Source organism: Camelus dromedarius, chromosome 28, assembly GCF_036321535.1.
Source record: "Camelus dromedarius isolate mCamDro1 chromosome 28, mCamDro1.pat, whole genome shotgun sequence".
In the NCBI taxonomy this organism is placed as follows: Eukaryota; Metazoa; Chordata; class Mammalia; order Artiodactyla; family Camelidae; genus Camelus; species Camelus dromedarius.
The window spans coordinates 24,581,946-24,650,839 of NC_087463.1; the positions used below are offsets into that span (position 1 = coordinate 24,581,946).

General features: G+C 51.4%; 3 protein-coding genes and 2 long non-coding RNA genes across 9 annotated transcripts in view; 3 read left to right on the forward strand and 2 right to left on the reverse strand.

The window, feature by feature from the left end:
- Positions 1-968: 968 nt before the first annotated feature.
- DIPK1C (divergent protein kinase domain 1C) lies at positions 969-18,589 on the reverse strand. The gene is made up of 4 exons (XM_031441745.2): positions 18,383-18,589; positions 10,323-10,997; positions 6,393-6,557; positions 969-2,052 (listed from the first exon to the last, which is right to left on the reverse strand). The coding sequence occupies exons 1-4, from the start codon at positions 18,587-18,589 to the stop codon at positions 1,843-1,845; spliced, it is 1,257 nt and encodes a 418-aa protein (XP_031297605.2). The 3' UTR covers positions 969-1,842.
- Positions 18,590-20,090: 1,501 nt separating this feature from the next.
- LOC116149759 (uncharacterized) lies at positions 20,091-25,953 on the forward strand. Its single transcript, XR_004133354.2, has 3 exons — positions 20,091-20,201; positions 20,316-20,393; positions 25,039-25,953. It is a non-coding gene; the product is annotated as an uncharacterized LOC116149759 (long non-coding RNA).
- Positions 25,954-40,303: 14,350 nt separating this feature from the next.
- On the forward strand, positions 40,304-57,106 carry CNDP2 (carnosine dipeptidase 2). Of its 3 annotated transcripts, none has more exons than XM_031441742.2 (12): positions 40,304-40,387; positions 43,063-43,152; positions 44,234-44,377; positions 46,993-47,155; positions 49,262-49,350; positions 51,016-51,216; positions 52,260-52,344; positions 52,669-52,829; positions 54,612-54,776; positions 55,626-55,767; positions 56,021-56,168; positions 56,506-57,106. In XM_031441742.2, the coding sequence occupies exons 2-12, from the start codon at positions 43,093-43,095 to the stop codon at positions 56,573-56,575; spliced, it is 1,428 nt and encodes a 475-aa protein (XP_031297602.1). In that variant the 5' UTR covers positions 40,304-40,387; positions 43,063-43,092; the 3' UTR covers positions 56,576-57,106. The 3 variants fall into 3 exon arrangements, with proteins under 3 accessions (XP_031297602.1, XP_064336510.1, XP_064336509.1); XM_064480440.1 differs by lacking the exon at positions 40,304-40,387 and adding an exon at positions 42,650-42,668; XM_064480439.1 differs by lacking the exon at positions 40,304-40,387 and having other exon boundaries at positions 42,774-43,152.
- Positions 56,035-58,781, reverse strand: LOC135319536 (uncharacterized). Its single transcript, XR_010378212.1, has 2 exons — positions 58,204-58,781; positions 56,035-58,116 (listed from the first exon to the last, which is right to left on the reverse strand). It is a non-coding gene; the product is annotated as an uncharacterized LOC135319536 (long non-coding RNA).
- Positions 58,782-59,853: 1,072 nt separating this feature from the next.
- Positions 59,854-68,894, forward strand: part of CNDP1 (carnosine dipeptidase 1) — a 24,612-nt gene continuing 15,571 nt past the window's right edge. Inside the window, exons 1-3 of one of the 3 annotated variants that reach the window (XM_010998845.3) lie at positions 59,854-59,912; positions 65,347-65,472; positions 68,426-68,575. In XM_010998845.3, the coding sequence (XP_010997147.1) occupies positions 59,910-59,912; positions 65,347-65,472; positions 68,426-68,575 (279 nt within the window). In that variant the 5' untranslated portion in view covers positions 59,854-59,909. Of the gene's footprint in view, positions 59,913-63,053; positions 63,266-65,346; positions 65,473-68,425; positions 68,576-68,894 lie in introns of those variants that run through there. The other 2 variants (XR_010378205.1, XM_010998853.3) reach the window with 2 other exon arrangements.

Sequence of the window (68,894 nt, forward strand, 5' to 3'; positions counted from 1 at the left end):
GACCCTGAGAAGGAGGGAGCAAGGAGCTGTTGGAGGGGGCGCTTCCCAACAAAACGGGACAAAACGGCACTTTCTCAGCTAAGACTGGGAGCTGAAGGTCAGGGCAGCCATGCTCTTAGATCATCAAGTCGGGAGGTGGGCAAAGAGGGGCTGGTGATGGCTGACTGAGACCCTGTTTTATGCCAGACTGGGTCCAGAGTGGCATTCTTCCCTCCAGGATTGTCTGGGGCTAATTCTTAACAGTAGTTACAGTACAAGTTGCCTTTGTGGAAGTTGTAATAGTGATCAAATCATAGTTGTAATCAGCTACACTTCTCAGTGCGTTTTCTGGGCCAGGCCTTACTCTTGACACACGAGAAAGTGTTCTTTCAGTCACAGGCTGAAAAGATGAGAGAAAAACTGGCTTCACGGAGTTAAAAAAATAGTAAGTAGAGATGCTGTGTATGCCTATGAAGGAATGCCTTTCCCAGCTCTGCTCTGGCCAGCTGCATAAAGGGCCACATCGGGAGACCCTGCTGGCCCCCACCCCTTTCTGCTCTGTCCTTGCTCTTCGGGGAGCCCCCTTCAGTGGCACTGACCAGAAGGGGATTGATTTAAATGGTTAAAGTGGATTAAAATGCACCGTATCTTGGAGGGAAACGTTTGCATCTGTGCTTTAATCCCCTGCCAAGTTCACAGACTCTTTTCACCTACTTTATCTCATTCAGCTCCCTGAAGAACATTTATATCACATTTGCAGATGAAACATGGAGGCAGCAGGTAATTTCCTCATCTAAAGTTACACAACTGCTTGGTGTGAGAACCAGAGCCCGACCCCCAGCTTCTGGCTCAGGTTAAGGAGCCTTCCAGTATGCACACGATCACTTCGATTGAAACGCCAGGCCAATTTGTGTGTCCTGACACAGAGCAATAAAATGGAACTGGAACTAAAGAGAGAAAAGGGTTTAAGGGAAAATCCACTCCTCCTGTGAAAACCTCTCCAGATGACAAGCTGCTTGGAACCACATAACAATGAAGAGCGGTTGTCTCTCAAAATGCTTTTCTCCAGAAAGTACTCTAACGCGCTGTTTCCTTGTTATCCAGAAATGTGCTGACCGGTCAGCTTGCATTTGCCAAAGCAGCTGTAATTTCCAGTAAGTGTGTGCCTTTCCATAAATCGACTGTGTAAATGTTGGTTTGTGTACTTGTCATGTTAATACATTTTGATAATCAGAACTGACCATCTGTCCTGACGCCTGCTTGGGAAGTACAGCGCAAACCACTCTGCTCCCCCGCGGGCATCGGAGCAAGCGGACCTGCCGGAGAGCGCTTCTGGGAGCGTCCACGCACCGAGGCCTCCGTGGAGACCTGTGGGGATTTTATTGTATTCGACTCCAAAGAAAGAGCCTCGTCTTGGCCGGATAGGCACGCGGCCCCAGTGGGGAAAGCCCCTCGGCCCGCCCGGAAGCGATCCCCCCACACCCACCTGCTCACGCACGTGCTCACGTCGGCACGCACGGCCACCCCGGACAACTCTCGCGGTAGTGTGCACACTCACATTCGTGCACACGCACACATGCACTTTTTAATGCGGTAAGACTCGCAGGAATCGGCGGGGGCCCGCGTGCTCCCTCCCCGCACGCACTGCGGCTGCGCAGGGCGGTGCCGAACGGCCCAGGCCCTGCGACCCAAAGCAGCCTGCGGACGCCCTGCCCCGTGTCTCTGTCCCGGGGGTGACGGTTGGCGCCGGGCGACCTGCGCTCCACCCGCACAGCCTCTCAGAGGCCCTTCCTGCACGGTGGGCACGGCTCCTCTCACCAGGAGCTGGCGTCTCCGGGGTGAGCACCTTAGGGGCCAGAGTGGCTATTTGTCCTTCTCCTGCAGCTCCCGCAGCGCGGCCTGGAGGAGGCGCCGAAGCTTCGAGAACACGCCGCGGGGCGCGCGTCCCTGGGGGTCCCCCGGGGCCGCGCACTCCTGCACCGCAGCCCGCAGCTGCCGCCCAAGCGGGAGGGAGACGCCGGGGCTCCTGAGAGGCGAGGAGAACCAGTGGCGGAAGATCTTGTCACAGATGACCTGGGGGAGAGGGGTTACACGTCAGTTCAGGCCGGAGGGTCGCCCTGGGAGCTTCCCCGACCTCCCTCACTCCGCCCCTCCAAGGGGGCCCCTGGAGGTCGCCGGTCTCCGAGAAGTGCCCGCCCCCCTGGCCCCTGAGCCACCCAGCACAGGCTCGGCGAGGGGGAGGCCGCCTCCCGGGAGGTGGACAGCGCCTTTTCCAGCCTCCGAGCTGTTGGGAACGGACTGAATACGCTGTTGAAGAGAAAAGGGAGCAGAAAGTCACAGGCAGGAACTGCTGGGTGAGGAGTGGGCCCTGGCAGGTCTGAGGCAGCCAGCCCCGCTGTCATGCACTCCTGAGGTCGGGTTTCTTACCCAGAGGTTGGTGACGGTGACAGTGATCACCAGCTGACACGGGGTGTCCTGAGGGCCAGAGGACACGTTGGTGTGAGTGAGATGGGACTTTGAGGCCCAACTGAAAAAAAGTAAATGGGAAAGGAAAGGCTGCTCCTTTAAGGAGCCTTTGGACTGTTTCATTTTAGGAGAAGTGAAAATTAAGCCACTATCTCACAGCCTTCAATTCTCATTGGGTATGAAATTCACTCATGCTGAAGAGCTCTTTAAATTCCCAATTCAATCATGCTGTCTGTTTTACAGTCTCCTCTCTCGTGGGAGGGCTGGACTGAGAGCTGCATACTTAATGTTTTTCTACACCACACTTTGTATTAGATTCACTTAACAAGTGCCTCATTGTTACAGAGCTCCTGTTTCATAGAGGCAAATAACTTTAACTTCTGTTTCCCAACCCCTGCAAGGACAAAGATTCTATTAAAAAACATATTATTTCTTTTTTGAGTTGATAATACATTTTCAGGTGCAAACACTGAAAATGTCCAAAAAGATAGACTGTAATCTTAGTCTCCATTCCCACTCCTGACAGCCAAACACTCAGCCTCTGTCTCTGATAGGCAACCACTTACTTCCTTGAATATCCTTCTGGAGAGGTTATACATACGCATGCATTTCCTTTTTCTTCACTTTCCTTGGATAGGAGTGTATTACACACCTGTTCCTAGAGCTTCCATTCCCATTTAACCAAATATCAGGGTGAGCCTTCAAGCCTTATAAGGATACTCTCTCTGTTTTAATGGCTGAACCTCAAATGTGTGGCTGTGTCAAATTATTGAGCTAGTTCCCTATTGACAGAAATTTAGGTTGTTCACTAACTTTTGCTATTATGAAAAATGCTGCAATAAGTACCTTGCAGGTAGGACATTTTAATTTTGCATGTGAGTAAGTTTCTGGAAATGAAATTTTTGGGCCGGATTATGTGCATTTTTTGTTTTGATAGATATTGCCAGATTAACCCTATAAAAGTCGTACCAAGTTACACTCTCACAGCAGCCTAGGACAAGAATGCTTGTTTCCCCCGTGCCTCACCAACACGTGTTGTCTTTCTTTTTTGCCAACTGGTAAATGAAAGTGGTTTAATTTGTCTTCTTCTTAATCAGTCAGGTTGAAAATGTTTATGCTTCCTTTCCAGTGAATGGTCAAAATGATGTTCTTGCCCACATTTCCATAGGATTGTTGGCCCTTTTTTTCATATTGATTTCTAAATGCCCTTTGTGTATTAAGGATATTAGCCCCTTGCTTAGGTTGGTTTCCTGGGGAGCAGGCTGTAAGATGGAGGTTTGCATGCTGGGATTTACGAAGGTGCGTTCTCAGGAACCATCTTTCCACAGAACTGAGGGAGGAGGGAGAAGGTAGACTTCTGGTTCTGGGGTGACCTACTGAGCTGTTCCTTATAGAGGCCCAGGGGCCAGACTTTGAATATGCCTCTGCACCCACTGACCAGTCAGTAGACACGGCCCCTGGGATGTGGGGTAACCATGGTGAAGAACCTGTGGTGGGCCAAGGACCATCCTGGGGGGCACGTAAGCCTCGGCACCCGGGGACTAAGGGCGGAGTCCGGCCCCTATTCTCCCGGCCTGCAAGAGCAACGGCGAATATTTTGCCAGCTTTCTCTTTTACCTTTTACGTTTCCTCGTGTGTCTTGTAATTTTGTCTTGTTTTTGCCACGTGGATATTTTAAAGATGGTTAACCCTGTCAGTTCTTCCTCTTACCCCCTCTGAGCTTTGTTCTGTACTTAGAAAGGCCTTCCGAACTCTAGGAAAATATTTTAAATTCTCCTAGGTTTTTTTCTGGAACATTTAGGATTTCATGTTTTAGGTGTCAGTATCTGAGCCATCTGGAATTTAGTCTGACATAAGGCTTGAGACAGGAGTTAATTCGATCATTTGTTGTTCCCAAACGTTACAACACTGCTCACTGTACAACCCAGCTGCCTTCCCATGGCCCCAGAGGCTGTGTTTATCACACACTAAATGCCTATGTGTCATTCAGTCTATTTCTGCAATTAAAAAAAATTATATTCCTTTGATCTGTCCACCAACTGATACAGGGCAGGGATTTTTTCTTCTGAGTAAAAGTTTAAGTTAGAAAAGTAATACATACCACTGTAGAAAATTTTGTAAATATAGGAAAAAATGAAGGAAATACAAATTATCTGTAATCCTATGGTCCATAAATAATTGCTTTTGATGTTTTGGTATCTTTTTTTTTTCCAGTCACATACTATTTACCAAAATGAGACCATGTGGTAAATACTGATTTGTAACCTGCATTTTTTTTATTTAATGAATGCTTCGTATTTTTTCATATCCTTAAAACCTAATTTCATCTCCAGGTCTTCAAAGGCAATAGTGATCAAATATGTGCACAAATGAGATTGCTTGACTAAAAGAGAGTGAATATTTGTAACAGTCATGTACCCTCCCGAGAGAATTTAACAATCATGTTAACAATATACTCTTATCTATTTCCCTGAAGCCTCACCTGCTGATTAAATAGCATTTTAACAACTATTCCCAATAGTTGAAAGTAAAAAAATCATGATCACTGGGTTTTCATTTGCACGTAGTGAGATTAAATATTTTCCAGGTTCTCTGGCCCTTTGCACTCCATCTCCCGTGTATTTGTTACATGTTCTCTAGCCAGTTTTGTGTGTGTCCCTCTTGCCTCTTCACAGCTCTATAAGAGCCCTTTCTGTATTAAGGATATACCCTTAGTCTCCCATTATGTGCACAGGGCACATGTTAGTGTTCCCACTTTGTAGGGTGAGGTCACAGGTGGCTGACACTGCAGTGAAAACATCTTGTTCCCACAGCTGAAGAAGAACAATCTCGCTGCAGACCCACCGACGGAGCGAGTCCACGTTACATTAAAGAGGCTGCGCTGGAGAGGCTCCCGCTGGGCTTCCGCCCCAGGGCTCTGCCCTGCCGAGTCCAGGACCGCCAGGTTAACTACAAGTTGTCCAGGTCTCCCCAGGTCAGTCCTTCTACTGGGTGACGTGGCTCCAGGCTCTAAGTCCGTGTCACCAGGTCTGCATCGGGGTCGTATTGGCCTTACGGGTTGGAGGAGTGTAAGGATGAACAGACTGCAGAGGAGGTGAGACTGGGGAGTGGACTGGATAGGAGAATAAAAAAGTAGGAAAGTTGAGGCTAGAGCATAGATCAGCGGCGGTGGAGGTGAGCCCAGCTTCCCTGCCAGGACGTCTTCCTGGTCTTAATCAACACCTATGAGCCGGGCTCACCTGCACCCACCTGAGAGCCGGAGCGAGGGCCGGGAGTGGACATCTGCCCAGAGAAGGGAGACGTCTTCCCACGGCTGGGGGCTTTAGCCCTGCATCTGGGTCTCCCTGACTCTGACCAGATCTGAGAGCCTGGACCCAGTACAGGTTCCTCTTTATTGCTGGTCTCCTGGACGTGGGACACACGCTCTTTCTCCCTCTGTTAACCCCTGCTGGCCTAACGCCTTGCCTGTTGGGACTGGGGTGTGTGCCCAGCCTCTCAGGTTCGGCTGCTTTGCACTGTTTCCAGTCTTATCCTTGGTGGGTCAGCCTCTGGATGCTCATTCTGTGTGTGTGTGCGTGTGTGTGTGCGTGTGTGTAGATGCAGAAATCAGACCCAGAGGGAACAGCAACCCGAGCCCCCATGGCTGCGGGGAGCCCAGTGATGGCTATGCTGGGAGCACCACCCATCAGGCCTGTGGCGTTCCTTGACCAGCAACTCCTGGGGTAGACAACAAAGAACACATGACCCCCCACCTCCCACCATCCTGCTCTTACTGACCACAGCAAGCCTAGGTGGTGTGGAAAGGGCGATGACCTTCGGCTCCGTCACCCAGATGCCACGGCTTGGTGACCAGAGGCACCCAGAGAGAACAGGGTCCCCCCACAGAGGGAACAGGGTCCCCCCACAGAGGGAACAGGGTCCCCAGCCCCGGAGGCAGCACCACTCACCTGCAAGTTGCTGTTGGCTCTCTGGGCTCCACACCTGTGGACTCGGAGGTCACACTTTGAAAAACAGTCAAAGAAATTGCAGTCTTCATCTCCTGTGCAATTCTGTTCGAGAATTTCCCTCATTTTAGGTTCAAAAAAGGCCATGTCCACATCAATAGCCACTGCCTGTAACGGGAACAGCACACAGGTATCAAGAGGACCCCCGGGGGGCTCAGCACAGAGGGAGCCCGTGTAGCGGGCCTGTTCCTGTTGGCAGATGCTGGTGTCACAGGCCTCGGGGGGCACAGAACTCTGCTGGCCGGGGGAGGAGCCAGGCCGTTCTGGGGACACGTAAGCCACTGGCACAGATTATACTGCAAGGATTTAACTGCAGAAAGGACCTGTGCTGTCATTAGTGAAAGCCTAGAATTTGGAACTAGTACCACTTTTCATCTTTAAAAGTTTTCCCAGATTTAAAAGTTGAATCTCTGAAATAATCTTAAAAAAGGAATTGACTCTCCGTCCATTGCTTTCTCACTTGGTTTCTGACATTCAAGTCTCAGGAATATAAAAGCTGTGAGACGCAGACAGTCTACCCCTGTGGATAGAAGCAACAAAATAAAACTGCATTCCAGGGGCAGGTAGAGGATATGATGGTGAAAATGGGGTGGCCGGTGCCTGCGCTGTCTAGTTATGGCCCGTGACCTGAGTCAGCTGGCCTCCAAGGGACAGGGACAAGTGGCAGAGCCAAAGTTCTCAAATGAGGGTTGATACATTTGGACCCTGATCCAACAGCTTCAGAAACTAAGTCACACTATCAGCATGAAAATCTGATGACCCCCTGGAATTTCACACTTATCTTCCTGGCTTCAGACCAGGTAGGCTTCAAAACCAGTAAAAGAATAACATCTAAATTATGCAGATTTTCCTCCACCACCTGAATTAAAAAAAAAAAAAAAAAAGATGAGCTCAAACCCGAGAAAACCTGGACTCTGCCCAAACCAAGCAGTGTATAGCTGCGAGGTATTAAAGAGCTGTTCGAAGACTTGATGAATCTGATGGAGTCTGTGGCGTTTCACAAGCCTTCACAGGTCGGCCTGTGGTAGCATCGCAAAAAGGGGTTCATTTTCTCCTCAGTTCTCTGCAGAGGCACATCCCAGGTGGCAGTTTGTTTTCCCTTCAGAATTGACGCCAGAAGGCAGTTTGTTGGGGATTATTCAGCACAAGAGAGGAGGGAAAATAATTTATTTCCAAATATATGGAGAATAATGACACGAAAGAACAGGGAACGTGTCCCCATTTGAGAGCTTTGCCTAATGACTAGTTCAGGCACCACAAACAAATGATCATTTTAATCAGTTTTTCTCTCTCATTATTTAGCCAAAAGAAATACCTCATTTCTTGATTTATACTGGTTAATACACTAAACGTGTTAGGCTATGCTAATGAGTCTATTGTCTTTTGTAATTTATTTGGGGGCTCCAAGGTCCTCCTCTTCTTTTGCTGGCTCCTGGCCATCTCCTCAGCTTCCCTGGGCCCCACAGTGGAATTCCAGCCTCCTGATATTTCTTTCTTCCATCTCTGATTGGTCCTTTCTTATCTCCCAGGAAGAGCCAGATTAATTTTTTAATTTTTAGTGTATGGTGCAGAATGGATTACAGCTGCTGTGAGCATAACTCAATGCACTAAAATAAGAACAGTGACGAAATGAACAGAAAAGCCTGCATGAGTTTCTTAGGGAACATCCGGAGAATTGTAACATTCTTCCTGCACAAAATTACCTAATTGCATTGTCTTCAGAATTCATCCTGGCATCAGACGAGAAAGGAATGTCGAGGATTATTTTGTTCTCCCCTGGAAAGTGTGCCTCTCAAGTAGAAACCACACCATCTGTTTGAAAAGAGCCCTCAGAAGGGAGGGTGTTTTCCTAGTTTGTTTGCAACCACCGGACAAATTCTCAGACTTGCAAGGGTGACCCTAACCCTAACCCTAACCCTAACCCTAACCCTGGAGACAGTGGGTGACTGCAGTCATCAGTCCTCCCCTGTCATCTGAAGGACACGCCCTCCTTCCACCTGGGCGACACTACAACAGGGGCCAAAGTGGGGACCCACCTGCTGGTCCCTTAGCTGCTAGCTCTGCTGGTTCTCATGCTGAACGCACGGCAGAATCACCTGGAGGGCTTGCCTTTAAAACACAGATGGCCACATCCCATCCCAGAGTTTCAGACTCAGTAGTGGAGTCAGAGAATTTGCGTTTCTAACATGTTCCCTGGTGATGCTGGGACCACTGGTTTTCACCTAAAAGTTGTAAAATCAGAGGTAAAATTCACATTGTGGACCTCCGCATCTGTAAGGAAGGTCAGTAATGCCAGGCTGGGCAAAGGGGGCTCTGCTGTCCTCATCCGAGTGAGTGCTGGGGCGGAGGTGAGGCCCCGAGGGCCCCTGCACCATTGCCCGCAGCAGTCGGGGTTGGTCAGAGCGCAGCTGCAGTTTCACTGAACGAATGTTCAGTGGTGAGCAAGGTGCTGGAAGGCACGTGTTGGGGACCACACAAGCCAGTCTTCTTGCTCACCAAGCAGGGGAGCCTTCGCCAGGATCTCGGCTCTAAGAAATACGCTGAATGAGTCTGGGGTCCCTCCCACTCACAGCTCCTCTGGTGGGGTCTCATGGTGCTCAGGGTATCGCAGACGGGGCTGAGCACCTGCAGAACTCATGGCAACATGTGGCCCCTCCTGGAACTTCCCAGAACCTTCTGGAACTTCCCAGAACCTCTCAGCTACTTCCCTTCCACACTTGGAGCTACCCCCAGCCTGTCCGCCCCTTGGGCCAGCCAGGACGGGGCATTAGGACAAAGCACTTCGGCCAGGATGCTGCAGCGCCCTTCATGGCAACAGAGACACGCTTGGAGAGCGATTCACACTGGGGGCAAATTTAGCTCCCGAGACTTCCAGCTCTTTGAGGAGAGCATCACTGTGCTGCCTGCTGTGGAAGCGCTTAGCTGGCAGTAATGCTACCTTCCTTTTCTCCCTTTATGTTTTTATCTGTGATGAAGAACATTGTTTGGCTGTGAGCCAGGCCCATAATGACCAGCCCACCGAGGTGGCCGGAGTTAAGCTGGCCTGGCCATTCACCTGCAGCAGGAGTAGTGACCCAGGCAAGGACGCCTGTGTTGGGACACCTAGATCACTATAGTGTTAATCTGACGCTGATTACCTGAGCTGAGTTTACCTGAGCTGAGGGGGACCTGGGAGGTGATTATCTTTTAATGAAGCATTGAAGTTCCTCCTGCTTCTCTACCTTGGGTAGTTCTTTGTGCACCTGCACTGCCTGGAGTGGGATATAAAATTCATCTGCCCTCTGCAGAGCAGATCAGAGGCTGCTCTGTCCATGCGGGCAGGTGTGCCTCTTGTGGAAGGCACCAGAACTCCAGCTGTCCCTCTAGAAGTCTTACCCGCAGAAGAGAAGCCAACTAGCATCTCTCCAGGAAGAAAGTATTAGAAAAAGCTGCATCATCCCAGAGCACGGGCAGTGTGAAAACGGTCCCCCTAGTGGGTCCCCGAAGGCCATCCTTCCTTATCATCCTCTGAGTCTCCTCATCTCCTGAAGATTGTTTTCTGTACAAAGCAAGAACTTGTTTTCAAATGGCTCTAAGAAGCTGCTAAGCTGCTTGGAGAAACCAGAACAGCCCTTGAGGAGGACAGACCTTGCCTCCCACTGTCGGCAGCTTTCGTCACAATTCCTGGCCCTGGGGTGTCAAGGGAGTATGTTCTTGAAATTCTCTTGTCCACACCCGAAAGGTTTGGCAGGTCGGCGTGGTGCGGGCTGGCAGGCTGCATCACTTGCAGTGGTTTCCCAGGATTTCAGAAACCCTCCCGTTTACCATTTGATTCGCCCTCCCCAAGGTTCTGTCCTCCCCGTGATAAACACCCTCCCCACCAGGGGCACTCACCGTGAAGTCGCTCCTGATGGCAAAGTTTTCAGGTTTGATGTCACAGAGGTGCAGGCGGTGGGAGAAGTCGTGGTCGAAGTGGGCGACCATGTCCAGGAAGCTGAGCGCCATCCCGCTGACCGCGCGGGCCCGGCTGTGGTCCCCGCGGGGCGCCCCGTCCAGGGGGAAGAGGGCCCAGTGGTGGGGGCTGCCGGCCGCCAGGTGCTCCACGGCGTAGAAGTGGCCGCAGGAGCCCAGCACGGGCGGCGTGTGCGGGCTGAGGCCCCGCAGCAGGCTGAGCAGGACGAACTCCTCCTGCTGGAGCAGCGCCCACAGGCTGGCCAGCTGGCCCCGCCGCCGGGGTCCCCGCCGCCCCAGCCCCAGCGGCGCCAGGCTGCCGTTGGCCAGCTCCAGGCCCAGCGCGCTCCTGACCTCGCCAGCCGCCAGCAGGAGCAGCTCGGCCTCCGGGAAGTCCTGGCCGCCGTCGTCGGGCTGGCCGTCTAGGAGGCCGAGTGGCGGGAAGCTGGAGAAGGCCTCCTCCTCGGACTTGAGGACCACGGGCTGGCCGCGCCAGTCGGCCTGCAGCACCTTCTTGCCCCGCTCGAAGTACAGGCAGCGCCGGTACAGCAGCTTCCCCGCCACGCACAGGTCCTCACAGAGGTCCCCCACCAGCGCGCCGCCGCGGTAGTCCCGGCACTGGAAGGGAGGGGACAGCCGGTCACACAGCGGGCCTTTGCGCCCCAGACCGCTCCTGGCAGCTCTTGAGAACCCTCGAGAGTCTGAACCAGGGGTCAGAGAGCAATTAGGGAGTGAAAGACTGGAGAGAGTGTCTCCTGGTGGTTCCATTTCCCCAACAGGCCCAGGACAAGTTAGGAAGCGTGTCTCCCACTGTCCAGCTGGGTGATGCCAGCAAAGGCCGTGTGCATCTGGGTTTCAGTGTCCTGGACTGTCAGGGAAAGGACTGGGCCCTTGGTTCTCAAGTCTCGGCCCCACATCAAGGTCACCTGGAGAGCTTTTCACCTGCAGCCAAAAACAGCTCAGCCAGATCTCAGGAGGTGGGGCCTCGGAGACCCCAGGAATGACCCTTCCCGTAGGACTGCTCCCTCAGCCGGTTGTTTTCTCAATGGGAAGAGGTGTGGCTGTAAGGCCAGCAGGCTGTGGGAGGGGTCAAGAGGATCCACTGCGGGAAACATGAGTTAGGACACACCTGGTGGCTGGTGGTGTCGGCAGGACTGGGAGGGGAAGCCCGGGGGATGCCTTTTGGAAGAGGAGCCCTGTGGGGTACGTTCCAGAAGTGGAGGGTGTGTTGGGTGCCTGGCCGTGGGGAGGAAGCACTCAGGGACCCTCAGATGGAATTTCTCCTCAACTTCAGAGCTCGTCAGCCCTCCTGCCACGTGGGGCACCTAGTGACATCCCCACCCACCCCCACACAACAAACATTCCTCCCAGGAAGTTGTCCAGCTAGGCCCTGCCCCTCTGACCGGCTAGAGGGGGCGTAGGAGAGGCTGGTGCAACACCGATTGAGAGGAAAGACTATTATTTCTTTCTCTTTCTTTTTTTATCTATTCCAGGAAACCTAGACCCATTTTTACAAGGGTTTGAGCATATTTTCTAACTCCACCTGTTTTCCTGCACAAATGCATCTTCCTTCCATGTGGGCAAATGCAGGTCAGGTGTGTAATTACACGCCGCCCAGACTCTCTGGTGGCTCCATGTTGCTCAGCTCTATTAACCCCACGTAGATTGTACACAGATCCTTCAAGGCAGAAAATATACCTCCAGTGCCTGGATATATGAATAATTACAAAATCCAGAACACTCTGAAAACTGCAAGTTTTTCATGGCTCGTGGGGTCAAGCCTAACTGAAAAGATGTGAGGCTGTTTATAGTCTGAATATATTTGACCTGTGATTTTGCATATTCTTTGCTGCAGAATCATTAGTTGTATTTGTTTAATTTCTTTGGTTACTGGTGCTGCCTCATACACAAAATGTAAGGTGTACTTATGTTGCATATTATCCAACACCCAAAAAAGTGTGAATTCCAAAACAGACCTGGCCATAGAGCATTAGATAAGGGATCGTGGATCTTTAGAAATACTCTCAGCCAGCTGTCCAAAGCATATGACCAAAGTGCTGATTAAAAAAGATACACTCCCAGTTCTTAGAACAAGTATCTGGATTTTAGGGACCATTTTAGGCAGTAACTGGACAACAGCCTGGAAGACCCAAGCCAAGCCATCTGCCCTGGCCCCTCGGCTTCCTGCTGAGGGGCTCCTGCACGCAGCTTCCCTTTGCCGGCGGTGTTAGGTCTCGGTGCATCGTATTGGGATGTGAGGGTGTCATGCTTGCCAAACTCAAAGATGCAAGGGATGGAGACCTGTAGATAGAGTCTTGGACCTTTATCTGCTCCTGGAGCTTGGGAAGCCACCCTGTTTGCCCGGGGCTGGTTTTTTTGTCTTTGGAAAACAAACAGCCTTGATACAGCTGTATTAATAAGCACCCACGAAACTGTTTTAAATATGCTCATTGCTGTATTCATCCTGCAGTTTAACGTAACACAATTTTGGTCAAGTGCCCTCCTTTTACTTTTCATCCTAGCACCTCTTTCCAGGGCTTTGGGTCATGAAATGAAGAGGATCAGGACCCTCTAAGTTACCCTCTTTGTTTGGAATTGCTTCCAAATCGCCCTTGTAAGAAAGCAGCGCTGGTTCAGGCCCCTCTGAGACCTGCTTCAGGATGATCTTAGCCGTAAGGTGGGGATGAAAGGGTTAAGTGGTCGAAAGACCCAAGAATGAAAAGATGTGAATGACAGATAATACGGGGTGTTCATTTTACTTGTTGCACTTTTCTTCTACTTTATCTGGTATTTACAGAGTTTCACATCTCTGTAATAAACCTGATAAGCAAAGGCAACGTTTTTCCTTGAGTGCCTTATAAAGCCCCCAAACCCCTTACATCTGATAATATAAGGTTTAATTCAAATTCAAAATGGTTTAATTCAATTCCATAATCGTTTTTAGAGCACTGTCAAATTTGTAGTTTAATCAAAGATGCTTTTGTACGAAGGACAGAACGGCACTGAGCAAGAAAGGAAATCGGGTGATAGATCCGAGTTTGGTAGGACGAGGTGGCTCCTGCCGTGCTGGGCAAAAGGGAGAGGAGGCTGTGGGGAAGGTGGACATGGGTGTGGATCTTGGCCCGGCCACCGCACCCAGAGCGGGGAGCATGGAGGGTATCAGCTGTGACTGCCTGGGGCCTTCACGCTGCTCATCTGGAACTGCGGCCAAAATTATCCCTGTCCTGTGAGCTCAGACACCCGCTCCACTCCCCCAGGATGGCATTGGCCATGGACAAGCTACTTCGGCCACGCCGGCCACCTTCGCGTTAACACCACCGCTTTCCCAGCTCAGCCCAGCAGTGCGTGAACTGAGCCACGATCCAGCTACAGGTGATGGGCTCAGGAGTCACAGAGCGAGGTAGCTGCCTTCCAAACTCCTACATGACAGTGGAGTAGGAACAAGAAAGGAGCACAGCCAGGCTCGGCTCTAGGGCAGACTGGGTTTGCCTCCGTGTGTTGTGTTTCCAACACGATGATGACACTGTGTCACAGGAGACCTGTGAAGGTCAACCAAGGTCACCTGTGCAGAGGACCTGGTGGTCTCTGTGAATGCTAGTCCCTCCCACCCTGCCCAGCCCTGGTCACTAGAGGGCTCCCTCCCCCCAGGAGGCTTCTTCCTGCAGAGATGCGTCCCAGCTCAATTTTGGAAGACAAACTGTGGGCCACCTAGCGGACCAGGAGGGAGAGGGCAGGGAATGACCTGCACAGGGGCCCGTGGTTGCAAAGTTGCTTGTGGGTTCAGAGAGCCAGACACAGTCTAGAGTATTGGAGAGCAAGTTTGGAGCTGACACCAGGGTGGGAGGGGCTGGGGTGTCCTGCCAAAAACTCCGCTTGCCATGTCTCCACCTGCAAGGTTCAGATCCACACTGAGGCAAAGTATACATGAGACTAGTTATTACAGAGCTGCTCTGTCATCCTCCTTCACGAAGAAGTGTTTTGGGCCTATCAGTTCCTACTCTTCTTATTCGGAATGTAAAATTCGTCCACTGTGGCTGCTCTGGTTACCAGTGTCCTGTGAGTGAGTCTGCAGGGTCTTTTTGCATCTCTGTGCCTGCCACACTCAGAGAAAGACTTAGCTCAGCATTTAAAAAACAGTCAATTTAAAGGACCAATGACAAGTTTACAAGCTAATTAAAAATTATCATCATGTTAGAGACAATAGTGAAATTATTTTATTGGCAGTATGTCCTATTAAGGTAGCTAATTTTTTTAACTCAGTAGAAGTGGGTTATTTACTTAAACTCCATTTAAAAAATCACTTTTCTCTGAATATGAGGAGGCCCTAACTGCCAGCTTGAAGACAGATACATTTCTGTACCCAAGTGCATGTGCATACAAAATCCAGTGGTATCAGATTTTAAGATAAACTGGGGGGGAAAAAACAAGTTAAAATCTCATTGTAGTTAACTGGCATTTTTTTAATTAACGAAATTCACAGCAGATTCCTGTTTCTTATAGCTCGTGTGCAAACTACAAACATGCATCCCCAGTAGTCCCAGTTCCTGTAGGAAGCGCTCTTAGAACCTCTCCAATTGTATCGCGGTTCTCAGGCAAAAACAAAACCTGTCCCCTCTAGTCTGGGAAACTGGTGACAGGGTCTCAGAGGTCATGCCTGGAGGCTGGGTTTTCTTTTGTGTGCTTGTTTTTGTTTTTAAGGAGCATTAAGTTCTTGTGTGGTTAGTAGCATGTCTCACCACGGAATTCCTTTGCGGACTCTCAGAGCAATTAGCCAGCCCACTGTGCAGCCCTGCTTGACCCCTGGACAGCTTAGAAGACACACATGACAAACATGGCCAGAGCGCTCGGGAAAGCAGAGTCACCCTCTGCGACAGAGTCCTTCTGGGGGTGTGCCCTGCGTGTCCCACCCGGCCTTGGCTTCCTCTCAGAGCAAAGGAAGATAAGCCTGCCCTAGTGAAAAGAAATCCCTGATGTTAGTGACTAAATTAAATCACCTCAAGACCTAACTAGTCTCTGGAGAACAGAGTCTGCGGGAATCTTTCTGAGATGCTTTGGAAGTGATATGCTGTGCTGAAAACTTAGTTTTCAATATTGGAGAAGCCAGTTACTGTCATGGGGTCTCTCCTCTCCGAGTCACATCCTGGCTCCTGACACAGTAGCTGTGTGAATTGGGACAAGTGACTCCACCTCTCTGGGCTCGGTTTCACCATCTGTGAAATGGGGAGAGTGAAAGCAGATCCCTCCCAGAGGCTGCTGAGGGGATGAAACAGTACACATAAACCTACTTAGCTCGGAGCCTGCCAGGGTGAGCATCGGCGGGGCCCCGCCATGAGGTGCGCTGTCTGCAGGACCCGGCTTATAAATTATCAAGCACAGGGCAGGGGGATATAGCTCAGTGGTAGAACGCGTGCTTATGCTTCCTGGTTCAATCCCTTTGCCTCCGTTTAAGAAAATTGGAAAGTAAATTAATTAATTATCAAGCCCAGCACAACGCTCACCAACCTGGCACAGCCTCCTGACCCGGTGCACTGGGAAAGCAGGGTTCTAGGAACCTTACGGAGGTGTCTTGATTATGGGATGTGCTGAAGAGCCATGATGAACAGGAGGGCTGCCGTCTGCCTAGAAAATTCCAAATCTGGGAGACCCAGGGCTCAACTCTGGAGCCATTCCAGCTGGCTCTTCTCTCTTTCCCTCTTGAGTGTGGAGGGTGGTGGGCTCCCTCTGGAGGTGGGGTGAGGCCCGGGGAGGGCACCAGCACACCTCCCAGCTCATAAGCAGCCCCTCAGCTTCCTCCACAGACCCCGGCACGCCAGCAATGCCACCTGCCTGGTGGGAGGGCACAGAGGGTCCCCACGACTCCCCGGGCTCCGCCTGACGGAAAGGGGCTCCCCCGGGCTCAGCTGCAGCTATTTCTTCAGTGCTGGTGTTCAGAGTGAAAGCTAATGAGCGTCTGGAGGCCAGTCAGAAAAATAACAGCCAGTTTTATTACGAAGGATAAAAGCCAGGCAGAATGAATTGAAAGTGCTTGGGGAGCCGGGAGACAGAGGCTCGATTCAGTCCTGGGAGGCCACAGTGCCAGCCTCGGCGTGGTGGCCTGGGCCCAGCAGAGTCTGGGATGTGGAGACCGGGGTCCTATTCAAACCTCGGTCTCGTCTGCAGTGTCCTGGGTGAAAGGAGCTGGGTGGGGCTCCCATGAGCAAATCCAGATGGAGAAGGGAGAGAGTCAGGTCCTGAACGTGGCGTGAGAAACAGCAGCCTGAAACAGGGCCTCCAAATATGCTCCCACCAGCATCAGGTCACTGAGACCATGGCAGGTGAACTTCAGGGGGATAGACAGATGTGGTATTTCAAATCTGTCTTTTGGCCACAGGAAAGAATGAGAGTCTTCAAAGGCAGAACCTGTCTCTTCAGCTTGATGTCAGACTAAAAACAACCCCTTAGGGCTGCCACTGGAGAGATTTTGGCAAAGCCCCCAAACAGAATTGGTTTTAATTTTATGAGCTGGGATGCTGGGAAAGTTATGATTAGCAATTACTTAAGTTACACTAGGCTATTTAATTTCCATTAGGCCTTCTCTCGCTTAGCCAAAGGTAAAGAGATGAAACATAGTGTTTGTTTTTTATTTTAATCTAAAAGACTATCATATTATTTTTGTAAATGGGTGTTCCATCCTCTCCAAACTATTATTTTTTTTTTACTATAATTAGTCAATCAGTCTCCCCAAAACGGGGGGGAATGTCTCTATCAGCGAATGGAACTTCTAGATGAGCTATTGAGATCAGTGTGCTCTTGAAGCTTACAGAAAACTTGACAGACCTTCATTGTGACTGAACAGATAGATTGACAGACAGATGACAGGTGATTGGTTATTGGCGGGATGGAGGGAATTGACTAGGATCTCATCAACGTTGATGAGATCAATTCACGAGGACGCGTCAGACTCGGGGAAAATAATTTGGTTTAGCTTGTCCATTTCACCTCATTTCTTTAGTTTTTCCAATCTCACTTCAAAAAATAGCGATTTACATGAAAGCCTTTATGCTACCATAAAACCTGCAATCTCAAAAGGCGCACCCATACAAAAGCAATTGGACTTAAAACTTCCCTTGCGTTTCTTGAAGATTTCTTAGAAAATAGATCACTTTTCACACGAAATGCTTAGGGGCACTATTTTAGGACGTGAATAATCACTTAATCAATGTAAGAACTAGTTGGCACTACCTTCAATTTTCTTGGCCTTTCTGCTAGGGGTTCCTACTTTTATTCAAGTCTCTAAATGCGCATCAGCTTCCGAACCAGAGAGACTAAGGAGCTGCTAACGTTTGGAATCAACTAATGCGCATCTGGGGCCCAGGGCGCGCAGCAGCCTGCAGGCTGCATTTCTGTCTCTCCCTAGTTGCCGGACCCAGCTAGGGAGCCTATTAGGAGACTGCAGTCAGAACCCCAGGCCGGGGCACCGCTGGGGTCCGAGCCGCCTCCCAAGCGGTCCGCTCGCCTGAGCGCGCTCTGCCTTGGGTCCTACGGACGCGCCTGGGAGAGCTGCTGCCTTGGCGGGGGGGGGGGGGGGGGGGGGCGGCAAAGGCCCTACTAGCCGTCTGCATGGGGCTCGGTGAGGTGCAGCCCAGGCTGGAATCACAGAACAGCGGCGGGTCGAGACGGGGACGCCAGGGGCAGAGGCGTGGTCCCCACCGGCCCCCATCCCTCACCAGCAGACTCGGAGCAGACCCGCAAACTTTTGTTAGGAGCTCAGGCTCGCGGGCGGCGGAAGGGCAGTGGGGCAGAAAGGTTATCTTGGGACGAGGGGCCAGTTTTGGCAAATGGGGAAGGACACCCCCGCGCCCCCACAGAGGACTCCCGGGCAGAGTCCCATGCTGGAAACCGGATGGTGCGCGCCGAGCACTCCCTGCCGGGCGTCCGGACCCCCCACCGTGGGTGCCACGGCCGCCCCCGAGTCCCCGGCCCCCAGGGCGCGCGGCGCGGGGCAGTGAGGCGGCGGGACCTACCAGCGCGGCCAGGATGCGCCGGCTCTTCTCGTCGGTGCAGCGCTCGGAGAGGACGCCCGGGTGCGCGCGGAGCAGAAGCGCGGCCGCCAGCACCCAGCCCGCGGTCCACGCGGCGCAGGCCAGCAGCGCGCCCCGCCCGCACCGCCCGCACCGCCCGCGCAGCCCGCACCGCCCGAGCCGGCCCCGCGAGCCCGCTGCCCGTGCCATGTCCAGCCCGCCGCGCCCCGCGCCCTGCGCTCGCGTCTGGGCTCCGCGGCTCGGCGGGGGAGGGGACGTGGGGGAGAGGCCGCGCGAGGGGAGGGGAGGGAGGGGAGGCCCCCGGGTCTCGGGCGGGCGCCTGGCCCGCCCCGGGGGTGGGGTGCGGTGTTGGGAGGCCAAAACCCGTGCCCGTCCGAGCACCCGGGGGGCAGGGGGTGTCCGCGCGCCGGACGTCCTGCTCTACCCGTCGCACCCCGCCACTGTTTTCACTTTTTCTTTTTTTGCACCTTTTTCTCAAGACCAGCTCCCCTCTTGAACAGAATCCGCATAGATTCAAGCTCCCCCCCGGTTTAGACTCCCAGCTCCTCTGTCGACACACCTTTGATTCAGACAAGCTCTCGCCCCTTCTCAGGGCTGCTGCTCAGTGCCCCGCACTCTTGTCTTTTTACAAACCGCCCCCACCCACCCTGCGATCGCTGGTTGCTCTCGGCTGCAGCTCTGTGCCCCCGCCCGCATCTACCTCTCCACTAGACTCTTGCCTCCTCCCGGTCGGCCCCTGCTGGGGTCTCCTCCAGGCACTCGCCGGGTGAGATCCCGAGTCGGGGGTCCGGGACAGTCTGGGAATGTCTTGGCGACGCCCGCCCACCTTTCCCAGGCAGCTCCTCCATCCAACCACCCTCGCCCAGGCTGCCAGAACCTTTGGGCATCCTTTCCAGCGGGGTAGGGGGAATCCCTGCAGTCTTTAAACGTTTTCCTTACCCCTGGCGAGGAGAAAGTGTTCACTGAATGTATCTGAATCTCTGTTTATGTGTATTTGTAACATCATCTGGGGAGCATGCTTCAACACTCAGTCGCCGTGGTAATATAAAACAGGCAGGAGCCCCCGCCAACAGAGCTGTCCCTGGTTCTTGCCAGCCTTCCCCCACCCCACCCCACCCCCGCTGCTCTCCACTCCCTGAAAGCATCTATGTCTCCCCTAAAGAGAGAGTCCTGGGCAGGTGGTGCGCTGGGAGGTGAACTGTCACAGCTGACGGCCTCTAAAAGCTGCCCCACCCCAGAGGCTCCTGCATTCGCTCAACAAAAGCTTATTATTCAGCCAGCCCATCCCGGATCACCCTACCTGACCGCCCTGCTCCTGAGTTTCATATATTTTCTCCCCCAGTGCCAGGATAATAGGAATTACCCTCCCCCTGATTAAGGATCCTGTAATTATCCCTGAGGAACTGGCTTCTTAACTTAGTCTATTCTGCAACTTGCTGGTTCAACTTTTAAGTTTCATGGCCCAGTGGCGGAAGTCTCCAGGAATTATGACACATCAAATTAACAAATGGTCAGCCCTGAGGAACACTTTGGGTGCAATGCAACTCTTCCCTAACGCAGTGGACACTTGGGATTTGGGGGTCGCTGCATTGTTAGTAATAGTGCCTGTTGGAGTTCCCTCCATTTGACCAGTTCTCCCGACTCCCCACGCCCGCCAGGGCACACCCAAATAGAAGCAGAGTGTGGCAGGATTTCCCTAGGCTGGCTGTAGCGAAACTCCGTAGTCTCCTTTCAAAATTGTTGTGGAGCAAAGAAGGCATCCTAGGACTCAGCTTTAAAATCTTGACTTGATGGTGTAAAGGTGATTCCCTTTCCTAACAGTTTTATTTGGGGTGGGAGTGGGGGTGGGGTGGATGGCAGGGACAGGAGGAGAAATGAGACAAAGAAGTGTTAACACTTACCCTTTAAAACCTAGGATCAAAAACCACGGAGGGAGGGAGCAGAACATGAGATCAAAATTAACATCAGGATCTGCAAGACAAGTTTTACTTTGGTAAGTTTTAGAAATACATTATTAATCACACTTCCTTGGGCACTTTATAAAGAAAAGTATGCAGAAGAAAAGAAAATGATAACCCCACAATAACGCAATCCTTTAAACATTCAGCATTGTTTTTTCAGCTGAAATGTAGTTGGCATACATCATCATTGCTTTAATACAGAAGTTATGTACTCTCTAGAGCCAAAGCAAAACATTTGGGATACAGAACCTATGCCGGGCTGCCACCCTGTTGTGCAGTTTGCACACTGCACAAATCTGCGGAGGGTGGATGGGGCTGAAGTCCTTCAGAGTTCAGGCCACCAGGCCCTTTCCCTGGGAGCCCCATCAGACCCGACCTGTCTAATGGGGACTTTCCTGGGGGATCTACATGAAGGTGCCTTATAGGTCAGCTGTACCCTTGGTACAAGATACTCCCCTAGAGCAGCAAACAACTAAACAAATAATTACATTAACGATAAAATGTGAAGCTTTGACTTAAGGAACTGGGAAAGACGAGTTTGGTCTCATCATTTGGGAGCGCCCGCTTGTGACTAAGAATGACTGACGGCCTCGGCAGGGGGTGGCAGGGCCTGCAGGTCAGGATTAGGGTACCTGCAGAGCTGGGGGCGTGGCTTGGCCCAGCGCAGGCTTCACTTCAAGTTGATTTGAATAATCTGACTCCTTAAAAAAAAAACTATGAAATCCAAGAACTGCTTTCCCCCAGTCCCTCACCCAAACTATGAAAACCGAAGTCATAATATTAGAAGTGGCTGAGTACCGCGATCCTGCCCGGCATGTTCTGTTCGCAGGGAAATTCTCAAGGTAGTTTTCCTTTGTCTTGAAGGAGATGGAAATTGGGTTCAGTACAATCACAAGGGACAAAAAGACCTGTGAGATGGAGAAAACAAACTCATGGTTACCAGTGAGGGAAGGAGGTGGGAAGGTATAAATTGGGAGTTTGGGTTTTGGAGAGACTAACTACTACATATAAAATAAACAAGTTTCTACTGTAGAGCACAGGGAACTATATTCCATATCTTGCAGTAACTTATAATGAAAAAGAATATGAAAAGGAATATATGTATGTACATGTATGACTGATACATGATGCTGTGCACCAGAAATTGACACAATACTGTAAACTGACTATACTTCAATTAAAAGAAAAACAACAACAACAAAAAAGACCTGTGAGCAGCGACTGGGGTTCCAGAGTCCAGGCCCAGGGACGTGTGTTCACACTCAGACACACCCACTGCAACCAAGCAGAGGGAGCACACTCTGTAAGCAGGGTCTGTCTAACTGAGCACGTAGACCACACTGCCTTTATTCACTTATTCCTTCCATTAGACCAGAGGCTCCTTGAGGGTAAGGGCTGTGTCTCATTTCTGTTGTAACCAGCACCTAATCTGGCCCCTGATTCAAAGGAGGTCCCTAAAGATTTGCTAAAGAAAAGAGTGGAACCTGTATCCTAGCTTTCTGTCTGAAAGATCAGAAAACTTTGAGCATCCTGTGGAATTTTTCTTGAGACAGTGCTTTTAACATGCGAATATTTCCTTGTGATTTCCTGAGGCTAAGTGAAGCAGTCCAGACTCATCTCGGGGCTCGGGATATGCTTGAACATAAATCCTCTGGGTTCTGAACTCATCTTTTGACAGTTGGACTTGTCACTGAGAACAGAATTTGAATATTTTGCTTATAGGCCTTTACTAGAAGAAAACGTAAAATTCTATAGCTTTGACTCGGGTTATACTAGACAAAGAGGTTTATCAGTGCTTAATTCTACACGTTTCTATGAGTTTATAAAAGTATTTTTCTTCCTCTAAGGGCTTTGAAACAACAGATATACCCATGTTTATACAGTACTTGATATGTTCCATTACTGGCTCACACAATTCTCCCAGCAACCTGGTGGGTGGACTGAGTGCATGTTGTCATCTGCTGCTTCACAGGAAAGAGTATTGGCTTTTTTAACCCTTATTTTATCGTTTTTCTTTATTTTTTAATTTTTTTGTGTTTTTTTCCGGCTTTATTGAGATATAACTGACACGTAAAATTGTAAAAGTTTAAGGTTTACAGTGTGGCTATTGCATGGCACGTATATATTGCAAAATGATTACTACAGTAAGGTTAAACATCTTTCGATTAACAAAATTACCATTCTGTTGTTGTTATAGTAAGAACATTCAACATTTACTCTCTTAGCAACTTTCAAGGATGCAATATAGTGTTGTTAACTATAATCATTCTGTACATTAGATCCCCAGAATTTACTCATCTGAAGCTGGAAGTCTGTACTATAAGTATATATATTCTTTTTCATTATAGGTTAATATAAGATATTGAATATAGTTTCTTGTGCCAAACAGTAGAACCTTGATGTTTATCTATTTTATATATAGTGATGTGTATCTGCTAATCCCAAACTCCTAATTTAGCACCCCCTACACACATACACACTCTCCCCTTTGGTAACTAAGTTTATTGTCTGTGTCTGAGTCTCTTTCAGATTTGTAAATAAGTTCATTTGCATCATTTATTTAGATTCCGTATGTAAGTGATGTCATGTGATATTTGTCTTTCTCACTTAGAATGGCAGTCTCCAGGTCCATCCATGTTGCTGCAAATGGCATTATTTCATTCTCTTTTATGGCTGGGTAGTATTCTGTCATATAAATATACCACAACTTCTTTATCCAGTCATCTGTTGATGGACATTTAGGTTGTTTCCATGTCTTGGCTCTTGTAAATAGCCCTGATATGAACATTGGGTGCATGGATCCTTTTGAATTAGAGTTTTCTCTGGATATATGCGGTATTGGCCTTTTTAAGTAGGATCTGTTCGTGGGAGGAACAAGGTGAGAGGCCGACTCACCTGCTTCTAGGAGTTGCCCACTTTAGGAGCGGATAAAGTGTTCTATACATGTCACAATCATTTATTGAAGTATCCTGCCTCAGGCCAAGAAAGTTTCAAATATTTATCAGCTTTACGGGTCATTTGCAAAATGACAATCAAAACAAGATTCTAGCTCATGCTTAGCTTTGCTTGGATCTCTGTTTCCCCTTCCCAGCAAGGGCAACCACATTTGCACAAGGGCGAACGCTCAGGAACGGGGAGGCCGCCTTTCGCCTTTCAGAAGGGGGTGCATTCCTGATCACCTGTGTAGTTAAGGGGTGAGGGAGGATAAGCCTGAAGAAAATGAGAGACAGCCAAGCTTCCCTCCTTACTCGAGAAACCTCTGCCCACCCCTGCACGTCCCACACTTCAGAGAGCTCAGCTGCACCATCCTTGGGGGTTCACTTTATCCACATATTTACCTTGCTTTCCTTCAAAATGAGATCAGCCGCATTTTAAAATGAGAGTTTTGTTTTGGAAAAGAAGGAGAAGTTACTTCACTGTCTGAACCAGCCTCGGGGTGGAGTGGGGGATCTGGGTGCAGGTCTCACTGGGAGTCCTTTGCAGCCAGAGTCCGGGGACTCAAGACATGAGGAGACAGGAGCTTAGAATTGTTAGGGGGAAGAAAAAACCAAGTGGGGCTTCTCTCACAGTTTTGCCTGAAGTCCCAGAATCACGCAGTTCATAAAGCTCAATCACTGCTCTACGCTGGTTCAGGAGAATTCCTGAAGGATGCGGGCAAAGATGTAGTGTTGGGGCTTTCTTTACAGCGCGCTATGTGACAGCGACAAGCTGGAAGCAACCTAAAGGTGTGCGCTGGGGGTTGGTCTGGTAGCCCTTAGTCATCTTCTGGCGGAAAAATGTATGCTGTCATCAAAGATGGTGCCATGAAGTCGGTGTGGGTAGGTGTTACAGGAGAAGATGTCCTTTTTCCTGGCCCTGCCCATTTCCTTCTCCCCGCACACCCCACGTTTTCTTAGGGAATCACACCATCTCATGCTCAGTCCCTGTGGTTTGTCCCGAAATGCAGGGGGGTGAGTTTGTAAGAAAGCCCACCGAGGAGGGCGAATCTCCCCACCACAGGGTCGGCCGAGGGCCCCCGGCCAACGAGTGGCAGGGAACTGTGTTCTGGGGCTTTGTTGGAGCCATTGGGAAGGAGGCTTTGTCCCGCTGAGGATGCCAGACTCTGAGGATGCGGGGCCGGCCGGGGGCCACCATGGGGTGGGTTGGGGGGAGAATCAGCTGGAGAATAAGGTCAACCACGAGGAGGGAGGGGAAGGAGGGGCAAGACTCACCAGGACTTCATGTGAGCCTCTGACCTTTCCATCCCCTAGTGGACAGACCCCCTTTGTGGATAAAGCCAATTTGGGTTGGGTCTCTGACGTTTACAGTGAGCACAGTCCTGGTCAGTACAGACATTCGTGACGCGTCACTGAGTGAAAAGGCAGATTTCAAAACGTTATGTCCCATCTGAGTTTTTCTAAGCACACCGTGCACTTATTTACACACAAAACCTATGGAAAGAGGCATCAAGACGTTTATCGCGTTACCCCTAGTGGAGGGGTGGCAGGCGATTTTTATCTTGTTCTCTTTACGTATGTAAGTTTCTAATTTTATTTAAGACAAGCACGCATTATTTACGTAATGAAAAAGCTTTTTTTAAATGAAGTATAGTTGATTTACGAAGTGGTGTCACTTTCTGGTGCACAACAAAGTGATTCAGTTACACCTGTGTATTCTTTCTCATATTCTTTGAAAAAGCATTTTTCCTTAAAGAGAGAAATTACCGGAAGAGAAGCAGACACGAGACCTCTGGTGTCAGCGGCTTCTAGTCTCAAGAGTGGCTGTGGTGCTGGTCGCCGGAGAGATGCCGTCTGGGCCCGCTCTGTCAGGGCTGGGTCGTCCCCTGTGACCTCCCGGCCTTGCTCACCTTGCTGGCAGGAGTTCATTCACTTATTCGCTCTCCGAGCACCGCCCCCCCTCGGTGAGAGCACACCCTCCGCCACACGGACTCTCTGCAGAACGGGCTATGACATCTCTGCTCCTCTCTGTTCCCTCCTGCCGCCCGTGACCGCCCCCCAGGCACCCTTCTAAAGGGCAGGTCTGAGGCTGCTGTTGCCAAACCTCTGTGGGTCCCCGGACCCCCTGTTGGGCCCTGCATGACCAGCGTGGGAGCCACAGTGGTGGAGGGTCTGTGGGCCAAGCCCTAGGATTATATAGTTTCTCCTCTCTTTCATCCTTGTCATCTTTCAGGAGCCAGAGAAAACCTCTCACCCCCCTGCCCAGAAACTCGGGAATGGCCCGTGCCCCTCCCTCCTTGTGCCTGTAAGACGAGGGGCCTCAGCTTCCTCCTGGCTAAGGGCAGGCGGCCTCCGGGATCAGAGCCCCTTCACACCCGAGCTTCTCAGACTGCGGGGGTGTTGGCTTCATGATTTGTTAACAGATTTACGGAAGCATAATTCACATACCGTAAAATTTCCTCATTTTATGTATGCAATTCAGTGATTTTTAGTAAATTTAGAGTTGTGGGACGGTCACCACCATCCGGTTTGGGAACATTTCTATCACCCCAGAAGGACCTCTCCAGCCCATTAGAATTTGCTCCCTATTCCCACCCCCAGCCTCGGGCAACTGCTAACCCGTCTTTATAGCTTTGCTTTTTTCTGGGCATTTCATAGAAATAAAATCATACAATAGGCATGTTTTGTGTCTGGCTTCTTTCACTCAATCTAATGTTTTTGAGGTTCATCCACATGGTAAGAGTGTCACTCCTTCATTCCTTTTGTTTTACTGGATGGTACTCCTCTGTATGGTTAAGTCACGTATTGTTTATCCACTCATCAGTTGGTGAACATTTGGGTTGTTTCCACTTTTTGGTGTTACAAACTTTCCTGTACATGTCTTTATGCGAACATATGTTTTTATTTTTATTGACTTCTGAGCAATGAAATTGCTGGGTCTTCTATTTTTTACTTCTAGCTGAAGAAATTGCCAAACTCTTCCGAAGTGGTTGCATCATTTTACATCCCATCAGCCATGTGCCAGGGTTCCAGTTTCTCTGCATCCTTGCCAACACTCATGATATTGGTTATAGTGGATCTAAAGTGGCGTTTCAGCTTGATTTCCTCGTGAAGAGACGTCATTTTATTTTCAATGGCCAGAAGTGGCCCCACAATTTATGTGATCATTCTTTCTTGTCCTGCAGTGAGGTCCTTTTATGACAGAACCACACTTCAGGACTTTTAGGGCAGCTCGTTGTCCTCACATCTTAGAGCACCAGTGATGCTGCTTAACGTCGGTGAGCTGAAGGCCTGTAGGCACCCAGCATGGTTCCCTGCGCTGCCCTGAGTGTAAGATTCTGGAACCACCCACTGCGTCTTCTCTGTGCTGTTTTGCTGGTGCCTTTGCTGTGAGTTGAAGTTGGCCAGAAATCTCTGTACAAAAGGGATCACTGTGTTCCTTGCTGGGTTCTCCTTGGTTTACAAGCCTCTGGGGTTTCCGAACCGCTCACACAGTTGCACCACATTGTTTGGGACAAATTAGGAAATCTCTAACCGTTTTTTGGGCCTCTTTCTTGCATTTTCATTTCAACTCAAGACGCAGCTGCTGGTTGGGATTTCCCTCCAGTGCAGGAGGAGCGGTGGGAGCACTCACACCTCCCCCGACACCGTGGGCGCCGGCGGGCACGCGTGGAGGAGCCCGTCAGGCCCGTTCCATTCACCTGGAAGCCCCGCGCGGGGCAGACCTGCATCTGCGCCTCAGCCCGGAGACTCCTGCACAGGGGTTCTTAGGAAAGGGTGACGTTCCAGAATTTCTTTGCCTTTTGGCAAAAGACATGCAACTGTGCAGGGAGCAGCTCCACCGGGAAGTGTGCCTGGAGCAGTCTGCAGCCGGAACGGCCCACCCAACTTGAAAGTGGGGCCAGATAAGCGGGTCTCTTTCACCAGCGGACGGAAGCAGAAGGCCCTGGACTCTGATGCATCTAAATCGGGAAAGGCTGATGCCGTGGCTTCCGCTACATTGCCAAATAAACGTCCTGAAGATACCCACAGTTCTGGAGTAAGATTCTTCTCAGCGGGGGTTATCAACTGTCACCTATGAGAAGCCACAGTGTCAAGTCACCCCGATTTCCCCTCAGCCCCAGTCACCTCGGCTCTCCAAGTGCTGCTGAAAGCCAGTGGTGGCCTTGTGAGTGAAGAGGTGGCATTATTACATCAAAGAGGTTGTGCCGCCTCAGCCCTGCTCCCCAGAAAGCATCCTTGTTCAGCCTCAGACATCCTTCCTAGGAGCAGCGGGCTGGATGCTGAGGAATCCAAGATATCAGGACACTCACTGCTTTTCCATCCAGATGCCGCCGGTTTCGTGGGAGAACCAGGTGTGTGAAACACATGCCCACCCAGGCATTTAGACAGTGCCAGGTGGAGCGAGGGGAGGGGAGGCAGGAGGTGGTGCTGGAGGTGAGCCTTGCGGGCTGAGTAGGGGCCACCGGGACAGAAGGAGGACTCGGGGGCTCCGTGGCAAAGACAGAGGGGTGCAGGCGGAGGGCCTGGGCAGGGGTCTGGGCAGGAGAGGGTGGACTGGCGGCAGCAGGCAGCATTTCACAGAGCAATCAGATGCCCTGGGCTGGAGCATGGCCTCGACTTCCTTGTCCAAGATCACTCAGGGCCCCGTAAAGGAGGGACTGGAGACAGCCTTTGTGGGAGGGAGGGATGTTGTCGTGGTGGCCTGGATAGGACTTGCCAGCTAGATGTGGGGCCTGAGGGGGCCAGCTGAGACCTGCAGTGGCCCAAAGCGCTGAAAGGATGGTGGCACTCCTCCCCTCCCCAGCCAAGTCAGCAAAAGATAATCCTCAACCATAAACCAACTGCGTGGAAATCTTAAGGAATTTTCCCTTCCCCGTGATGATTACTCCATTGCTCCCCGTGGACTCTCCAAAATAAAACCAAGTACTTTGAACAAATATTTTGAGGTTTTGTGCCATCCATGTGTCCTAAACATGTGCTGACAGTCCCCACTGAAGCATCCTGTGTCACCACCAGGGGACGGCAAATTGGAACAACAGCAAGATGTCACTGCACACCTATCTGAATGGCCAAAATCCAAAATCCAAAACGCCGACAAAGCCAAATGCTGGTGAGGGTGTGGAGTAACAGGAACTCTCGTCCTCTGCCGGGGGAGCTGCAGAATGGTTCCACCCACCTTGCGAGACAGTTGGCAGTTTCTTACAAAACAAAGCACATTCTGACCACATGATCCAGCAAATGTGCTCCTTGGTATTTACCCAGAGGAGTCACGTCCACACAGAAATCTGCACGTGGATGTTTACAGCAGCTTTAATCAAGATTGCCAACTCTTAGAAGCAACCAAGATGTCCTTCGAATATATGAATGCATTAATAAACTGAAAGATACATAATTTCCCATTAGAAAACATAATTTTTTATCATGGTAAAATATATATATAACATAAAATTTACCGTTTTAACCATTTTTAAGTGTATAGTTCAGTGGCATGAAGTACATCCACTTTGTTGTGCAACTACCACCACCATCCATCTCCAGAACTTTCTGTCCTCTTAAACTGAAACCCTATCCCCATTGAACAGTAACTCCCATCCCACCCTGCCCCCAGCCCCCAGCAACCGCTACTCTATGTTCTGTCTTTGTGAGTTTGACCACTGCAGGTGCCCACAGACTCGTCCTCTTGTGTCTGGCTTGTTTCCCTGAGCATAATGTCCTCAAGGGTCTTCCTTGTTGTGGATGTGTCAAAATGTCCTGCTTTTTCCTGGCTGAGTGATATTCTGTTGCAGGTCCAGACCACATTTTGCTTATCCATTCCTCTGTCCACAGACACCTGACTGATTCCACCTTTCAATTATTGTGACTAGTGCCGCTATGAACCTGGATGTGCAGATATGCGCTTGTGTCCTTGCTAGAATGCACGATTGTTCATAAAGGGAAATATCAGGTGGTAATGAAAGCTGGCTTTCTGATGGAGCACGTTGCTTCTGCGAAATCAGAAGATTCACTATAAAGCACCGATTTTCTATTCTGACTACAACTACTGTATATCAGCACTGTTTTCTTCTCAAAGTTACAAAAACTGTATTTTACATGCTTGCCAAGGTACAGGATTACTCAGGAAGAAAATCTCATACAACAAATGCCAGTCAATGCAAATAATTGAGTAACTCTAGCCAAAGGGGGGGGGGGCTGCCCTTCATCGTGCAAACCAGTTAACTCCCCTAATTCCCTCACTACCAGCTCCCTCCAGCACTCTGAGGCTCCCTTTCCAGGCTCCCCGCCAAGTTCTGCTCATTCTGTCATGTAATTTTTTCCCTTATTCACTCACTCCTGCCAAGTGCTCTTAACGTTTTTCTCGTCCAGATTGCAGTGTTCATGGGGAAGATGTGCTCAGTCGTCTCTGAGCCTGGCCTGCCCCTTCACATCACAGTGAATTCCAAGGGCAGGGGAGGCACTGGTTTTGTTTACTTTGAGTTGGGAAGTGGCCTGCGTTTACAGGGCTGGCCCCTCAGCAGGAGTGGATGGATGTGTGGATGTGATGCAGGGGACCAGGGTGGGGAGGTCTCAAAGCAGGTCATCCATGGCTTTGTTGCTTCCATCACACCTTGAGTTTGAACATCTATCTTATTAGCATAATGGATTAGCTTTTCTTCTTACCGAGCAATCACAAAGCAGATTTCTGGTTTTTTCTTTTTTTTCCATAACATCGTATAATATTGTTTTCAGTACTCCTGGCTCTGGACGTTTTTGGCAAAACTCTCAGCTTCACCACTTTCAGTGCTAAACAATAGCCTGTTTTCTAAGTAGTACAGAGCCTCGGCCTGTTTACCATTAGAACTCCAGAGTTCATCTGTAACCCCCCTCCTTCTTGGCTCAGGTCAGCCTCAGACCAGAACATCTGTGCTGAGGAGGGGGTGCGGCCTGTTCCTCTGTATTTCTTTGTCTCCCTCCTCTTCTACTTGCAAATAACGATGGTTTGATTTCCTTCCTTCCAGCTCTTCTGTCTTTAATTTTTTTTTTTTGGGGGGGGGACTTCTGTCAGTGTCGTTTAGAGGTAGTAGCAGGCATCCACGTCTTACTCCTACGTCATTATTTTCCTGTGACCAAACCAAATATTTTATTTGTGTAACTGAAGAAAATGGGTAACTGGTATTGGGCGCTTTAAGAAATGCAGCTATAATGAGGGCCTTGCTGATACCAATCACTGAAAGTCCATGGTAATAATCACCTGTACAAGTTCTAACTGATCTCAGCTTCTACAGTTTTATTTTTAAACCAGCGTAGAGACGTGACTTTTACGTGAGCATGTGTGCCATTTCATGAATTTCACACATGTAGAGTCATGTAGCCATAGGTACAGAATAGTTCAGTCAGCCAACCCACCCCTCCTGCTGCCCACCCCCTCCGCCACATCCCCGGTGATCACTGAGTTTTGTGCTTTTGAGAACGTCGTCGAAACGGAACCATACATTTTGGAGACTAGCTTCTTTCACCCAACATGATGCTTTTGAGATGCCTGCAGGTAGTTGCGTGTAGCAACAATTCATTCCTTTTCATCGTTGAGTCATATTGCACCATGTGAATGGACCACCGTTGGCTTCTGCATTCACCTGCTGAAGAACATCTGAGTTGTCTCCAGTTCGGGGTGACTGTGAGTAGTCGTGCCCAGGTTTCGGGCGAGCACACGTTTTTATTTCTCTAGGGATTTCATACCTAGGAATGGGGTTGCTTAACTTTGTAAGAAATTGCCAAATCGTCTTCCAAAGGTGTGCCGCTTCACATCTCTGCCTGCAGGGCTGAGCCCTCCCGGTGCTCTGCGTCCCCGCCAGGATTTGCTGCTGTAAGTATTCTTCTATCCCAGCCGCTCTGTTCCAGCAGGGAGCAAATCCCCTGCCCTCTTGGAATCTACAGCCTGAGACAGCAGTGTCGTGCAGCCCACAGAAGGCTTGCAGACAGCACACTGTGGTCTCAGCTTGCATTTCCCTAACATCCAATGGAGTCAAACATCTTTTTATGGGCATATTTGCTGTCCATAGATCTTCTATAGTAAAGTGTCTGCTCTTTTCCCATTTTTTAACTGAGTTTTCTTACTGTTGAAGCTGAGAGTTTTGTGTTTCCTGGATGCACATCCTTTAACGGAGATGTGATGTGTGAGTACTTTCTCCTAGTAAGGACCTTGTCTTTTCATTCTCCTACCAGCCGATTTCAGTCTTTGAGTTAATTTTTGAGTAAAGCCTGAGGATGTGGTCCCTTTCCTACATATTGGGCGTTGAGTTGTTCCAGCACCACTTCTTGAAAAAGACTATCCTGTTTCCATTAAATTGCTTTTCTGCTGTTGTCAAAATTCGCTCGGCCATGTTTACGTGGGTTTGGACTCTGTTCTCTTCCGCTGACTTCCGTGCTTATCCCCTTGCCAGTATATGCTGCTGTGTTTCCTGCTGTCTTTATAGTAAGTCACAAAACAGGGACATGTGGATTCCTCTACGCCCTCCCTCCCTGCACTCCCTGCCGGCTCTGAGTCCTCACTGGACCCACAGCTCCTGAGGAAGGAAAGCCTTGCCTGGGGATCTCAGCAACAGATGCCAAAGGAAGTGTGGCCAAGGGAAGACACGGTCCACTGCTCATCTCCCCCAGCTGGGCCCCTGGGTCCTTCAGGGCCCAACGCCTCCCCACTCGGCACCCTCCCCAGAAGTGGCCCCACGTCCGCCCTAACAGCCTCTCCTGACGCCACAGCCACACCAGGGAAGCAAACTTGGATCCTACTGGTGGCTGTCAACCTGGGAGCCCCGGGAGCTTTGGGAACCTCGAGGCTCAGGTCCCATCCCAGGCTGGCTACCCAAGAACCGCTAGGAACCCACAGGGAGACAGACGGCCGTGTTTTCTAAAGCTTCCCGGGGGATGTTCCCCAGACTGAGACAGTTCTTGAAGATAATTAAGAGGCCAGGCTAAAAGTGTTAGTGGAACTGCTGGTACAGATGGTTTCTTCCATTTTATTTTCTGTAAAATTAAGTACAGTGAAAAGCTAAATGGGTTTTTAAAAACAGGCAGCATAACTTAAGTCACAGGAAGATAGGAGCCCCTGGAATGAAGCCCACGTGTTGTTCTGAGAGGGGATTCGAGGCGGCAGCTGGGATCCAGGTGCCTGGTGGCTCTGGGCATCTCTGCTGTCTGTCATTGGCCCTGGCTGGACCTCGGTTTGTGGGACCTGAGGTCTTAGAAGTTAGGGGGCCTCTTTAAGAAAAGGAGCAGAGAGCTGTGAATAAAAGTTAGGCACAAAAGTAGACACTTAATTAGAAGGGGCCTGTGGGAGAGGAGCCCTGAACCTTGAGTTTCACTGATTTCAAGACAAATAACTTCTCTGATTAGGCCCAAATATTCCATCCCAGGTGGGTGCTGGCAGTGCCAATCAGCCAGGCACGTGCTGAAATGTCCTGCCTCGGTGGCTTCCTCATTGTGGGTGGCCTGTGTGGTGGCCTTATAAACCTCTGAGGAGGGCCTGACATGTTCCATGTTCCCTGGGTTCTAGGAAGCGGGTGGCGGGACCCTTGTGTTCCCAGGAGGGCCGGGGCCAGCCCCTGGTGCATGTGGCAGGATGGTGGCATGTGCCATGAGCCCTGCTGATCAAGTTTCCCATTTGAGTAAAATCACCGGAAACCTCCATCTCCAGCGTCATCGCACCCACAGTGCTGGGCTCCGAAGGTACACGCAAGGACCCAGGGGTGGGCAGTTCTCCCTGCTGGGGCGCCCCTGGCTTGCTCTGTCCTCTCCTCGCCTCAGTGTCTCCTCTCCACTGGGTATTCCTTTTTCCCATTTTTTTCTATGTTTCTTCCTCTTTCTACTTCTCTGCTTCCTTCTGGAGGTCCCAGTAGGTACCAAAGCTGCTCTGGACATGGGTTATGGGCGTGTCTGTTGGGATGGTTGTATCGGGGAGCCCTTGGGCATTAGGTCAACTGCAGTGTTCTTGAGGGCACAGACACACGGTGTGGGGGTTGTCCTGTGCACTGAGCACGTGACTGTGGAATACATGTGCACTGGCTTGAGTAGTGTCCCCCAAATTCACATCCACCCGGAATCTTGGAACTACGTTTTTTGCAGATGTAATTAATTAAGATGAGGTCTTACTGGATTGTTGGTGGGGGGGAATCCTAAATCCAGTGACTGGTGTCTTTATGGGAAGAGGAGAGGACACACAGGTAGGAGGCCGCGGAAGACAGAGGCAGAGACTGGAGGGTGCAGCTGCAAGCCAGGGAACTCTGAGGAACACCCGGGAAGGCCGGGAGCCACCAGAAGATGGAAGAGGCAGGGAGGCGTCCTCCCCCAGAGCCTCCAAAGGGTTCGCGTCCCTGCGATGCCTTGATTTCAGACTTTCAGCCTCCAGAGCCGTAAGACAATGCATTCTGTTGTTCACCAGCCGCCCAGTTTGTGGGAATTTGTTGCAGGAGCCCCAGAACCTAATATTTATTTATTATAAATAGATTACTTTGAGAAACAGTCTCGGGGTGGCTGAGTATACGTGCAGTCACGGGGGAGGGAAAACCTCCCGCTGTTGATGCTGGAAGTTACGTGGCCTTTGTTTCACGATTAGAGATGAGACCCAGAGGCCGCTGGGCCCAGGAGGGCTCATGTACTGAATTAGCTGGACCAACTGGAAGCGACCCTGAGCCCAGCACCGTTCTGATGGCTCGCGGCTGGAGGGAGGCACACATCTGAGCGTGCGCAGACGTTGTCACCTAACTGCACCGTGCTCTGGATGGTGGGTTATTTTGTTTTTCCCAAAGAAGACACTGAAATTTTTCAATCTGTGTTTGCAGACTTTGTGCAGTAAACACAGAGAATTGTTTAACGGGGTTCGCCTCCCCCTGGCCAGTCTCTTCCTCCAGCCTTGGACAGATCGTGATGGCTCAAAACACACAGAACTCTTGACATTTTCTGGAACATTCAACTGTTTCAGTTCCTTTTGCTCATCCGGGGATTTTAAAGCTGTTTATAGTCTGACACAGGATAGGTTTTGCTGTTTTGTTTTTGTTTTCCTTTCACTTAAAAGACAAGCTGGGAAAATAGCCTCAAACCGCCAACAAAGTATAAACGAATCATGAATTTTTTAAAATCCCCAAGTATATGCTTTGTTTCTTAAATAAGAAAGTGAAAGGTTGGTGGAGAGCCAGTCAATCAAAGGAAGAAGAAGAAGGGGAAGAAGAAGGGGAAGGGGAAACCTTCATCACCTCAGTGCGCTGGCTCAGAAATAGGTGAAGACGGAATAAATCGCGGGCCACAAAACAGCGTGTGCTTAGAGAATTGTTCTGGCAGAAATCTGCTGTGCGTCCTTGGTAAGTGGGTATAATTTCCGGTGAGCAAACATGCTTCTCTTGTGTTTTATATCCTTTGCATTAAATCTGAAGTCAGCTGCAGCAGGCGTCGTATGCTGTTAACTAAACTCGGCATGTGGATCCTTTTTAAATGCTCAGTGCAAGATGGGGAGCGGGGGTGCAGGCTTAAACATCAACAAGTTTTTTCTTGGTTAATTAGTGAGTATAATCCTTAAGTATTTGGATATTTTGAAACATAATTGAGAAATGAATACTGGTATTATTGCAGCCAAGAGAGAGAATATCAACCCAGAAGACTCATCGCCAACTCACAGGTGAGTCCTGACAATTTGTCACCTTATAAAAGATGACAAATCCCAATTAACAGTATTAGTGGCCAAGCTCCAAAATCAGTTTGAAATTCTCACGACAGTGTGGAAATTTGCACACATTTTTAGAGGAGAGTAGACACAAAAGATTAAAATCTAAAGATATCATTCAAGGACACCTGATAATGTAAAACCAGTTGGAAGCTCTGTGAAAAGCGGTCACTTGCCCCACTGGTAGCAGGTCATCTCAAAATCTGTAAAAGAATTGAAGAGGGGGCTTTCTTCCCCTTCTGTCCAAGGACCGTGTATATGGCAGAAATTCTGGGTTATGTTAAGATTTTGTTGGGGGAGGGTGGAGGAGGGTTGTCCTTTTTGCCTTGGTTGCAATTTCTCAAGGCATTTGATTGCCAGTGGACATTTATAACTGTCAAAAGTAGAATTTTATACATTTATTCAGAGGCCCACCCTCAGGCGCTGAGTGAGACTAAGTCTTGAGCCTTCTGGGAGCCTGTAGGTATAATTTCCTGGATGTATAACTTCACGGCCAACGCAACAAGATGGTGGGCGGGGTGGGGGAGGGTATTTGAACTTTCCTTCCAAGTCACTACACCCGTAAGACACACCTGTTGGAGGGGATTCTCCAAGGAGAGGGAGGAAAGAACAAAAGGAGGAATAGTTTTGTCCATCCATCCATCTGTCCACTCCTTCTCCAAGTGCTCAGAGAACATCGAGTGTGTGCCAGGCACCAGGCTACTTCAGGACTTGTGACCCAAATTCAGCGTCCTCAGTTACCGCTTTGTGTCAGTAGGACACAACTGTGACCTTCAGAACACTCTTCCCGAAAGATCTTTGTGGCAATCGGGAACATCAACAAAAACGTATTTCTGAAAAGTGAAACATTAAAAAAAGAAAATTCAGCACTAAACTGACAACAAGGCTCCTATTCAGACACCCGGCAGCCAAACTCTATCTCCAGTGAAAAACACGTGGCCAAGAACACCTGCAGTAAAACGGAGCGACCGCCCGGGGTGCCCAGGTGCGACGGCTCAGGACAGAAAGCCAGCACTGCGGAGCCCAGATGTTAACTGTGGCACGTGGGTGTCTGTTCCAGGTCCACGGTGCTTTTACTGACCTTTGTGAACAGCTCACAAATATCAGTGGAAACAGCAAAGCCATGTCTTGAAGCTCTTTCAGGCTCTTTGAGCTTGAAAATCTTCGGCATAGTCAGGGTAGATTTCACTGAATTAGAGCGAATTGCAGGGGTTTTATGAATTCACCAAATTGACGTTTTTGAATACACTCGGAGTTAAGGTGTTGTGTAACTGTTCCAGGCCAGAAGGCAGGAGATGCCGATGCAGAAGGTGAAGACCAGACCCGCTGCAGCTGCTGCTGGTGTGGGTTTTTGTTGGTGGTGGTGTTGATTTGGGGGGTGGGGGTGGGTGGGGAGGCACCATCATCGGAATAATCGGAGTTTTCTTTGCAGTGGTGATTTAAAAGCCCTCGTTTCCATCTCTTAACTGCCCACTCACATTTCTCTGCCCAGGTTGGCACCTCCGGATTCTTGGATGCAAGGCCACCCCGGAAACTGTTAAGTCAAGAAGTCTGTACTGAATAAAAGCAGTTCTGTTTCTTCAACTGCAGGGACAGAGTCCCGACCTGACCCCAGATGGAACGGGAACTTCTGTTGCTTCCGACAGAATCACCAGCGAGCCAGAGCAAACTCCCGCCTGCTGAAACCTTCCCGGTCTGTGTCCTGCCCCCAGTCCAGCATGGTCATGTGCAGAGTGCCACTCCCAGCTGTGATGTCACCTCCTCAGCCAGGTCGGGCTGCACCAGATGGGCACCCGACCCAGAGGCAGCCATCAGCTGCTGGCTGCTGGCCTGGAGAGAAGCCGGCAGGCCTTCTGCCCAGTAGGGGAATTGATTCCTGATGGTGACCTGCTAAACCAATCACATGCTCTCTTTTGAGAAATATTCACTTGGACAAAGAAAACGAATTCTCTGTGTCTGAGATGTGGGCTCCCCAGGTGGCCACTGGGTCATCAGCGCGGACGCTGGCCGTGTGTGGCACCCAGCTCTCCGTGGGTGGCTCTCTCTAGAAGCCCCTTCCATCTTAGCACCTGCATACTTCTCTCTTCCTGGGAGCTAAAGGCCGAAACTGGGGGCTCAGAAGACACACTGGGCATGGTCCTTACCTTGGACATGTGTACTAGGGAGAAGCTGGGTGGGGGGACTCAGACAGAACAAAGGAAGGTTGGACTCAGTAAAGAAGCTACCCTACCTTCCCAACCAATGTTCAATCTTACTTTTGAAGTATCTTCCTGGGTTGAGAATAAAACACAAAGATATTTGTAAAGTAAAAAACCTACAGCTCAACAAGAGTGCCAGACTGCCCTGCGTGTCGGAGCCTTTGCTCTGGAGAGAGAGATTCTGGGCAGAGACCTAATCCCCAGCTCGTAGGGAGGACAGAGGACACCGTGGCTCCTGGATGCGCCATGCAGGGACACACACCGGAGGGGCCACGGCAGGTGAGTGGAGCCCGCGGTCCCTTCGTCAAAGCTGTTCCTTCTACTCTGTCTGGACTTCACACCTCCCTGGGGTGGAGACAGTGAGACCACAACTGAAATACGAGGGGAACTAAACAGTTTCCTCTCAGCCTTTGAGTCTCCAAGGGTGGCCTGGTCCCCATCTTAAGAATGGGGGATGGTGTCTGACAGACGCCCTGCAGGGGCCCCACAGAGACCATTCATGGGGGGATGGAATTCAGCAGCCGCTGGAGGCTGAGGCATGTGAAGCACATGGACGCTCCTAGGCCATCCTACTTGGCATCCTTCTCTGCATCTAGGTACTGGAGAACAACCAGACTTTCCACAGTGGCCTCTGCCCAGGGAAGATCTCAGTTTTCCAAGGTAATGGGTGCTCCCATGGTCTGTGTGCGTAGTTAAACTCGGTTAAACGGAACTGATTAGGAGTCTGGAGACTAAGTTCTGTGACTCGTGCTGGGATCTGAAAGTCGTAATTGGAAGCATGATCTAACGTTTTATTAATGGATCTGTAATCAGTAGTAACTTTCATGTTGCTAATAGTCCCTAAGTTCTCAGAATAAGTCACACCACTTCTCTTTCTGAAGCACCCAACCTCTGGTCACCCGACCACATACTTCTTTGTTTTCTCTCATAGTATCCCTGTTCCCCCAAAAGTCCAGCAGGGAAGAGGAGAAACCTGTTTACTCAGCTCCTTAAACTATGATCTGATTGGTCCCTATGGAGCGACCTTGAGAAGCATCCTGGACCCAAAAAGGAATGGACTGCAGCGCCACCTGCTGGAGATTCCCAGCTGTGCACCTTAGGTTTAAATACTACCTCAGTTTCTTAATTGCCAGGTAAGGCAGGGGTCTCAGACTGAAATACTGGGGGCGCAAGAAGACTTTTAAAGGAAGGTTCAAAAAGTTTTAAGGGCACCAACTTCCAGTTGCCCAGATTCCACGTGAACTCGCTCCTGGAGCAGATAAACCTGGGAACAGGCCAGCAGTGGAGCTGCTTGCTGTCCCTCCTGCCTTTCTGCTCTCCTACAAGACACTCAGTGCTACATAGACTGAGTGTTTGTGTTCCCCCAAAATTCATGTGTTGAGACCTAACCCCAAGGTGATGGTACCTGGCGGTATCTGGGCCTTTGGGAGGTCATAAGGTCATGAGGGAAGAGCCTCATGAGTGGGATTGGTCTCTTATCAAAGAGACCCCAGAGAGCTTTCTGCCCTGTGAGGTTACATGGAGAAGACAGCTATGAACGAGGAAGTCTCTCTCACCAGACGCTGAATCTGCCGACACCTTGATCGTGGACTTCCAGCCTCCAGAACTGGGAGAAGTAAATTTCTGTGATTTATAAAGTATCCAGTCTGTGGTATTTTGTTACAACAGCCTGAACAGACCCAGATGCTCAATGCCAGGCTTTGCTTTAAGTGCTGTACGCTTATTAACTCTTCAAAAAGCCAAAATGTTCCAAAGGGACAGTTTGAAATACCGCAGTATGCTATTAGAGACCACCACCTTACTCGAGGCCACCTGTGTCTGTTGCATATTTTGCTTTATTTCAAGGGGTAGGAGGTACAAAGTTCCACCTTCTGACAATTAATATATTTCCAAGTAACAGTTCTATGTCAAGAGTAAATTTTCTTAACTTTTATTCAGATTTGCAGAAGAAACATTTTCAGTAACTTTCGTCAAATGATTATTAGGTACTGTAAATGCATATTCACTTTTTACTTGGACCCAAGCTTCCTCTTTTCTCTTATTTATTACCAGCACATACCCATAAAATTTTAGTAAACCTGTATGTGTTATGGATTCTACTCGCACTTTTTTCGCTGTTTTTCACCAAATCCTGTCTCATTACAGCGATAACCTCATTTATAGATACCTGAACTATTTTTTTTAAAGCCTAATAGACATGAGTAAAGGATAGCCTTCCAATATATTACTCTAAATAGCTAAAAATTCTTTACCAAAGTGTATATGTAGGTGGTTTTTATCAATCATGTACTAATACTTGTAATGAGAATTTAACCCAGAAGAAAATAATTAACATTTAGAACTTTATGGTTACAGGAAAGTACACTAATTTAAAATTTTACACATATTTTGTTGCAGAGAAGCATGTTGGACCATCAATAAAAGACTATCAAGTATAAACATGTTACAATTTGACAAAATCCTACGAGGGATACAGATGAAAATAGGTTTTCGAAGGAAAAACAAACCATGTAAAAATTTAGGTAATTTTATTTTAAAATATTTACGGGAGTTGAGAAACTACATCCCTTGCAACTATTAAACCTGTTATTAAAACAACCAAGAATGCGAGAGGTCTAAGAGTTTTGCCAAATTTTGGGGGGAACACAAAAACGGAGGGTAAGAAGTAGCCGCTAATAAGTAAATGGTGGCCTACTTTCTTCATATATTCCTAGGATTATTGGACTTAAATACTAAAATATTTCCTTAGTAACATGCTGCTGAAGGCTTTGCGAACGAAGTGCCAAAGCTAAAACGGAAACGTGCGCTCCTCAGGGGCCCGCGGGGATGGGGACTCTCGGCGGGAGGTCGGAGGCCCCCCCCCCCCACGCTCCAAGCCTGAGGGTTCGGAGAGGGTGTAGGCGTCCCCACTTCGGGCCATCTTTTGGACCTCGCGCGGGCGGAACACGGAGGGGAGGTACCCAACCCGCTCGCGCACCAGAACCGCGGCCTCCCTAGTCCGCGCCCCGCCCAGTGGAGGGGCGGGGGGACGCTGTCTTCAGCAAGGCCTGGGATTGGTGGGCGGTTCGGCGGCGGGGGCGGGGCGACGCCGGCTGTCCAGACGCGTTCGGGGATTGGTGGACGGGGCGGCGGCGGCGCGGCGGGACCGCGTGGGGGCGTGGCCGGGACTTGAGGTGCGGGACCGGCTCGGCGGCCGCGGGCGGGTGAGTGGCCTTTCCTTGCGGGCCGGGCGGGAAGCCCTTGGGGGCGGAGGGAGCGGGGCCGAGGCCGGAAGCGTGCGGCCCGAGCCGCCTCCGGGCGGGGCAGGGGAGGCCGGGCGGTGCGCGGCGGGCCGGGGACGCAGGCCCGGGGAGGGCCGCGGGTGGACAGCCTGACGGGAGGAGAGGGTGTCCGGGTCAGGTGCGGCCCCGCGGGGGTCCGGAGAGACGGGGGCGCGCACGCAGCGGCCTGTCGCGCTCTTCGCGGCGAGGCCCGTGGGAAACGAAGCCAGTGTCTCGCCCGCAGAGCCCTTCGGCGCGGGCCTGAGGTGGTGCAGCCGGACGGCCCGCGCCCGGGGTCAGGGGTCGGGGTCTCCCTCCCGCCCTCAGTTAAGGCGGGAGGTCGCAGCCCTCCGCTCTGGGCGGGCGGCGGTTTCCTCATCCGTCAACTCGGGGGTGCTTGGTCCCTGGGGCCCCGGGCCTCGCAGCAGCGCCCCGACCCGCCCGCACCGGCAGCCCTGGGTCCTGTGCTGACGCAGTGACCTGGGGGAGGTTTTGTTCAGGCCTCTGTCGTCCTAGACGTTTGCAGGCAGGAGTGGCGAGAAGTTGTAGGACTGTGTCCCTGGGATTCACGGTCTAGATTGGGCACATGAGAGCTTCCCACCCGTTTTAGTGGTTTTCACACACTTTTGAAGCCATGATTCGGCTGTTTACTCCATGTGTTCTGAATAAATGAGGGACAAGGAAGAGGGCACTGAGAACTGAAAGGATCACTTGTAGGCATTGCTGGATGGTTCCAGGTGCTGCCAGCGTCACGTCTTCCCCTCACACTAGTTTCACTGTGGAAGTTGTTGCTTACTCCCCTTGGAATGTAAGGATTCCAAGAGAGGAGTGAGGCTGGCGGTCATTGCCAGGTGGTAATACTTGCTTTTGTTCACGGCAACTCAGGGCGTTTACCCTAATGAATGGGGCTTTCCAGGGCATATAAAAGTGGCCCCATTTAATGGCTTTGGTACTGGCGGTGGTGACACAGGAGTGGCCCAGAACTGTGAGTGGCAGGGAGAAAATGGATGTGTCGTAAGCTCTCCGGCAGGGTCAGCAGTTCAGAGGAGGAATTTTTTCCCCCAGCCCTGATGAGCTGGCATGCAGAGCTGAACAGTCTGGTCTGTGTACTCGCCTTTGGTAAAAAGTGCAACTTAGACATATCTTTGACTTTAGTTGGAAGTCAAAAGTCAAATTAAATTTGGCTGCAAAGAACATAATGTTAATGAGACTATATCACAGAGAGCTTGGGATTTGTCGTATGTAATGACCAGAGACTCATGAAGAGTACCAGGTGTAGCACATGCTCCTGCTGAATAGAGTTTTATGGAAGTACGTAGCATTCCAGTTTACGTGTTTGGTGATAGGTGCATGAAAATGTGACTTACGTGCAGTGCCTCCTCAGCATTCAGGGGCTCGGACTTTCAGGTAAGAGCTGCAGCTGAGACAGTCTGCGTTGGCTAGGAGGCGTGTAAATATTTGTGCTCTGTTGTGGGCGCTGGAGGAGGCGGCAGGAGGCACTGAGGACTGAGTAGTTTGATTTCCCGTCCTTAGTGAAGTGACACGGCGCTGCCTCCGTCAGCTGAACGGCTGCCATGCCTCCGTCACAGTGGGTAAAGTCACTCATCTGTTTAGAGATCACTGTAGCATCCTGTACTGAGAAAAAGTGCTGGTTAACTCCAGGATGTCGGTCCACAGGTGTTCCTTACCTGCTGTCCCAGTCGGGAACTTGGTAGATGTAGTGGGACCTCGGGGCTCTGCAGCTGCAGTTTGAACCACGTCCTGTCCCCACGGTGTGGCATGTGCTCCCTGTCGCCGAGCTCTGCAGTCACTGCAGAAGTCTCAGTCCTGACAGGCTGGGCTGTCAGTTGGACGAAGTGGGGAGAACCACACTTGAAAGGCCCAGTTCCAGAATTATCTTTGCTTCCTATTGATTTCAGTTTTCGGAGGTGGTGAGTCGGATGGTTTCTTTTCCCCTGTGTTCGTAAGGTGCAGCAGGATGTGCTGGGTCTCATGGGTGTTAGAAAGTGCGCCTGGGATGCTGGGGTTCCCTTGTCTTCCTCAGGCCCTAGTGGCATTTCACATGTTGTCTTGGTGATTTCTGGACCTCGGCTGTCATGGTCCTGCATGGGCCTAAAACTGAATAGATGCTCCCCTCGTTGGCTGCGTTGTCCGTCTGTGGCGCAGAGACAGGATGTGGTGTTTTTCACTGGGAGCCTTGGAGGGGTTTTTCCCCCGTGTAACAGTAAGTGGGAAGTTCTCTGTGCTCTTTAAGAAAGTAAAATTACATTTAAAAAATACTTTAAATGCCAGTGTGTCGGTGCTACTGGGAAGTGCCTGCTCTTAATTTACACCAGAGTGTCTTCAGCTCAGACCCGTCTTTCAGTTACCTGCTGTTTTGACACACAATCCTGTGCACATTTTCCTTCTCAGAAGAGAATGGAGATCAGCCTGAGCCTCCCCCCACTTCCTAGAACTGTCGTTTCTGCTGAGGTCGCTTCCTGGAGTCCTCGTGATGACCGTGTTGCAGTGCTGGTCGTGGGTGGAGTGGTTTATGATCCTGAATGAGTGCCTCCGGGCCTGCTGATCACTTGGGCCCCGTCTCTAGGCAGGACTAACAGGCTGTTCTTCCTTCCAAGAATCTCCAAGGTCTGCGGTCTGGTTGAAAGATGTCGGCGCTCACTGCCGTGTTTAAGTATGTGGATGAGAATCAGGACCGCTACATTAAGGTAAGGAAACATTTACTCTGTTCATTTTGGTCCCATGGGACTCAGAGGAACTTTCAAGAAGCTTATGTGAATTACGCTGTTCTCAAGTAGTAACAGTATCGTCTTGAAGGAGAAAGACAAGCACCAGAATGATCTCCCTCACATGTGGAACCTGAAAAAGTTGAACTCGCAGAAGCAGAGAGTGGGGCGGCGGTTGTCTGGGGCTGGGGAAGCAGGGAGGTGTCAGCCAAAGGGTGCAACTTTCATCAGTTACAAGATGAGTAAGTTCTGGGGATGCGGGGTACCTCATGATGAGTGTGGTAACAGTACTGTATTTGTGCTTTGAGATTGCTAAGAGTGTATCTTAAGTGTTCTCACCACCAAAAAAAAAAAACTAAACTAAAAAAATTGTCTAAAATTCTTTTGCTCTCCCTGCTCTTTACAGCGTAAGTTACTCTTGGCTTTTGACAGACAGTCTTTAATACATGTTTCTAGAAATAAGAGTGCTAATTCAAGATTTTTGTTTATTCTTATGGTAGAGATAAAGAGCTATTTTACATTTAGCATGTTTTAAATGATTCAGTAATGTTATATATTTGTCTGTTTCTTGATGTTAACTTAAAGGATCCTGCTTTAAAATGATTTTTGGTAGACATATTTCAGACAAAATCTTCCATGTTCTCATCCTAAAAATTATATTCTAGAGAACCTGGCCATTGCCATGATGACAGATAAGCTGATTTGGACTGTGAAAGTGTTGGGTATTTTCTGTAGCTTTCAGTTGTCATTTTGTTAGATTCAGATACAAATGTTCGTATGGAACTTTGTGCATCTTGCATTCACATCATGCTTAATGGTTAATGGTTTTTCTGACGTGCTGTGAAGTTCCCAGCACAGGGTCTGTACAAACAGTTCTTTTAAATCGATTTAAAACAAAAAGCAAACGTGATGAATCTCTTCTGCGTCTCGTCAGTGTGTTCCAAATGGAGTGGCTGCAGGGAACAAGTCAGCTTTGTGGGCCAGATAAAGGCTCAACTGTGAGTACCTTCCTTCCTCGGGGACCACCTGTTCAGAAGCCCTTTTGCTGATTGTCCACACACAGAAGCTTGCGGACTGGGTGGCCATCCAGAGCGTGTCCGCCTGGCCCGAGAAGAGGGGGGAGGTCCGGAGGATGATGGACATGGCCGCCGCCGACCTCAGGCAGCTGGGCGGCTCCGTGGAGCTGGTGGACATCGGGAACCAGAAGGTAGGGGCCACGACCTGCCCGCAGGATCCTGCTGTGGGGTGGATGGGACCGTCTTTGCTTCAGACAACCTGCTGGTCTTTAGAACAAACTAGAAGGGCCTGATTTGGGTGCTAAACTGAGAGATTTCTTGAGTTGGATTGGTTAGGGATTTTGTGATATTCCTCATTTTTCTCCAGGAGGGGGAACTGTTGAGGTTATTCGAGAACTAGTGAACGTGATGGCCGTTGTTAGACACTGCTTCCCAGAAATCAGCTGCTTTCAGACCAGGAAGTCACATTCTGCCCGTTAGATATAAAACTAATGAAGACTTGACTCACCCCGCTGTGTCTCTGGTGGCCCAGCTAGTAGAAAGCTTTTTCTTTTCCCAGAAAAGAGCTACTGTATGTGTGGGGCTCAGGGCTCGGCTGCATTTCAGTGCAGGAATCCGACAGATTCTAACTGGAAGGAACAGTCTCACTTTGTGGTACATTATTCCAGTATTTTCGTTTCAGATGATTTCAGTCTCTTGTTAATTACATGTTTGTGCCATGTATTTTCAAAGTCGTTAACACTTTTACCTTTCAGGGTGTGACTGGGCTTGGCTTATCTTGGTTCTCTTATCTGATGATCTCTGGGTCAGTTGAAATCAGAGTCCTGGGGTTTTAGGTGTGGACGTTCAGCCCTCTCTGCTCTTTTCATAGATGGAAGGGCCCAGAGGCCCAGGTGAGCTGCATCTTCCAGGGAACCAATAATAGGTCTGACTCCTAGTCCAGTGTTGTTTGTGTGAGATTTCTTCTGACCACAAATTTAATAGTTAGCTTAAGATTGCTTAAGATCCATTATAGCTTCCAGGCACTTTTCCCCACTTATGAGAGGATGAACCAAGTTTCTTTGTTATTTTCTGTTAGGAGCACACTTGACTTGCTTCTGCTCCCTTTTTTCCTAATATGTTATTTAAAAAATAAAGTGTAGGTGGCAAATAATTTTGAAGTGTTGTTTCGTTAAAATAGATGGATCTGTTCTCTTTAACATAGCCGTTAAATGAAGTTCTTAAGAAAGGCCCCTCCACGAAAGACTAAAATGACTACCACACTATTTGAATTATGTAACACCTGTTTTTACCAAGGAGTTGGCCACTTTCATCACTGTTAGAGAAGTTTTGTCTTGGTCTTCTCTTCCCATCGGTTTGGGTTCATTTGGCACAGGAGGCCCTCTTTCAGGAGTGATGGTGACTTATGGCAGGTGTGCAGGTGGAGGAGTTGGTGTCATCACAGGTACACTCAGAGCTGGGGGATCTGCAGGCTCGTGGAGGAGAGAGGATGTTGGGAGTTGTGGTGGGCAAGGCTCGGGGGCTGGTGCTGACGTGGAAAGGCTGATTTGGGGCTCTTGGGGCCTCCTCACCAGTGCCAGAGTAGGAGCTGTCAGGTCAGGCTGGCCCACAGCCCATCCGCTACCCTGGGCAGTTGGTGTGGAAGGCCTGGCCCGAGGGCCTAAGCTCCAGATGGAGGGGCTCAGAAAGTGGGACAGTCATGGCTCCTGAGCCAGAAAGTGACGGAATGGCCCCCGGGTGCTGGTACAGGGTCAGGGGCTGGGGTCGTGCGGCACCGTGGGCAGAGGGAGCAGTGGGGGCTCCTTGTAACGGAGTCGTGCCCAGGCAGGTGCTCTGGGAGGGGACAGCCTGTCACCTCTGTAAGTGTTTTGCCGTGTTCCTCCTCTGGACCTGGTTCTGTGATGTCTGGAGTAGTTGGGGAAACCCAGACAGATTTGCAATTTCCAGCATGAATTTCAGTTCAAATTTACCTGTGGACCCAAACAGCTTCTTAGAAAATGCTGAAGTATTTCAGAGGAGCCACCGGAGTAGATATTTATGTAGAGAAAACCTGGAATTTAGAAATCATTTTCCTCTGAGGCAAGCTAAGGGCTGTCTGTGACTAGAGAGCCACATCCCGTGTGAGCAGGGTGGGTTTGGTTTCAGGAATGATTCTCCGCGCTTTGGCTACTGGTTGTGCTCACGAGGGCAAGCTCAGCCCCAAGTGAGGGCAGCCGCCTTGGGGTGGGGTGGGGTGGGTTGGCGTGGAGCCAAGGGCTGCCCTTGGGCAGCTGTGGGCTCAGCAGGAGTTACTTAAGTTGGTATTTATGAGTAGAGTGTACTGGAAAGACAGATTTCTCCAGGAGTGCGGCTACCGCTGCTTGGTTAGTGTGGCTTCCTGTGAATTTTAGTCCATCATGTCCTGGTCCACGGCCCTTTCTGTGCATAATTGTAAATTTGAGTGCAGAATTTCAAAACATGTCTTCCGCTTTAAGATCACGGTGGTTTTTACCCATTATTTTAGAAAATGATGAACTAAGTTGCAGCCTAGACTCAGCTTTTATAATGTGTTTTGTTATAGAAAAGTTTTTTTTTTAATCAGCCTTTAAAAATTTACCAAACTGCCTACAGTTGGTAAACATAATTCAATCTCTGAGCTCTGGATTGTGGGAAAGTATATCCTTGTTAATCAGTGACTGAGTTGAACAAGATGATCTTGAACTCTACAATAGAGGGGACTGATGACAGGTAAGAAGGCTTGGGGAGTGTTAATGACATCTGCTGTGAACACCACACCCTTTCAGCAGAGGCTGTCCTCTCCCCCCAGCTCCCCGATGGCTCAGAGATACCGCTTCCTCCCATTTTACTGGGCAAACTGGGCTCCGACCCTCAGAAGAAAACGGTGTGTATATATGGACACCTGGATGTGCAGCCGGCAGCCCTGGAGGATGGCTGGGACAGCGAGCCCTTCACCTTGGTGGAACGAGATGGTAGGGACACTGCCTGGAGGAATGTGCGGGCTTGTGGGGTCTCCTTTAGGAAGTGCACCCACAGTCTCCTGGTTGTTACCTTTCCAGAGCTAGGTGTTCTTCCATAATCTAGAACTTGGGTTCTGGAGGCGTCACGCATGCACACCTGTCGTTGAAACCTCAGAAAGCCTCCTCTCCTTGTGGAACCGGGTCTCGTGGCCTCGGGTCTGCTGGGCTTCCCTCTGCGGCTGACACTTTCTCCAGAGGCCCGTTCTGAACTGAGGCCGTGCAGCCCTCAAACACCTGTCGTCTGAGTCTGGCCCGATTCGCGGCTGTTTCCCTGGTGCATTTGAGCAGCTCCCCTTAGGGCTCTAGGGAAGTGGGGAAGTGTTCTCCCGTCCCTGGCGAGGGTAACCTCAGCAGAACCATCCAGGACCTCCCCCTGGGCTCTGCTGGCGCCTCGCCCTCCTCACCATGTCCCCGCTTTCTCCTCGCTGCCCCCCTGGAGGGGAGGCTCCTCCTGCCTTCCTTCCCGAACGTTCACATTTCTGTATTGACCCAACCTTGGGCCAGGTGGAGAAGCCCCTCGGTGTGTACCGGCCCCTTGGGCTGAGTCCAGACTGTCTTGGTATGGCCTTCCTAACGGGACACGTCGACCTTCTGTCGGAGCCTCCCCTGGCTCAGCGTCCGTTGGGTCGTGACTTAGAGCCACATCTCTGAGGAGGTTGAGCCCACACCGTGGTCCCCACGTGCACCTGCTCACTTGTCCTCAAGGACCTGGGCTCCGCTTGCCACTGTCAGGAGCAGAGTTCTGTGTCCCCTCACTGTCTTCCCCACTCCTGCCCGGGAGCCCAGAGGTCATCCTCGTCCTGCCCCGCTCTCCCTGCTTTGAGGGCCCTCCCTGGCCTACTGAGGTTGGGTCCTGCGCCGCCTCCCCTGCCCCATGGTGACCTCCACGTGCCATCTCTGCTTGGCAGCTCTCAGGATACTTGGGGTTCCTGCCAACCCCGTCTTCTCTCCCCTCACTGCTCCTCTTCCACCTGGGCCACCTTCTGCGCCAGCCCTGGTCACCCCCCGCATCCTCTGGAAGGCCTCCCACTCATCCCCCCTCCCCGGCCCCCGGACAGACACACTGACAGACACGCTGGATAGACTCAGGAATGGATGACCCTGGAAAGACTCCTCGTATCCCAGATAAGCTGCCTGGGGAACACCCGCGGGCATGGGGTGCCCGAGGGCAGGAGTACCCCATGGTCACTTGGTTGGTGTTTGTCACAGGGACAGGGACGCCTCTTGGGAAAGCTCTTTATAGCTTTTGTGAAAAGTAGGCTTAGTTTATAACAAGAAATCCCCAAAGCAGTGATGGCTTTCAGCCTCATTCCACTTTGGGGTGGGTCATGTTGAAACTGCCAAACATTAAAAACAGGCTAAGAATGAGGAAGTCAGAGGACTGGCCAGGACAGACCAAGGCGGGAGAGGGGCTGCCTTGAGCACAGGTCGCCCGGGGTTCTGTCCTTCCTCTGCCGTGCCCCCCTCAGGCATGTGCTGCATCCTGGCTGGGAGAGGGTCCAGGCTGTTCTCCCCATGCGGCCGATACCCGGCCCCAACACCCATCTTTTACAGAGGCCCAGAGACGCTGTGCAGCGGGCAGTGACCCGTTGCCCTGGGGAGAAGCAGCATATCAGTTGTGTTCTGTATCAGGTTAGGCGTCAGGTTGTAGCAGAGGTGAGGCCAGGTCTCCTTGGATGGTGACACATCATGGTTGCCACATACCTGCTGCCTGTGCTTGTGAAACAGATTTTAACAGAGTAGCCTGGGGCAGTGATCCTCTGGAGCTCGTGCCCTGAGGCAGTGGGCCCCTGACCTCTGGTGACCACTTGTCCTCTAGGAGCGGGAGGGAACGTGGCAGCACCACCATGGCTGGATCCAGCGAATTCTCTGGTAGATCCTAACCATGGTGTTGGATGGAGACTCCATGCTCCAGGTGGGATGAAAGAGGGCTTCTGATGTGAAGAAGTCTTAGGACTGCTGCGTGCAGTCGTGCGGGATGTCATCACATGCTCACCAGACAGTCTCCTCTGTGTTCACTGAGTTGTCGCTTGACGAATTTGCTGATTGCTGTTCTAGGCAAACTGTATGGGAGAGGAGCAACAGATGACAAGGGGCCAGTGGCCGGCTGGATGAACGCCCTGGAGGCCTTTCAGAAAACGGGACAGGTACGCTACCCACACACACCTAACGGCCCGATTCACCTGTCCCATGGGTGATAGCTGTTCCCAGCACAGCCTGCGAAGATCAGAGGTCCCTGGGCTGGAGACAGCCAGCTTCCCCCAAAACCGCATCAGCACAGCTAGGTCACGTTGCAGATTGTAGGTTGTTTTCCTACAAAAAAGTAAAGATGAAGCTGTTTTACAGTTGCTCAAAGGTCAGCCTGTTGGTGACTTAGCAGGGACCCAGCCAGCAGGGGGAGTGAGAGTTCTGGTCTTTGGCTGCGCCTTAGGGGTGCGCCCTTGTTGGCGGGTGCGTGACCTGGGCTCTGCAATAGTGGGAAAACCCCTTACTTTATCTGTGGGGTTTTTATCCTCCTAAAAATAAAATTTATTTTTAAAAATATATTTCCCTGGGGGTGGGAGTATAGCTCAGCATTAGAGTGTGTGCTTAGCATGTGCGATGTCCTGGGTTCAATCCCCAGTACGTCCATTAAAAAGTGTACACATATTAATCCATATTATAATATAGTAATATATCATTATTATATTTTGTAATCAATGTGTTTATTAGTACATATTGATACATAAATATTTCCTTAACTGAAACGTCAACTCCTTGTTGAAAGTTTGTAAAATGCAGAAAAGTAGAGGAAAAAAAGGAGTGCCTAGAATCCCAACCCCCAGAAACTTAATATTTCGTTCCTTACTGATTTTTTCAACTCTTTTCAGCCTAATTGTGATTATAATGTGTAGATAGTTTCTGCATCTTGCTTCTGTCTTGTGTTGTGGTAAGAATAGTAAGACAGGTGTTTTTGTTAGGACCTGGAGAGGCAGATTGGAAGAGGGTCCAGGCTCGCTGGGCCAGCATGGGAAGGTGTCCCTCCTGGCGGGCACCAGGGGCTGTGGGCAGCCGGGGGCACGGGTGGCTGTGTGCAGGTGGCGCCGCCCAGCGCCCCCGCTGACACCTGTCCCACAGGAGAGGAGGAGGGGGCCCCGCGTGTGCTGAGCAATGTTGTCTGGGGGCAGCTCTGGACTCAGACTCTGCAGACGGATCCACATGGGTCTGGCCTTCCATAGCCGTCACCATGCTCAGGTGCAGCTTCTTGTCCCCACCTGTGCAAGGGGGCCAGCTGGTCCCCGCCCAGCATGGGGAGACCTGGAAAACCAGGTGGATGGCGGCATCTGAGGTCATTGTCACCTCTCTAGGAAAAGGGCCTCCGATGTGCAGGGTTCGGGTTGTCAGGCAGGAGCACCTTCTGAGTAGGGAGCTTGCTCATGCGTGTGCTTGTGGTGGCCACAGTGGTGCACGTGAAGGCCCTGGTGTTCTCTGTGTCGTGGCCTTTATTTTAGAGAGAGCAGCTCAGATTTGCCGGAGATGCTTGATTCTTGCTGGGTGAGCACGGAGACCCGTGAGTGGGAAATGGGGTCAGGCCGTGAGTTCCTGGAAGGAGTCCTGAGGGTGGCCACAGCTGCAGCCACGCTTGTCCCCTGGCGGCCCAGCGCCTAGGGACTGAGGGGCACTGCAGGCCACACACAGCCTCCGGGGGGTTGGTCTGGTGGAGGTTGGGTGTTTGAAATTTGTGCTTTCAGAACATTTGTGGCTTCCTGTCTGTTCCTAAGAAGTAAAGTGCAGGAGCTCCGATTACTGATCTGCTCCCGCTCCCTTCCCAGGAAGTTCCCGTCAACGTCCGTTTCTGCCTGGAAGGCATGGAGGAGTCTGGCTCCGAAGGCCTGGACGCGCTGATCTTCGCCCAGAAGGACACGTTCTTCCACGACGTGGACTACGTCTGCATCTCCGACAACTACTGGCTGGGCAAGAGCAAGCCCTGCATCACCTACGGGCTCCGGGGCATCTGCTACTTCTTCATTGAGGTGCGTGCAGGGCGGTGCGCGTCCCGGGCCATGCAGGGTCCTGGGGCATGCAGGGCGGTATGTGTCCCGGGGAAGTGCAGGGCTGCGCAGGGCGGCGCACGTCCCGGGGTCCCTTCCTCTTCTGCGCTCGCAGGAGGAGGTACTGGAAAGTGACCCTGGCACCCAGTCGTGAAGCACAGCCTGCCCAGCCCCAGATCAGAGGGACAAACCATCGCGCTGTCCAGGCTGGACAGGGTCGAAGGTCAGGTTTGTAGGCCGGGAGCTGGGGCCTCGGGCAGTGAGGACAGATTATATGTGCGCGTCTGTTCGAGGCCAAGATATATACAGAGTCATTCAGGAGTCCTTGCTTTTAGGAGTTAGAATGTTCATGTCCTTAAGCTCTTAAGCTCTCATCCCTCGACTACCATCTAGAGGGAACCAGGATGTGCCCTGGACTCGGGATCTGAGGAGGGCAGAGCAGGAAGGCCGCCAGGCACACCCGCCTCTCCCTGGCCCGGCAGCCGGGCCTCAGTCTTTTCGCCTGAGGGCAGGGGCCCACCGCACAGGATGACTGATGGTTTGCTTAGGCCATGTGGGAAAGCGTCTCACAGCTGACATGTGCCAGGAGGACCATAGTTGCTACAGCCCGCTTGCCTCCCCGCCGGCCGCCGTGGGAGGGCAGCAGCCCGCTGGCGGAGGGAGCGCTCTGCTGTGGTTTCACAGGGCGGGAGCCCATGGGGCGGGTCTGACCAGTCTGCTGCCTGTCATGGTAGGTGCGACCCTTGTGGCAGGTGGTACAGGGTCTTTGTGAAAACTGCTGGGAGGCCTCCGAGCGCCCACGCTTTCACCCGCGGGCCTCGGTGCCCCTCCACCCGTGGTTGGCGTTCCCGGGAGTTCTGTCATTGCCGCCACAGCTGTGTGACTTGGGAAGCGCCTTGCTTTGCTTGTTGAGGGAGCAGCTTTTCATTCTGAATGTTGTCTATTGTGTTTGCTCACTGGCCTGTCACGTGACAGGGATAAGCTCCCATGAGCAGCCGAGCAGGGTGGCCTTTGTGTCTGTGCAGGTGGAATGTAGCGACAGGGACCTGCACTCCGGCGTGTATGGCGGCTCCGTGCACGAGGCCATGACCGACCTCATCACGCTGATGGGTGAGCGCGGGTCCCGTCCCCATGTGGACTGCGGAGGAAGGTTGGAGCAGGGTTCCACTCGGAGAGTCTCTGTCCCTCTGTCCCCCCAGCTCACATTGTTCCCTGTAAAAGACCCACGTGCTTCATTTCTGCTTCCCTCTTCATCCCTGGAGCACCAGACCCAGGACCCTGGGTCGTTCTGGGAATGGAATGGTGTGGTGAGCGCGGGTGCGTGGCAGTGCCCGGTGGTCGAGCATGCCCGGCTCTCACACACGGCATCTGTGTGAGCACGGCTCGCTCTGGACCGCCTGCTGCCATGTGCTCATCCTGCCTGTTCCCCTGCAGGCTCCCTGGTGGACAGGAAGGGGAAGATCCTCATCCCCGGCATCAATGAGGCAGTGGCCCCTGTGACAGAGGAGGAGCTGCAGCTCTACGACCAGATCGACTTTGACCTGGAGGAGTATGCCCGGGACGTGGGGGCAGAGACCCTGCTGCACGACTGCAAGGTGTGCCCGCTGCCCTGTGCCCCGCCCGGCTGGCTGTGTGCCCTGTCCTGGGACCCAGCGGGAGGAGCCTGAGAGCTGGGGAGCTGCGGGTGGACCCTGGGTTGGAGAGCAGTCAGTTAGAGTGGACGCCCTGGGGAACACCATGTTCCCGGATGGGAGCTGGGAGCCCTTCAGCGTGTCAGATGTGGCCCGTTGACAGCTGGGGAGCTGGCAGGTGTGCGTAGAGGCAGGCGCTTTTTCCTGGCTTGCCTGGGCCAGGTAATCCCCTCACTGCTGGGCCCAGAGATGATGTCAACTGTTCCTGATGGGGCAGGTGCTCAGGTGGAAACTGTTTGCACAGAACGATTACTTACCTGTTAAGAGAAAATTGTGTTGTGACTTTTCTCTTAATTAGTGTAGTTCCTGGTTTTTAAGATCCGGATATAAGTTCACAAGCTGGCAATTTAGCCAGCTTTAATTGGACTCCGGTGACAGTCCCTGGGGGTACAAGGGGGTGAGTTTCATCTCTGCAGGTGGCAAATAGGCAGAGAAGCATTATAGGATGTATGGAGGCCACTGTGGGTGGTCCAGGGCCTGGGATGGGGAGGCCTCGTCAGACGGGAGCCCCGTCTGCCATGGGGGCTGCAGGACACAGTCGGGGCTGAGCAGTGGAGCAGGGCCAGCTGTCCCTGTTTGTGGGGCGGGCTGGCTGGGCAGGGCCTGGGGTTAAGACTGAAAATGCCGGACGTGAAGCTTTCCGTGATCTGCAGAGGAGCTTGTCTGCCGTCCTGGAAGATGGCTGTGACCAGTTTTGAGTAGAGGGATGAGCTGATCAGACCTCACTTGTGAACAGATTACAGATGGGGGTGTGGCTGGATTGGAACCGAGGCATTGAGGTTGGGGACCAGTTAGGCCGCTGTAGGGGAGAGCGCCTTGAGCTGGTGGTGTGGGAGTTGAGGAAGTGGGGGAGGGGGGCTCCTCAGGCTCAGGACACATCGCAGAGTGGACGGGACCAAGTGGAGTCAGGAGTTCACGGTGGGCAGTGGTCGGCTGGGTACTGATGCTGTGGGCCAGGAGAGACGAGTCCCGGGCAGTGGGGAAAGGTGGGCTCCGGACAGACTGGATCTCCTCCTGCTTCCTGCTGCCTTCACAGAAGGTGCCTGGTTTTGGGTGTATATTCTTTCCCAATGTCACTGGGCTCTTTGGTTCACAGACAAGTCCAGAGAAGCGGCTGAGTCACTGAGGAACCCCAGGGTCCCCATGAGGTTTCTCTGCTCTGGCCAGCCGTTCAGGCGGCCACGTGTCCTATCACGTCCTGGGCTGCTGCTGGAATGTGTAGGGCACGAAATTTCAGTTGTTTGGGGTAGACACTTGGAAGACCGAAGGCTGCTTGGTGCCAGTCCCCTCAGCAGACCATGGTCACCGGCCCAGGACACAGTGGATGGCCCTGGCTTCCCTCTCTCAGGAACTCCCCCCATATTCTATGTCCTTTAAGCCCAGGACCTAGGGAGGGGTTCACAGATGGCCTGTGTCACACCCCCATCTTCCTCCTGGTGCCCCAGCTCTGCAGCAGCTCAGTGTCTGGGACCATGCCTTCCCCCTTGATTCTGCAGAGCTGGCCAGCACAGCCCCTTCGATGGCGTGTCATAGCAGCTACCGGAGTGTCTTTGGGGCTGGCTCATCTCATCCGCCCGCCCTGCCGGGGTCGGTACCGCCTTCCTGTGGGTGTGCAGCCCCAGGCCGGCTGATCTCCTCTGTGAGCAGACAATGTTGTCCCCAACCCGCTTTGTCATTTTTCTGCAGAAAGAAATCCTGATGCACCGATGGCGGTACCCGTCCCTGTCCCTCCACGGGATCGAAGGTGCCTTCTCTGGGTCGGGGGCCAAGACTGTGATTCCTCGGAAAGTGGTCGGCAAGTTCTCCATCAGGCTGGTTCCTAACATGACTCCGGAAGTGGTCAGCGAGCAGGCATGTGGGCACTGGGGCGTCGGGTGGGGTGCTGTGCACCGGCAGAGACTTTCACCAGGGTTCCTAACGACAGGAAAGCACAAACCTAACCTTCCACACTCCATCCTTTGGCTCTAGGCAACTCAGCAGTTACTAAAATAGGTAGTTCAGAAGCTGATCAAAGATAACAGCCATATGAAAAAGCGTCGTGTGTAAGTGACCTTTGTCACTGCTGAGGTGTGCTAAAATCTGACTTCTGTCCTCATGCTAAGGCTTCAGGGCAAATGCTGACTTTGGGCTGAATATGTTATGGTGAAAGTCATGGGCCTCTGGGCCGTGGTGAGCAACAGAGGGAAAAGTTCAGAGGGCGCAGATTCCTCAGGGGACAGACTCCAGCAGCTGAAAGTCAGCCAAGCTTGTGGGGAACAGTCACCCGCCCTCATCTGGGGAGGTTCCGGGAGAGAGGGAGTCAAGATCTTGCCTGTTGGTGGAGGAAACCGAGCCCTGTGCTCCAAGCTGAGGACTGAGACTTTGCCATCATGAGGTGTCCCTGGGTCAGACCTGGCTCTGTTTTTGGTCTAGATGTAATCATTTTATAAAGCAACTCAAAGGACTTTTTTTTTTAACTTGATTTAAATATCATCATATGAGAACATCTATGTAAAGGGTGAATTTTTTGAAATTAAAACATAATGGATTTTGTTTTTTGACAAAAGTCCCTTTTACTGTTGTCACAGTTAAGCCAGACAGTGTTGAGCAGCAGCAAATGTGACCGTGGGAGACCTGTTTAGACCCGTTGTAGACCCACTGGAGACTCTGGGTGAGAGGCCCGGCTCATCAGACACCGTGACTCTTCTGTTTGTGGTTCAGGTTACGAGCTACTTGACTAAGAAGTTTGTGGAACTACACAGCCCCAACAAGTTCAAGGTGTACATGGGCCACGGAGGGAAGCCTTGGGTGTCCGACTTCAACCACCCCCATTACCTGGCCGGGAGAAGAGCCCTGAAAACAGGTCAGGTGTTCTCCTCGGGGACGTCCCCGGGACCCCAGCATGTGTGGTAGGCCCTGCCGGACCGTGTGCGCACATGGCTGTGTTAGCTGTGTCTCTGCAGGCTGGGCTGGGCCACCACCCACCTTGAGAGCAAGGCTGCTGTCCCCAGACCTCACACGGGGCCTGGACTCAGGGTCACTGGGCAATAGGGTTGAGGCAGATCCCTAGCCTCACAGCCCAAAGCTCACTGTTTCTTTCATTCCACTCTCCCCAGTTTTCGGTGTTGAGCCAGACTTGACCAGGGAAGGCGGCAGTATTCCTGTGACTTTGACATTCCAGGAGGCCACGGGCAAGAACGTCATGCTGTTGCCCGTGGGGTCAGCTGACGACGGAGCCCACTCCCAGAATGAAAAGCTCAACAGGTGAGGACAGAAAAGAGGGGCCATCTTGGGGTACGTGGGGTGGGCAGGGACGGGGGAGAGGACGGAGACCTGGGTGTCAGGACACACGTACGCAGACAGGCAGGAGCCATGGTCCAGGGCAGCCGCTTCACACCAAGTGCTGGGTGAGCCCCCGCGCGTTCTGGTAGGCCAGGACTGCTGCTGGTCCCTGGTGGGGCGTCAGGCTGGACCTGCAGTTGAGAACCAAGGCAAGCGGCACTTGGGGCCAGGACGGTGGGACATCAGTTCCAGAGAGAATGCAGCATGTGTGCCCGGGCCTCGGGACACCAGCCAACGTGGTGACTGTTCCTCCTGTCAGGCACAACTACATCGAAGGAACCAAGATGCTGGCCGCTTACCTGTACGAAGTGTCTCAGCTGAAGAACTGAGCCGCAGCCTCCGCCCTCCACCCTCGTTGTCTTCCGATGGCTCAGCAGAGTGGAAGCCTGTCCTCTCCTCCTCTTGTCCGGTTCTGCAGACTTCAGGATGTCTTGGTGGAGTGACCTGTACTGGGCAGTGACAGACGTTTAGTTCTGGGGCTTGGGAACGACCCCGGATGACAGCTGCGCTCTCACAGGTGGGCAGCACGACTTGGTCTCCGGAAGATGGGCGAGGCCTCCAAGCACACGTTCTTGTGTAGGAAGTGCCACTCGGGGTAAAGAGCCCCTGGTGCTTTCTGGTCCCACTTCTGCCCCGAGTCAGGGCTGTGCGCACGCGGAACATGCAGTCACAGCGCCTAAGGCCTGGACGGCCACCTGCTCTGTCCCTCGCTGTCTCGTGCGCGCTCTGTCGTCCTCTCCAGACTGTGAGCACTGCTGCTGTCCTTATCTCCTCCTGATCTCCGCCCCTCGAAACCTGAACCTGACTGGGAGGGTCATTTGGTCTCAATCTGTGTTGCTCAATAAAAAGGAAAAACAGCCTCTGGAGGAGTCGCTGCCTATCCGCCTGCCTCCGTGCCCCCTGCCCCCGGCGTCTCGGGAGGGCCGTGCTGCGCTGCGCCATGCCGGCTCGGGGCCGGGCGGGAGGGGCCAGGGCTCGGAAAACCAGCGTGGTCGCCTTTCCCCGTCTCACTCAGCCCGCCCTGTCCCCACTCACTGTGCTGCCAAATCACAGAAGAGCCAGTCAGGCTGGTTTGGACAAAACAGTCCTTTGGCCCCATTGATGGAAGAGACCGGAGTGAACTCCACCAACAGGAACCAGGCCCTTGTCTGTCACAAAGCCTATGTTTTGTCCACTTTGCTGACCATCTGGACTCCTAGGCTGGGGCTGGGATGGGGAACAGGAGTGTGTTTATTGGGCCCTGCCATGCCCGACACTTAATAGAACAGAACGGAAGTCGCGCTTTCAGTCCCCGTGACCTCTCACTCCCTCACTTCCCCAGGTCCCCCTCTGCCCCTGGTGTCACCTCCACAGCCCCTAGCCTCCTTGCTAACCACCCCTCCTGGTCCTCGGGAGGCTTACCCAGGAAGACAGTCTGATGTCAGTCACCCTGCACCCTCCAGGGACCGGGCCCTTGGGCCTGCCTGCGCAGGGTCTCTGCGCTTCACTTCCAGTTCACGTTGGGGGCTGAAGCTTTGCTCAGTGCTGGTGACACTCACCCCTCCAGCTGTTCCGCGGGAGAGCTGCCCTTCCCCAATTGCCCTGAACCGTGTCACTCAAGGTAGGAGGCTGACTCCTAGTAGGGATCCCTGCCCGGTCTTTTTTAGAAAAAGAACTGACCAGGCTGCATTCTTGACTTTGAAGAGAAGCGGCTGAGAGGAGCCCTGACTGGGAGGAACCTGACGGTAGATGTGTCAGGATCCTTGAGCCCCACGCGTTAGCGAGTGAGGCCGCTGTGACCCAGACGACATAGGCTTCAAGGTGGTGGCAGTTTCCCGTCTGCAGCTTTGCGTCCAGCCGTGAGCTCTGCTCCAGCTCCAGCAGCCCCAGCCTGTGGGGAAGAGGGCGGGGAGACAGGCCTCCTCACTTCCCAGCACAGCCCAGCGTTACCAGGTGGTGTTTTTTATTTGCATCTTACCCAGGGGGTCACTCGGCCACTCCTAACCGCACGAGAGGCAGGAAGCACACAAGGATGAAACTCCGTGACTGTGGGAGAGGAAAACCTGGCTTGTCGACCTTTATGCGCCTCTGGTGCCCCATGATTGTACTGTGACCTTTGTCCGAAGGAAAACAGAAAAATGGAATGTCTAGCATGAGATAGGAGGACCCAGGGACCCAGTTTGTCATTCACTCTTCAGAGAGAATTTTATCATCTGCTTCAGGCTCTGAGCCTTTAGGGAGCAGCTGAGTTGGGGTTGGGAGGGTGACCCTAGCCTGCCTGCCTTTTCCTTGCGCTATTTCTCATCAGAATGTGACGGTGGGCCATGTTGGGCTCATGGTGGAGCCCAGTCTGCTCCTTTCAGCCATATTCAGTAGAACCTGTTACCCCACATCATGAGAGAATGGCCCCTAAATGGACTGATAAGTGAAGACAACTGTCTGCAGAATTCCTTTGACCTGCATTTCCTGAAATGGCCTTGCAGGAGAGGCTGGTTCAATGCAAAACCTGAAAGAAACGGTTATTGAATAACAGCCAAAGTTCCTCAGAACAGCAGACAGTCCTGGCCAAGCCCACCCAGGAGGGAACGGTGTGGACTTGGACCCAGGTATCTGGTGGATCTTGTCCCGCACCGCTAGCCACTGGTGTGGGAGGAGCCAGGGACTAACCCCGCCCAGGGGTGGCTGACTTGCAGGCCTGGCGTGCTTTGGAAGGTCTCCCTAGGTGACTTGGAGACTCACCACCTGTTACGGGTTGAATCGAGCCCCCTCAAAATTCATGTGTTAAGCCCATTCCTGGTACCTGAGGATGTGACCAGATTTGGAAATGGGTTCTTTGCAGAGGTAATCAAGTTTAAAAGAGATCATGTGGGTGGGCCCTAATCCACTGCGACCAGTGTCCTTAGGAAGGGGGCAGTTTGGACAAGGAGAGGCCACTAGAAGGTGAAGGCAGAGGTCGAGCCAGGCATCTGCAAGACAAGGAACGTGGAAGAGTGCCGGCAGCTGAGGGGTTCTCCCCCAAGCCCTTAGGAAGGAACCAACCCTGCCAACATCTTTACCTTGGGCTTCCAACCCCAAGGCGTGGAGAATGGATTCCTGTTGTTTAAGCCACCCAGTCTTTGGCAGCCGGAGCAAACCGACACCCAGCCTGTAACGCCGCCACGTTCTCTCACATGAGGGTCCCAGCGACAGCAGGGGCCCGTCAGCTGCCAAAGGTAACAGGACATGTTCACGTCACTTCTCTCAGGTCTGCTGGCCCCAGGCATGTGCACCTGCTCCCTCTCAAAGGTGACACCCTCCACACACGCCTGGCAAAGCGCCTGGGTGGTCACACAGCCTAAGCTGGTCCTGTTGGCCTTCAGTAACATCAGATGACTTCCGGGCCACTACCTCATCCCGTATCTGCACACGAGACACATTGTTTCTTCCTCTGCTGTCAAATTGAATGAATATCTCTGAAGCATCTTTGTTTTCCAGACGTGAATGGGTCCACTATTCCAGACTTGCTGTCCTTTGAGGGGGCGGTATTGGGGAGTGGGGAGGACGCAGACAAGCACCCTGCAGAGGGATGTCTAGTGTGACTAGCCGAGGGCCTCGGTGAGACAGCCTCTTCCACTTTCCTTTGAGGTCCAGGGAAGTTGCTGGAGGCCCCAGAACTGCAGCCCAGTGGATCCCAAACTAGGAAGGATGGTGAGTAGACCCTCGGCCGTCCAGAGTCTAGGGGAGCAGAGCACGGCCTTCCGTGCCGCGCTGGTGGACCAGGTGAACAGAGCAGGTCCCTGCCCGTGCTTAGAAGTGTTCTCAGAGGCTCCCCGTCTCAGCCCGAGCCATGTGGCATTTGAAAGTACCTTATCAGTCCGCTTTGGGCGGCTGCACGTTCCAGCAGATAATGAAACAGCGTTCTTTCCCAGCGCGTCCTACGTGCCTGGGACGCATTTCCGCTCAGTGAGCGCTGGGGTCTGGGGTGTGGACGCAAGACCCCGGCAGACGGCGTGAACCAGACGTTCAACAGCACACTTCGCCGTGCTCGCTTTCTCTTCCCATGAAAAGCAACGTTCTTATCTGAGCAGAGCTTCTAGCTGCTGAACGTAAGGTACCACCCAGAGCGTGGTGTGGAGAACTCTGCACATCCAGGTACAACTTGTTGCCTTTCTCACTAAACTCTGAACTCCGCTCCTCCCCCTTCCCAGAACATTGGTGTGAATGGTTTTGAGGAATTTGCATTTTTAAAGCATGTAATTCAGTGATTTTTTAGTATTCGCAGAAATATGTGGCGATCACCATAGTGTATTTTAGGATATTTTCATCTCCTCGGAAAGAAGCCCCGTGCCCCTTAGCGGTTACTCCCCTATTGCCTTACCCTGCCCTGTCCCTAAGCAACGACAACTCTACCTGTGTCTCACTTAGGGCTCCCTGTGGTGCAAGCAGTGAGGCATTTAATAGGAAGCGTTTCTACGGAAACAAAAAGAAAGGTTAATGATTAGAGCAAACTACAATTCCATTTTGAGTCCAGAGGACTCAGATGGTGGAGTGAGGGCAGTTCTGACAGATTTTCTGGTTTTAGCTTGAATGACTCTGGTGATGGCGTTGGGTGTCCTGGTGAATTTTCTGAGTGGCCCACCCAGCAGACGGCCAGAGAGTGGTCCAGACGTGCTCCACCCTGGTGGTTTCTCTGAAGTTTATAGCAAGTGATGCAGCTTCAGTTTGTAGGGCTTCGGGAAAAGGACGCTTTTAGTTCTCCTGGTGCCTCCAAGGTAGAAGGGTAGGAGATAATTGGAAATGTTAGTTTAGAGAGTTATAGACCGATATTAGAGGAAACTAGAAGAATTCAGGATCCAATCCAATTTGCAGGTGGATAACAAAACCTCAAAGACAGTGAGTAGGGTTTGGATCTGATAATGGATGCGCTACAGTTTTTTACTGAAACATAATTTTCTCTCTACAATCACTATCAAATATAATCACAGTAAGACCAATTTGTTTATAAGTCTAGTCTTATTACACTTGGCCTGATTATTTACGTACATGCAGCCAGAGTATGGATTGATCATCTAGGCTCTTAAGTGTGCTTTACTGGAACTTTCAACAAAGAATCTCAGATTGACTTGTAAAAGCTTCTCAAGGCTAGGAAGCCAAGCCAAACACTCGCCATCAGACTTCACCTGCAGTACCTAAGATTTGGGTGAATTCCTCTTTTCTGAGGCCCCCAGTGTATCTAAAGATTCCTGGGTCTGCCAGAAAGTGCCCTTCCATACTCACCTGTAAGGTGGGAACTCTGTAAGCAAGGCACCAGTCTGGTTTTTTTCAGGGTACAATAAAGTCAATTTTAGTTCCTTAATACTTCTGGCCACATGGATTCTTTGCACATCATTTTCAAACATGGCATTTCAGTGAAGGCCTTGGTAATAAACCAGTGTTTTTAATTTTCTCCTGTTATATGGAGAATAGATTCTTCTTTAACTTAAACGTGTGTGTGTATATGAATTAAATTGTCATGAAAATAAGAGCAGTCAATTAGAGTTTATAAATTCTGGAGGTAGGAAGGAGAAAAACATAAATGTTCAGTTCTGTTGACAAAGATACAATTTGTCAGATTACTGTAAGTTACAGATAGCTTAAGGGAGAAAAAGAGTCCCTTAAATCTAGAAATACAACATTAAAGAATCAATAGTATTTCTAACAAAAACTCCTAAGAATGATAATCATTCTCATCATTTCACTCAGTCTCATTTAATGATTTTTGTTTTGCTTAATCTTGGGTTAGAAGTTCTGTGAAACCACCAGCATGTTCATTAGTTTTAGAAATCCTCAGTCCAGTGGCATGGTCTCAAAATTGTCCAAATGATGTCATTATGGAGCATTCTTGTCTGCGGCTGATTATAAATGTTTTCAGAGAAGAATCAGAATAAAGCAATAATTGTTTGTGAATGACAAAAGACATTTAATAGCCATGATTAAAGATATGGTGAGAGCTCATTTTTAAAAATGACCCAGTTGAGGAGGGGAGGGTATAGCTCAAGTGGTTAGAGCACATGTTTAGCGTGCATGAGGTCCTGGGTTCAATCCCCAGTGCCTCCCCTAAGAATAAATAAACAAATAAACCTAATTACCTCCCCCCACCAAATAAATAAAGGACATGCATAAAAATGACTCAGTTGAAAAGGAAATTTGGTTATTTCTGAGGCATACAACTTTAAAAAAATTTTTAAGGTAAAAATCAGAGTTATGGATTACATGGACAATAAGGACTTTGACAGGTTTCTAGGAATTTTATGCAACTTTTGAAATACTTACTAGTAACATATACACATACAAATGTGACCTACAGAAAGGTTAAACATCACTGCTTTGGCAATGCCTCATGTAATTTAACACATGAAATAAGCCTAATTACTTCCATAGCACTATTTGTATAAGGAGAGGGAGCAAATCTTTGATATGTTCCGGGGCCCTCTGGAAATACCACAAAATTGGTTCCAGGTCAGAAAGACTTTATTTGAAATCTGACTTTGAGAAGTTTGCAAAAATACTTAGCTCTATAACCAGAGTGACAATTAAAAGATTTCAAAGGCATGTGCAGAAAGTTACAGCTGTAAAAAGACTTTGGTTCTTTTAATATTGAGAAGACTCAGTTTTCTTAAGTAATCAAAGACCTAATTAAGAGAGACTCGAGGAGGGTGGAGAACCCGGCAGTCCCTGGGACTTTCTCGGGAATGCCGCGCCTTGAAACGGCTTTCTTCACCCTGGAGTGTATCCAGGCTCCCCTCTGAGAGCCACGCCCTCACCGGCTGGCCCTCCAGGGACTCAGCCCCACTTCGCTCATCTCTGCAGGAAATTCACTTGGCTGAGTTCAGCACTTGCAGGGGAATTAACACCATCCAGAAAAGCCTGTTTCTTGATTTGAAATTTTTACTTTTAATCCTTTCATGGTGAGATCAACTATTGGCCTAATAGAGCATTTTTCCTGTATTATAAAATTCATCAAAGCAGACACGGGCAGAGCGACCTCCGTAAAGCAGTCGCACGGGGCTCTGGGTGACTTGGTAAGTAGAACTCCTGGCATCCAGGTTGGCCCCCACACTCAAGGTTCTTACAAGCGGAAGAGGGTGTGGCTGATGGGCCCTGTGTGCACAGGGCAGCCACCCTCGGCCACCCTCAGGCTGCGTCAGGTGGGAGGTGAGAACGCTTTTGTTTTCTCTTCTTTATTCCATGCAACCTCAGAGACTAGCAACAGCAAACGGGGCAGGAGTGGTTTTAGCAACAGCTCACCCATCCCAGCCTCCGTTTGAGGTGCCTTCTGTTTTCGTGACAGGAGACAGAAGTGTCACTGGTTAAGGCAGCCCCTGGGGACTTCAGGGCTGCTGTCAGCTAAGCACACAGACCATGGAACTTCCCCCCATCGTCGGCTGGAGCTGGGAGAGAGGGGAGGGGACAGTGAGTAGGGCCTGCGTCCTGTGGGGGCGAGGCTTTGAGGAAGGGAAGCTCAGATGACAGAGTGGGGGATGGTCCCACCACAGAGGTGGGGACGTGGCTTTGAGAAGTCTTAAAGTATTTGAATAAGACTCAGCACAGGGGCACCTGGAACTTCTGTCCCTGACCTAAGAACAAGCCTCTGGAATGAACAGGAGCCTTCGGAGCAAGCAGGGTTTCCTGCGTGAGGTCCCAGGGCTGGGCCACCTGCCCCGCCAAGAAGACAATAAGACCCAGGCTCCCGGCTCTGCCCCTGACCCTCATCTTCACCCTGCCTCCTCCAGCAACTGCTCCTCCTGGGAAGGCCAAGCCACAAACACCCTTTCTAAATCCCCGAGGTTTTGCTGAGTGATTCGTTCAGGTCGAGCATGACTGTAACACAAGAAGATAGAAAGGTGAGGAACACTGGAGACTCAGATGCAGCCCAGGGGTCCCACCCGAGGTCTTAAAGGCAGGATTAGCGCCCACAGTCGGTCTCTGCGGGCCTAACAGTGTGGACAACAGTGCTCCATCTGCAGATAGGAAGGGAGATGTTGGGCAGGAAGGGCCCCGGGGCTGAGAGGTGCGGTGGTGCAGGCCCTGTGGTCAGGGCCACAGCTCCAGAAACAACCCGGAAGGAAGCTCTGTCCTCAGGATCCCCGCCCCAGGAAGGGAGTTCCCGAAACCCCAACTACTCTCCGTCCTCACAGTCACTGTTCTCCTTTCTCTCCTGTGGCTTCCTTTTCTTCTTCAAAGTTTCTTTTTTTAATCTCAGTGGAGAAGAGCACCAAATAATTTTTAATGGAAACTGAATGAATTAAAATACAGTTCAAATATTAATTTAGATGGATCGGCTGCAAATAACCTGTTCCACTTCCAAGAGCCTCACTGTCCTGCCGCCATGGGTCTGCTGGGGACATTTCCCCCTGGTTCACTGGGTCCCCAGCTCTCGGCTCTGCCAGACCCAGCTCAGCTGGATCCCGCCTCACTCCTGTCCCAAGCCGAGCTTGGAAGCAGTGGAGGAGGCCGAGGGAGATGCTGAACAGCTCACAGGCGCCACCTGCTGGACGCTGTGCTTCATCCATCCACGAAAGAGCATGGCTCACGTGGACCCTGCTTTTACCCACAACTTAGCTTCCTTTATGGACCTTTCTCACACTTAGTGGTATGTTTATATTGTTGGACGAGTGCTTATGTTTCTGATGGTTATTTTTTATAACAACTGAACTGCAGTACAATTCACTTTCCTTTACAATCCACCCACCAGAAGTGTGCAATTCAATGATTTTTAGTTGAATCGCAGTCATGGCCACAGTCAACCCTAGTGCATTCTCATCACCTAAAAAGAACCCCCAACTCATTAACACCTGGTGCAGGGCGCCGACTTAGCTTTACAGGAGAGATTGTGTCACAGGAAAAACCTGCAGAACTTTGTTCAAAGGCAAGCTTGTTAACTTGGTTTCTGTCTTATTAATGTTCTTCAGCATCGCAAATGAAGTGTTTGGGTAAAGATAGAGGGAAAGAATATATTTCTCATTCTACTACTTTGTGTTATTTTAGTTCAAAAGCCTGGCAGCAGCTGTGTTGGATAACATTAACTTTCTTGAACTATTTGAAGGGTTGAAAGTCCAGAACCTGATCCTTACTTTAAGTTGCCCTTGTCGCCCGCCAACAGGCGTCATCTCTGCTTGCTTTCCTGCTGCTGCTGGACGGAGGCATGTTCGCACCGTCCTCGCCGCCCACCGGGCTGTTGGAGAGGGTCTTCCGGTACATCGATCTCCATCAGGACGAGTTTGTGCAGGTAAGAGACTCCACACACACAGAACACTTGGGTGGCTCTTCGGGAACCTGGGAGGATGGTTATTTTCTGGGAGATGTGGATTTTTTTTTTTGCCTGACAACTTAATTCCATGTAAATGCCTGTGACTCCTCGTTGAATTAAAATAGTAAGGATCGGTTAGGTTTAGGTAAGCGATCCCTCCCGGCCAGTCCTCCTAAGGAGGGCAGGCCTGGCACAGTTGGTGTAGGCATGCCTGTTTAGCGATGACCAACCAGCTCCGCTGAGCTCACCTTTGCTCTGGACCCACCATCACATGGCCCAGCCTCCCATTCAGAGGGGCCCTGGCGGGGGCTCTCTCCACCTGCGGACCTGGCTGAGACACAGCCTCCCGTTACATCCGGAGTGGTTCCACCTGCTGCCGCGCGCTTCAGGTCCAGAGTTCCGCCAAGTCCGGTATCAACGCTGCTCATTTTGTAGCCTGTGTGCAATATGTCCTTCACCTCCTGTATGCTTCTCTGCTTCTTCATCCTTACTCACCACGTGTGATCTGCACGCAGTCTGGGCATTTGGGGGGTGGGGGCAGAAAGGAGTGGGGAGTGTTCTACCTGCCGCCTCAACTGGTAGGTCCCTCTCCTCCATCCGTTGGCCATCACCGCCCAGGACCTCCCTAAGGTCCCACTGACTCTGGACCTCGAGTCCTCCACACCGTGTCCGGCACAGGATGTGTGTTCAGTGTATGTTTCTTGGATCAACTGACCGATATTAGGAATGCCGCGCAAGTAGGCGTGAAAGCCCCGTGGTTCGTGCAGAAGCACAAAGTTCAGGCTGCTGTTCCTAAGGTGGACCTTCATGGGATCCTTCCTCATGGGGGATGCTGACTTGATGTAAATGCCTCGTGGGCTTTCGAAACCTGGCTGGGGCTGCCAGTGTAGGTTGCAGTTTGTAGGGGGGAGAGAAAAAGTGTGTGATGGGAGCTTGTGCCGGTTTGGGCCTCCCAGCCAAAACCTTCCTCTCTGCAGCTTGCTCAGATCCACCCAATCCATCAAATTTAGTGATAACTTGGCAGCATTCACCCTATAAATTCTAGTTTAAAAAATGTAAAAACACAAGACTCCTTAAGGTTAAATACAATTTTTTTGTATTGTCTTTTAAAATTTTTTTGGGGGGGAAGTAATTTATTTATTTATTTATTAACTAAATAAATTAAATAATTTATTTATTTACTGGAGGGACTGGGGATTGACTCCAGGACCTTGTGCATGCTAGGCATGCGCTCTGCCACTGAGCTACACCCTCCCCCTTTACACTTCTTTATAATCAAAATCAAAGTGCTACAACCAGGACAGGAATCAGACTCAGCTGGAAGTAGAGTCCGAGGTGACACGTGTGTTTTTTAATAAAAACTATGGCGATCCCTATCCAAGCGGCTAAGAAGGGCCCCAGGCTGGGAAGATTACTACTCATCGTTCCATATTCGCTGGCCTTTATCAGACACCCGCCAGGGCGAGGCCCCGGGCTGGACCTCCTGCACTTCCTCTCATCCCACCCTCACGGAGGGAAGCCGTGCCTCCTCTGCGGCTCCGCTGGCTCCTATGACCAGGGGTGTGGGTTTTCCGCACGAGCAGTTCTCCGGCTCCCTGTGGACCCCGCCTGGGCATTCTGCGTTCTGACTCCCTTCTGACTCTGTCTCCCTGGAGTCAGCCGCACCCTCACCCCACGCCGACTGCAGACCCAACCACAAGCAGCGGGTCCCCAGGCCGCCCACACTTCTGCCCACCTCAGCTGCAAATCAGGGGCTCTCGTAAGCCCTGCTCAGGTTCATCTGCCAGAACAGCTCGCGGAACTCAGGGAGATGCTTACGTCCATTTGCCCGAGGCAGGAGCTTCTGTCCTGGGGGTGGGGGTGCCCACCCTCCCGGCCCAGCCCCGGGGGGCCTCACCAGCCCAGAAGCTCCCGCAACCCAGTATGAGGTGCGGAGGCCTCAGCCATTCTTAACTCAACCTCTAGTCCGTCTCCCCTCCCCGGAGGCTGGGGGCTGGGACTGAAAGTTCCCGCTTCTAATGATGGCTTGGTCTCTCTGGTGACGAGCCCCCCTAGGGAGCCCATCCAGGTTCCCTCGCTGGAACAGAAACCCTCTCCTTTCACCCAGGAAACACCAAGGGCATCTGGAACTCTGTGTCAGGAACTGGGGTCAGAGACCAAATGTTAGGACATGAGATGCTCTGAGCACCTTATCGCTTAGGAAATTATAAACATTTTAGGAGCTCCGGCCAAGAGCTGGGGCGAAAGACCAAAATACACATCTGCTGCCGGGCCTCAGCGTCACTCACCAGCGTCTGCGGCTGGGGGCCGTCACTCTCCTTGTACAGCTGAGAAGCCTGAGGCTGAGAGACTCGAGGGACATACTCAGAGTCACCCACCTGTAATGTAACCAGACTAAGAACTCAGTCTGCCTGCCCAGCCCTGAGTTTAAGCCCGGGGTTGCACTGCCTCCTGGATCCCGCAGGTGCAGTGAGGGGGGCGGACCACAAAATGGAAATGCACAGGGCGCCTGGGGGGGCCTGCAGCCGGCTGAGGCCACCTTGGGCTTGAGTCAGAGTGACCTGCAAGGGCACTTGTGGGAAGCCAGGGCCCCGGGGGGTGGCCAGCTTGCTCTCAGGTCTCAGAAACCACAGAGGGTGGTCGGGACGGGCCCTTCTGTGTGAGCCTGGTGGGGTCGAGGGCCACAGCCCCAGGTTTCAGGGGGCAGCCTTCCACCAGCTGTCCCACCCTGTCCTTCACTAACCAGAGTCCTTGGCCTCTGGGCTCTTGATGACACCTCCAGCTCGTCTGCCAAGTACTCGGAATGTCACGTTTGCCACCTCAGTCTCCGTGTCCAACAAAGGGTGCTGGTGACGTGGTGAGGTGTGCCCCCACCAGGGTGGATGCGGATACCCCCACACCGTGCTAACCACCTTGCCGCCTCTCCTCCCAGACACTTAAGGAGTGGGTGGCAATTGAGAGCGACTCAGTTCAGCCGGTGCCCCACTTCCGACGGGAGCTCCTCAGGATGGTGGCCCTGGCTGCGGACCAGCTGTGGCGCCTGGGAGCCAGCGTGGACTCCGTGGACACGAGCTCTCAGCAGGTCTGCCGGCCCCTCCCGCCTCCGGGCCGCACTCCCTGGGCTTGGACCGCGCTTCCCTGCGTGGTGGCGAGACAGGAGGTTGCCCTGATGCTTGGCCAAAATGCCCCTGTAATCCTGCTTCCCAGCAAGGGTGACAAATTCCTCTCCATCCCAAAGGAGACTGTAGCGTTGACTTCTTAATCGCGTCGGGGCTGGGGGGAGCGGGGTGCTTCGTGAATCCCCCCCACCTGTGCTAGTCACATCCTCCCACATGCTTCAGATTTCTCCCAAATGGCCCTTTCCCTTAAATTCAAATGCCTTCTTCTCAGCGGACCCAGCC

Excerpts from the sequence above, each read along its gene's own strand:
- DIPK1C (XM_031441745.2), bottom strand. The coding sequence starts at position 18,589 with ATGGCACGGGCAGCGGGCTCGCGGGGCCGGCTCGGGCGGTGCGGGCTG. Across the intron at positions 10,998-18,382 it reads GGCGCATCCTGGCCGCGCTG|TGCCGGGACTACCGCGGCGG; the intron begins GTAGGTCCCGCC and ends CCTCCCTTCCAG. Across the intron at positions 2,053-6,392 it reads GAGCCAACAGCAACTTGCAG|GTCATCTGTGACAAGATCTT; the intron begins GTGAGTGGTGCT and ends CCTCTCCCCCAG.
- CNDP2 (XM_031441742.2), top strand. The coding sequence starts at position 43,093 with ATGTCGGCGCTCACTGCCGTGTTTAAGTATGTGGATGAGAATCAGGAC. Across the intron at positions 47,156-49,261 it reads CACCTTGGTGGAACGAGATG|GCAAACTGTATGGGAGAGGA; the intron begins GTAGGGACACTG and ends TTGCTGTTCTAG. Across the intron at positions 56,169-56,505 it reads CAGAATGAAAAGCTCAACAG|GCACAACTACATCGAAGGAA; the intron begins GTGAGGACAGAA and ends TCCTCCTGTCAG.